The sequence below is a fragment of the Gastrolobium bilobum genome, unplaced genomic scaffold (assembly GCF_033153095.1).
Source record: "Gastrolobium bilobum isolate Gb01-03AN ecotype WA unplaced genomic scaffold, APGP_CSIRO_Gbil_v1 utg9887, whole genome shotgun sequence".
Classification (NCBI taxonomy): Eukaryota; Viridiplantae; Streptophyta; class Magnoliopsida; order Fabales; family Fabaceae; genus Gastrolobium; species Gastrolobium bilobum.
Genome location: NW_026899295.1, coordinates 110,099 through 182,187, shown reverse-complemented (window position 1 = coordinate 182,187; position 72,089 = coordinate 110,099). Strand labels below are relative to the sequence as shown.

Genomic DNA, 72,089 nt, shown 5'->3' with positions numbered 1-72,089 from the left:
GCATGTAAAAAGATTAAAAAAAAATAGTTGTCAGTTTGTCACTAGGCTAAAATCACTACTAAGTCTAGACCAGTAAATATTTTTCAAAAAAATTAACTTTGTATCCAAAAATACACTCAGCTGGTCATAAAGACCAAACTTTCCCATGCCTGTGACAAGTGCTGTGACAACCTCTTTGATATCGAGCTTCCCTATTTCCGCATATCTTGTACATTAAAAAAACATATTTTTTTTGTGTGGTGTAGCTGGTGCTCAATTCCTCCTTATCTCTTTATCCACTACTTTGTACTGTTGGGCAACTGATACACCCCTTTTTTGTTTGTTTCAAACTGATGCGGCCTTGTTGGTCCACTGCTGTTCCTATTTTATTTATCTCTTTACTTTTGGCCTCTTTTCACACCGATTAATTGCATTTGCACATATTTTGATCAATCATCAAGATAACAATAAGAGAAAATATAGTTCACAAACACAAGCTCAAGCAGTGAAGAGAACCCAGAGGATATATCTTTCAAAATATACAAGTGAAAAAAGTTTAGGAAATTATTCTCACGATATGGATGTCAAATTAAATTATCAAATTATAAAATTCTAAACAGAGAGAGAGAGAGAGAGAGAGAGAGAATTTGCAATAACAAAACATTGTTAATATGATTCGAATATCTAGGTCCGGCCATCGGACCCACCGACCCATTACAATACACCTGACCTGAGAAAAACCATATACTCCGTCAGAGAGAACCTATTTAGCTACTAATTCCTTTAATTAACCTTGTCTTGATAGTGATAAGACGCTGCCTTATCATACATAATACGTTTATATTTTTTCCTATGTACTCTCTTAACTTTTCTAATAAACTGATACTATGATAAATATAAAGGCCATTCAACTGAAAGAAGAAGAAGAAGATAGGTGCAAGCACCACCCCACCACAACACATGATTGCGTTGATTCATGGATATAGATATAGACTAGAGAGAAGTATATATAATAATATATCAGTGATAATCTTCAAGGTCAAGAGAATCTTCAGGTTTTGGATACTCGTTCAAGTCTGGTTTGTCGAAGGTAACGACTTTAGTTGAAGTGGAGTTCGAGGAGGCTTGGAGAGCGGTTTGGAGAGCATCCACTCTTGCGCCGACTTGGGTGGCTTTTTTGCGTATAGAATCGGCGGACATGTCGACGGAACCGTCGTGTTGTTGGTCTTGGTCTTGGAATAACAATTCGGGGAAGTTGAGGCGAGCCGAAGGGCCCCTCAGGTGAAATACGGCGGTGTCGTAGGCGCGTGCGGCGGCGACGGGGGTGGTGTAAGAACCCAACCAAATCCTGGACCTTTTGTTGGGTTCTCTAATCTCAGCCACCCACTTACCCCACTTCCTCATCCTTATTCCTCTGTACGGTTTGTCTTGCTGCTTGCGCTTCTCTGATGAGGGGCTTCTTGAATTCGTGGAACAACAATCTCTTTCTTCTTCCATGTCCCCTTCAATTACCTACCTAACCTATTCACCTGAATTGGATAACTGAACCAGCTAAGCAACTACTCAGTATCTATATTCGATCATCTCTCTTCAAATAAAATATGTCAATATATATATATATCAATTGCAAACCGCAAGCAAAGGCACAGGGAGATTCTGTTCATACCCTAAATACACTTTTCCCCCCAAACCATGTTGCTGTTGTATTAGTTTCTACTTATATGGAGAATGGGAAAATGAAAATTATTTGTATAAAAATATAATATTATTTATATTAGAGAGGGGAGGAGGGGTGAAGTGAAGGGAATGAGTTTCCCACTTGGCTGCTAGTCTGTCGTGTGATACGGCCGCCACGTTGAGCTTTCTTTAAGATAAATTAAAAGATGGCCGACATAACCCATCACACCTATCCCTCTCTCACTCTCAGAATTTGATTAGGCTATTTTGTTTGTATTATTGTTACACGCCACACAGCCTTTTGTGGGCGCTATAACCGCCGAGGCCGACGGGATACCCTTCTCCGTACACTTTTTTTTTTTTTTTTTTTTGAGTTACCTCACCCAAATTATCTCTTTGAGACCGAGTTGGCTCTCTCCGATATCCCCACGAGCTTCGACTCTTTGAGCCGGCTATGGGACTAATCCAGAGTGCGGGGGAACAGTGATGGCTAAAGGTTCAGCCCCTTCTCCAAGAATGCATTCAGCGGAAATCGAACACATATCCAACCCCACTAACTCAGCGCCACCCTTCTTTGTACTCTATTCATACGATCACAAATACATTCATGAATACATAATTAAATAATTAATTGGAAAAAATGCTATACTGCCATCTATATGATTTCGTTTTGTGCTTTGCCAACAGTGATCCTCTTCCTCTCTCTTCTTGTTTTTATTACGAAATTGATACTCTGAAATTAATATAGAAATATATTTATAAATGTATAAAAAAAAGAAATATATTTATAATTAAATTTAAGGTAAATTATATTTATAATCTATTTTCTCTTATAACTCTTACAATTAATTTTATAGACGTTGGATTACGATCAAATTGATGGTCATAAAATAACATCATGTGTGAGTTGTTGATTTAATTTTGATTCAACAATTATAAAAAATAGTTGGAAGAAAAAATAAGTCTTAAATATAACCTCTTCCGCTCACCCATTAAATTATAATAGATAATTAATTTAGCTAACATGATTTTGGAGATATTGGAGAAAATGATTTTTAGAATTTACCTCCAACATGATTCAGACAGAACACGAAACCAGCGAAAAAAAATAAATTGAATTTTTTAACAAGAAATTAATGAATAAAAAAATTGAAAATTAAGTTACATTTAATTAAAGTTATAATATTTATGAATTTTATTTTTTTATTTTTTATTATTAAATGAATTAAACTTTTAAATATTTTTATTAAATGCTAAAAGAATTACTGGGAAGTTATTCTAGAAAGACAAAACGGTACATAATAATTACATAAGGTATTAGAAATAACAATGTTTATTTAAAGGTTGTCCAAATGATAATTATGAGTCTTAGATGATGATGTGCGTGGATGGCTGGATGGTTAATGAATGAGTGGATATAATGAAATGAGTGAGAGAAGTCGGTGATATATAATGGAGGGGTGGATGGGGTGCGAATAGAAGGATGACTTTCCGTCCACGCAATAAAAAATGCTCATCTGTATTGTAGACAACCTTGCCAATGGGAGAGTTTGCTGTTTGATTGCTTGCTTGACAACTATTGTGTGTTCCAGATAATTACTTAAAAATAATTATAATATGATAACATAATCATTTTCTTATTTATTAATGATACACCAGCAAATGCAATCAATCGAATCTTAACTCTTTTAATTGACTATTACTTTCAATTCTAAATCAATTCACGGAGAGCTATTTCCTTTCCAAAGCACGCCGTGCAAAAACTATGAAGAAAAGATTGGTGATTAATTAATCAACCACTTGTTAGCATCAGCGCCGTTAGATTTGCAGACGAACCCGATCAAACATAATTTCTCATACCCGTATATATCTTTTGACTTATGAAAAAACTGACTCCTTAGAACAGCACTAGTAAATGCTTTAGCAAGGCAAATAAAAAACGAGCTTGTTTTATATTTTGTTTACCAAAAAAAAAAAACGAGCTTGTGACTAAATTAATGAAGTTATAGATATACGTACTTTTAATTTAATTTAAACCTTTCGTAATTTCACTTTATTAAATATATTTTTAGAGAGATGAAGAGTTTAACGGTGACTAAGTGCCAATTCAGGATTAATTTATAGCCAACTCAAATAATCAAAACTTGTAAAAATATTTGAAAAATTGATTTGTCTCAAAGAGTTAATTAGAGTCGGTATAATTTTTTTTTACATATTATAAAATTTTGTTGTTTGAAAGAGTGTAGAAGAGTTTTATCATAGCAAATATGAAACGTATTGTTCATAGTTTCGCGATTAGTCCGATTCGGAGCGAGTCAGACTTCAGATTTTAAATTTCTTCCAAAAATAATATTAAAAAGGATCGCACACATATTCTTATATCTACATGCTCAACGTTTATGCGCCAACTGGTTATTTTTTATTCTTAGATTAAAGAAGGATGTACACACCATTAAAGTGGCATTTTCAAAAAATTTACAGAATTACCTGTGAAGCGGGACAGGCGGAAAGGGATAAGAAATGAAACAGAATGCATTGCGGTATCTAGGGTCTATTTGATTGTGTTCTGATTTTTTTGTTCTTAAAACTGTTTTATAAAATAGTTATGGAAACAGTTGTTTTCTATACTTTTTTCTTTTTAAAAGTTAAAAACCAAAACACAGAAAACAAAAACAACTCAGACATGTTCTCTAAATTTAATTTAAAAAAAAAAAAAAACAGTTATAGTTTTTAAAATATATTTTACAAAACAGGTCTTACCAAATGAGTTTTTTTGTTTTTTTGTTCCAAAAACTAAAAAACTGTTTTACAAAACAGAAATCAAACATACCCTTAATCTCGCGCATTCTTATTATTTCGTGTATATATATACGTATACATATATTGCTTCAAAAGAATATTCGAAAATATTTTTATGTATTCCGAGTATATTACTTATTTTACTAAAATATAATCCTTACTTTTACTAAAATATAAAATTAAAAATATAATTTACATCGATCTAAAATGTATATTTGATCGCTAGATTAATTATATAATGTTATTAAATTAGATTTAGAGAGATTACATAATTAGTGACATCTCAGAATTTTTTTTTTCCCTCAAGGACGGTAGCTAATTTTCGTCAGATGGCATGTGGTGATCTCTAATTGGTCCAACGTGATAAGGACGACGAGATGATTTCAAATTGATAGGCTGATGACAATGAAGATCATGCATGTACAAGTAGAGCTGGGTTTGGCGGATCAACTCACCCTGTCCTCTAAAGGGATAGAATAGGCTAAATTTTTCAACACATTTTAAAAGTAGAGTGGGATGGGCTCATTTTTTAGCATATTGATGACAGGCCGAGATTGATCAATTTAAAAAAGGTTCGGACTCACGGTCCAACCCGTCAAATGGAGCAGAGCGGACTGAGTTTTTCAGCTCACCTTTAAAAATCGAGAGGAGCAAACTGACTTATTTTTTGATGGACTGGAGCGAGACACCTACTTTGCCACGTAAGTACAACCCAATATATCTTCAAAAACTAGTTTGACTCTTATAAAAGACGAAAATTCCTCAAAGAAAGAGTGCTCAAGAAAACGGTTTATGAGGGATATGGTTAAGCGTTGCTTTAGAGGTGACTCCATAAAGTTTATACTTTACGGTTAGTCCCACTGATAGAGGCAATTTGCTCAACAGAAATATTAGTTGACAAGTTAATGAGAATAGCACGTCCAAAAATAATTAACAACCAGACGAGTTACGAGTGTGTCTGATTTGGAGTCATCATCAGCATGATATATAGAGATTCAGCATTCAGCAAAGGGTCACTCCCAACGGCTGACATCCTCTTCTTGAGCTTCATTTATCAAAAAAACCTGTGAATAATATAGTTTCATTCGAATCTTACTTTTTCTTTTAGATTTTTTTGTCTATCTAGCTAGAACGAGATAAATATTGTTTTCAAAAAAAAAAAAAAAAAAAAAAAAAAACCAACAACAACTTTTACACTAGATTGTTCAACCGTAACACAAAAATCAATCCTTACACAAGAAAATTTAAAATCCCAGTTCGTGTTTTTCACATATTTCAAAGGATATTGAGAGATCTAATTCAAAGTATAATGTAAGATCGAAGAAATAACGATGGAAAATTAGGTGATGCAGGGCGCGGGGTCCACCTGAGTGGCCATCAAGGAGGAAGTGCAGTCGGCAGTCCAAGTTGTCAACTAATGAAATTATAATAGCAATTCTCAAATTATTTTGCCTAAATAAATCATGACGTATTTGACCTTACTATCTAGCGTCTTTAGTCTTTAGTCTTTTTCTTCTTTTTTTTAGTTCAAAGCGTCTTTAGTCTTTACCAATGGCTAAAACATTCATCCAGGTTTCGCATCAGCAGCCAATAAAGATGCATGAATTGGACATCCAATTGTCAAGAAGCGCAACTTGCAGTTCTTTCAATACATGGATAACTACGCAACTCCATGAATCGTTCAATATGGATTAATCACCATATGTACCTTACCGACAGCCATAAATGTAAGAAAACACATGTTTTGCGGCGACAAGACAATCAGCGAATCCCATGTTGCTATATGTTACATCGCTAGTGCCCACTGATATTCATGTTAAATGACTCGGCCTTTCTTGGAGCAGGCTCAATATCTATTTGGTTTAATTTTCCAGTAATTTTCAAATTAATACAATTAAACTTCTTGACTGACTAATATTGACATGGGCTAATCTTTTTACTCACAAATATTATGCCAACTTATTTCCAAATTAGTAAAATCCATTTAAAAAATTCTTATCAAATTTTATGCCACATATTAAAAAAAAAGAGAGAGAAGATATTGCCACATTAGTAAAGACAAGACAAATGTCAATATTAAATTAATGGAAACTTAATTGTGTCAAGTTAAAAACTTCAAGAACAACATTGTTGTAATTAAAGAGAAAAGGACAAAACTTGTACTTTAGTGAAATTGGGAGGATTCAACGTAACAAATTAATCAGATTCGTAAGATGAAAAGCTACAGCTCCACTTGACTCGTGGACTTAATTATGCTAAGCTGGGGGCGCTGAATACCAGCAATAACAGACACATCTGTCCTCAAGAATCAAGATCAGTATTCAGACATCTTCTGAGATAACTAAGAACTCCAAACTAAAAATTTGGCCAAAGGCAATCAGCCAATCAAGACATACTGGAAAATCAAACTTCTAGATGAGAAGAATCAACATATATTTAGACTAAATAAAAAGACTTATACAGGTTTCATGAAGATCTGAAAAGGATAGTATATCTCATAGGGACATAGACTAGTAGCTACTAGCTAGTCATATAATAGTTCGTATATGACATTAATACATATTAACATCGCGTGGTAAGGAGACAAATAACAAGTATAATCTTCACCGATAGTGCATACTCCATAACACTGCTGAAACTTCTAGTAACTCTGCATATGGCAGTTCTATGAGGAGGATTGTTATACTAGCTAGACAAAGTTCAACACTTCTATTCTTAATCATCTATCAATGTTCGCATGGGAGCCAGAACAAAAAAAGTATCTATGGCAGGACGACGCATTGCAGAATCCGTTACAGGTTGGAATCAGATACAGACATGTTTCTTGTACGGCCTACCTTCACAATTAGACAAGCTGAAATCTTTCTCATACCCTGATCAGTCAACCTAACTCACATTTTCGTCCAATCACTTCAATTTCCTTTTGACATTAGATAGAATATTATAGATTCAGATCTGATCCATGCATTTACATTAAAGGGTAAATCAAAGTATCTCATTAATAAGATAATAACAAACAATCAAAAGGGTTCAAATTTTAAGCAGCTGATTCATTAGATAATAATCCGTATGTTACTATTCTTCCGTCAACTGAAAACCAAATTGTACTTCACTTATGCAAAGTGAACCATAACAAGAAAAGCCAAATGTACATAGAATGCTAGCAGGAAAGGACGAAGATAACCATTTCTATCTAGAACCAGCAGTCTTGTCCAAATCCTTTACAAAAATTACTTAAAATCCTTAAATTAGTATAATTGAATTGACATTTTTTTTTGGGGGTATATAATTGACATATTTTTTAACAATGGTACTTGTAATATCAAATGCAACCCTTTATATATCCAGTTAGCCTAGAAGCAAATGAAATACTGCACTAAAGATTCCTGTCTGTTTATTTAAAGGCCATATACTTAAATGCAACTCTTGCAACTACAATTAACAAAAAAGCCAAACATTTGCAGTAGTTATTGAAATAAATCCACATGAAAATGAAAAAAAATAATAATAATAAAAGCCAAACTTTAGGCTTAGTTTGTAAAAAAAGATACTGTTATTCTAATTTCATTCCTTTATTCAAACGAGTCAAATTTAAAGTTTGAGATTAGACGTTAAAAAATATTATGCTTGGCTTAGTTCTATTGTTGAAACAAGTCAAATACAAAGTTTAAGCTCCACTTATTTTACTCATTTATGTTTGTTTATGTTTTTACTATCAAATCTTTTCTTGAAATAGATTTTGAAATTATTAATTTAGCATTTAGTAGATATCTTTATGTTATAATATGAAGTAAAAAAAAAACGTAAAAGAATCTTTAGAAATTATAATTTTTTTAAATATAATTGTGTAAGTAGTGATTATTAGTAAAATAAAAATTACAATTTAAATATAAAATTATAATTTAAAATTAATAATATGGTATTCAACGAATATACATTTTCTTATTTAAAATTATAACTTTCTGCACACACACACAAGCTTTAAATTTTAAGCTTAACTCATTTTTAAAATTATCGTTGGATCAAAATTAATTCAATGATTACAAAGTAATATCAAGTTAGAGTCGTTAATTTAATTTTTTTTAAATAATAAAAAGTAATAAGCAAAAAATATAATAAATATAATCTCTCTATTTAATCATTATATTCTACTTATGATTCTCGGATCCGAACCTCATCCCATTGAGGTGCTTTTAGACGCTCTCGCTCATTGACCTGCTCCGAATACTTCTTTCTTAAGACTACCGATTCAATTTATTTTTTATGTGGGCCTTCTCCTCACCAGTCCATGTGAGTTTAGTCGGGTCAAGATAAGCCCACCTACTTTTATGTACGTTTATTTCATGTGCTTCAATTCATATAACTTAATTTATTAGGTATATTTAATTTATTATTTTGTCTTATTTTCTTTATGCCACAACATTCTGGAATGTATCATACGTTATATAATATGATGAATCTTTACACATATGAGAGTATGCATCCATATATTTAGCATTATCCTTCTTATTATTTATACAGTAACAGGAAAGGAATATCAAGATAAGTAAACATTCGGGAGACTGACTATTTTGCCACGCTTCATCAAATTATTTATCAGACTGTCATGCGAACAGTAAAATTTACCGGAATGCCACGCGGCATAATTCGCTATACGGTGCAGCGAATTATGTTTGCAAATAATTCGCTACACAGTGTAGCTGCAGTGTCAGGCTGCACAGTCAGCAAAAATGACACATGTCAAGCTGGCAGTAATTCGCTGGGGTGTGTAGCGAATTATGCCTGTTATGTTGCCAGCTTGACACGTGTTATTTTTGCTGACTGTGCAGTCTGACACTGCATATTTCGTTATACTGTGTAGCGAATTATTTACAAACATAATTCGCTACACTGTGTAGCGAATTATGCCGCATGTCATTTCGAAAATTTTTACTATTCACATAACAGTCTGGTAAATAATTTGATAAAACATGGCAAAATAATCACTGTCACTAAACATTCATAGTAGAGAAAATAGAGGCTTTCCATAGTACGATACATGTCATGCTTTATTAAGCATCCGGTTCTCATGCTTGTTAACTGTTATGCTGACGCATACGTGACATTGAGTGACATCAAATTTTTATTTTTTTATTCTTTAGTGGGTTTCAGTTAATTAATGTTATGAACCCAGATCCATTGCAGGAGCTTTTGGTCTGCAAGAAAGGGAGACAAAGGAGATTATGAGCTCATACAATTTAACTAGCATCCATACTGACATGGGACACGGAAAATGATATGACACGACACTCTGATAAATTAATTTTAAAAAATATTAGATTTCGATACGTTATGATATTAAATAATATGTTTAATTTATATTGTGTATATAATATTCAATATTTAAAAAAAATAAAGCTAAATTTATAATAGCCATTAATTTTACAAAAAAAATATAAAATATGACAAATATTTATATTAAATTCAATAAAATGATAATAGTAATCCAATGAATCCAATAGTTAGAACTAAAAATGCAACACAAAACCTCCAAGGATAGCTCAGTTGGCAACTAAGCTCCCAAGGATTCGCTTGAGTCAGCGGTTCAAACCCTGTCTCAAGCAAATTTTTGGGGCTAGCCTTGTGCCTCCCTCCTCGAATGGGAAGATCCTCCGATAGCGAAGCTCAATGTACCCGTTGTTCCAATGAGATAGGGATACCTCCAGGTTATACAAAAAAAAAAAAAAAATTGCAACGGTAAACTTTGAATCTTTTTTTGAATTTCTACAATCCGCGTTGGAGAGTGTCGAACATGATACGTCGGGATCTTTAAAGTGTCGATGCTCGATAAGTTACAATTACCTAGCATATTCTTTTTCTTTGTTTATAAGAAGAGCCTACCATTGACGTGAATTTTAGAAAAATGTTTAAAAAAATCTTATGGAGAGAGAGACCAGGGAACGTAAAAAATGACGAGTGCATTTTTTTATTTTTATTTTTTGTGTGCATTGTAACATTTAAATTGGCATATGTCTTTCAGTTTTAATCACCGGGTTATATTAAGATTACAATGCTCTGGCATTTTAAACTCAAAAAAAAAAAAAAAAAAAAATTGCTCGGGCATTTTAATTCTGTCAATGGCTCTTTTTCCATATGCTGATGATTACATTCAATCCTCTTTCTTTTTTGGATTTTATTAGTGTTATGTAACATCATACAAGTGTTGTTTCCAACTCTCACATCAAAAGGGAGAGAGAAAGTGAAATAATGAAAGAGAAAGAAAAACATATGGACTCCACCTCTTTAATATGTGTAGGAAAGTGAAGTTATATTATGTTAAATGAGATAAAACCCTTCTTTTTTTGCTTTATTAGAAAAGAACTTTTTGTTCTATTGTCTTCCTTTAATTTGCATTTGACAGGCTGACAGCGTTTCATCTTTAATTGAACATTTTAAGATAAGAGTCAGAATCCTGTTTTCATCGACTTTGAGGATTGCACCCTGCTACTGCGAATATTGCTTTTCGTCAAGCACTAAATCATAGATTAAAAAAAATTGATCTTTTTTAGGAAAAAATCTTATTTTCTATATATACATAAAAATATATAGAATTTATATGAAAAAAAAGAAAGAGAAATAAAATATTAGCTTTTTTTACTTTTATATGTATATAAGAAATAAAATTTATTTTTTATAACATGAAAAATTCCATAAAAAATTTGACCTGAATTAAATATGGTAAATTGATTATTTGTTTAAGGCAATACTTTTCTCATGCTATTAGAGAGGAGGAAATCTCCTACACACTCAAATTTATGGTGGGGCCCACACATAAAAAATAAAGAAAACAAAAAAAATTATTGCACGTAAAACGAACTCTCACTAACATGAGAAGAGAGCTCTCCTACAACATATGAATTCTTTTTCCCTTTGTTTAATCCGTTGAACATATGAAATAGAAGAAAAACATAAAGCATGTTTGATTGTGCCTTTTTTTATAAAAAAATAAAATTATTTTGTAGAATAGTTAATAAAATATGTATTTTCTTTTTCATATGTTCTTTAAATTTGATTTTAAAAATCAAAAAATAATTATAATTTTTAGAATTATTATTGTAAAACAGGTCATATCAAACAAGTTTTTTTATGCTAAAAATCAAAAAATTGTTTTTAAAAACATAATTCAAACATGCCTACTCTAAAAAAAGAAAAATGAATTAATTTCATTTATTTTTCTTACTTTTTTATGTACAATATCATTTGAATCTCACTTTTTCTTACATTTTTAAAAAAATAGTAAAATGAACAAAAACAATAAATAGAACATTTTAAAAAATCTCATTCGGAGGGAAGAGGAAAGATTCATTTTAAAAAATAGTAAAATGAACAAAATTTTGTAGTGAATTGGTTTCAACCAATTTTTTAGAAAAAATTTAACTTGATTAAAAATATTTGTTAATCAAAATAAATAACCTAATGTTTAATTTCAAAGATTCATGTACAAGTAAGACGTGAGTTTGCTTGTTCTTCTTTTATTTATTTTATATATTGCATTCTTAGATGTTCTATTTATTGCTTTTGAAGCACTAAGTAATATAATATTTATTATTTTTTTGCTTTACGATAAACTTGTAGTTTATCATGTTTTAAATCAGTGTTTTAAAAACTGGCTCGGACCGACCGGTTTGCATGAAAACCAAAGACTCGTGACTCGTTTTAAGCCGGACAAGCTCAACCACAAAGTTCAAGTTTTATTCTTTTTCGTTCCTCAAGTAGGTTATAAAGAGTACGTTTTGTCATACTTTAGTCGATGTGGGACTTGAATTCAGAGAATCAGACAAAGGCCATAGGGCAAGTGGGCCAAAACTTTCCTACCACCGCCACTCCTCCCACTCCGCCTAGGGGTGGCAATACGGGTCAACCCGACACGACACGACACGTTTTCGACCCGTATACTATTTGACACGACCCGTTTTGTAAACGGGTCACAAAACACAAACCCTGACACGACCCGTTGCGGGTCACGGGTCGACACGACACGACCCGCAAAATTTAAAATTTAAAAAAAAAGTGGGATTTTTTGAAAAATAAATAAATTAAAAACATAAAAAATAAAAATAAAAATAAAAAAAGATTAGCTTCTCTTTTTTGAGATTTTTAGTTCCTTCTATTCTTTTCTATACTAAACAATGACTATATATATCAATATATAAATGAATAAAAATAATAATATAATAAAATATTTAATAAAAAAATAAAAAAATGACACTATGCGGGTTGACACACGAACCCGCGGGTTGACACGTGACCCGACACGAAAAAAAACGGGTCACATTTACACAACCCTGACACGACCCGCCCTGACCCGCGGGTTGACACGACACGTGATTTGACGGGTCAGGTCACGGGTCAACCCGCGGGTCAATACCTGTATTGCCACCCTTAACTCCGCCACCGCAGCCCATATCTAAGAAGCGATGCCTTAGCCCCAAGCTCAATGATCAAGCGAGCTCCCAACCCATAGAGCCACCATCTTTCACAACTATGCACGGCGGTGTTGGCAGCGAGGAACTTGACCTGATGCAACAAATCTCGAACTTCAATTGTTCTTGGGCTTGGAGAATGATGAGCAGCAGCAGCCGCTTCCGGGCGAAAGCTATGGCGGTGCTGAGTAGGACAACAATTTCGTGAACCTGTGAACCAATGACCCAGTACCTTGGCCGAGTCGATGACCGGTCCGAGTTTTAAAACATTGTTTTAAATAGTTAAAATCACTCTTAAATTTAGTCTAAAGCAAAAAAAAGTTTGAGTTATTTCACTGAAAAACATTAACTTTGTTCCTCTAACATATATGATTAATCTTTGTTAGTTTTGTAGGACAATTGAGTTAAATTGGAGCAAGGGTTAAGTTAGGATGACTCAAAGCGATAAATGAGGAGCAACAATTTAGTGAAAATATGTCTGATTCTATCTTCCCGAAAAATTATCGTATCAAAGATGATAGATTAAGATCTTGTGTTACTTACAGAAGTTGTATATCTTTATTTTATCTTTTCAACAAGACTAAGATCACATCAATCGAACAAGTGTAATTCAAGTTATGCCCAAATTAGGAAAGAGTGTATTTGTGTATTTGCTGTCGAATGGTACTTTAGTACCCCCAAAGCACGCTATTTATGTAAAACAATGATTCCTTCATCTATATAAGTTATTCTTAAAAGGAATTACATAACTCTTAACATCTTGGACATAGAGGAAGCGTGTTTGCTTAGATTTTCATGATTTTGGGAACTAAAAATGAGTTAGAGACAAGATTGTGCTGAAATCGTGAAAATTCACCGCTCCTTTGTATCAATGGAGTTTGGAAAAACTTCTACCTTTTATTGTGTTCTTATTTTTACCATATCTCGCTAATTTACTTTGTAATTAGAATTAAATGGAACTCGACTGAATCTTTTTGTTTATGAATTAATTTCTATGCAATCTTTTCATTTTACATTGAATGAATTTACTTGTTATTTATGTCTTCTATGAGTTCTTGATTTTATTGATTGAATTATGATCCGTGAATGACAATAGAAATATTGTTAATAAATCATCAACCAATACATTGGTTGATTCGATGAAAATTCATTTTAAAAAACATCATACTAATCTGTTTTGTTAAGGATGCCTAGATAAGAAACATTGGGCGATTGAGCTGTTTGTTTGTATGCTCTGTTGCTCTCGTTCAACTCGTATTATTTATCAGAAAGGAAATTAGATATAAATATAACTTTCCACCTAGACAAATAATTTTTTCCTCTTACAAAAATTCCTAGTTATATGCTTTCTTTGGAGAGCCAAATACAAAATACTTTCCAAGTTCCAAAAGTTCTTGACTTGTGGCGCCAATTTGAATGCCTTTTTACCTGCGCTTTAGTGCCCGTTTGTTTGTACTTTTTAAAAAAAATAACTTTTATTTTTTTTTTATTTTAGAAGTCTTTTTTACAAAAGTTAAAGCTATTTATATTTTTATAAAATATTTAGATTTTGAAAAAAATATTTGACTTTTGACTTCTGCTTTTTTAGAAGTTAAAATTTTTAACTTCAGAAAAAAGTAAGTTTTTGACTTTTTTTATGATTTCTGCTTTTTTAAAAAACAGACATCCAAACGAACTAAAAATGAAAGGTGCTTTTTTTCAACAACAAAAACTTCTGGAGAGAAAAAAAGCTCATCCAAACAAGTCGTTAGACAACTTTGGCACCCCAAATTTGTGCAAGGGCACTGACCTGCTGCGTCATTAAAGTTAAAAAAAGTCCTTCTCCTTATAAATCAATATTTAAATGCCTGCATTTAAAAAAGAGAAATAAAAAAACAATTTTTTAAACTAAAATTTTTACCATCTAAAAAAAACAAATGCCAAAAATTAATTTTTTTTCAAAATTTAAATTTACCTCAACCCCAACCAATTTCATCTCCCTCGCAGTCACTATCGTCGCTGCGACCATGACCACCACATCCCTCGATCACTACCACACAATCTCAATTCCTACCACTGCTGTCATCACCATTGCCTCCACCACAATCAAATTTGCTTCCAGGATTGTTTCACATATTTTTTTTTAGTAATTTTATAGAATAAAGATTACTTTTTAATTTTAACATCCATATAATATATTTATTAAAGAGATTTGTTAATCTCCTGTAGCAGAAGATGACTTATCATATGTTATAAAAACAAATTATGTGGTTCCCGCCATTTAAAAAAAAGAAAACAGAAAAAGCAATAACACAATTTTTAATGTTTCACTGGCATAAGAGAATTGTCTTCTGTAACATAAGATAATTTAAATCCTTATTTAAAAGAGCTTTTTATATACTACATTGTAGAAGGAATGAGATTATACTCACAATCTCTTTTTCCTTAAAATCAATTTTATGATTATTGGATCAAAATCAAATTAACAATTACAAAAATCAACCGTTGAACTGATTTTGATCCAACCATCGTAAAAGTGATTGTAAAAGATTATAAGTATAATATTTTCCATGTAAAATAGCTTTAACTTTTATAAAAAAATACATCTAAAAAAGCAAGGCATAAAAAATCTTTTCTCTTTTCATTTCAAAAGATCATTCAAATAGGCCTTAGTATCTTGAACCTCTTTCCTTCTTTTTATTTTCTGTTTCTCCCTTTTTTTTAAAAGAAAAAGAAAAAGAAAAACTGTAATCCTTGATATATATAACACAAAAATCCAGTTTTATTCTTACAGGTTTATAAAATTCTGCAAAATTAAATAACAAGATGTAATTTTTCTTTAAGCACTGGAAGTTACAATTATCAATCACATATCACATGTGATTCAACTCAGAAGAGAAAGTTCCTTTCATTAACTTATCTTTACATTAAAAGTAAATAAATAAACATAAACGTAACTCTTAAAGCCATCAAGATAGATCACCGTCTTACGAAATATAATAACACTATAAAGCCAATAGTTATAATTCAAATAATGATGTCCACCTTTCACTGCTGCATCAATCTGAAAAAGCAATTTAATTATGTATCATTATCAGATTAATTGGTCAGAGAATGATTATCAATTATTTGGCTCATTGTTCCTTTATGCTTTCTGACTCTGTTTCGGATAAAACTAAGAAGAAAATATACTATAACAATTTTTACAACTAATTTAATCATCATTAATTTCTATCAATCTAACGGTTATAATTTATTGATAATTATTGGATGACATTTATTAATTAATTAATTATTCTCAATAAATTATAACTGTTAGATTGACGAAAATCAACAATAATTAAATTGAATGTAAAGATGATAATTTTTTTTGATAATAAATATATCATGCCCTAAAGATATTAACCAACTTCAGAATAAGGAGAACACTTCAATTTCTGAGGATTAATAAATTTTGGTTGAAGTTTTGATAAGGTCTTCTTTTTTTATTATTAATATGAATGTAAAAGATTACGTTCGATGTTGAATATTTCCTTCACAAATGTCTGAAACTACCAATTCACAGATTTCGTATTAATAAAGTCATATTACTGTATGTATTTGCCTGCACCTAGTTCGGCTCCACCATGGTCCATGGCCATATTTTAGGTGTGTGTCTCCCTCAACAATGAGTTTGCCATCTGGGAGAACCATTATTCATCGAGTGAGACAAATTTTACATGTGAAGTGTTTCTCTCTTAAACTTCAATCAGTATTTAAACAGAGAACAATGAATTATGATGTCAGGTGCATTAGTGGCAGAGTGCATTCACTCACTTAAAATTCCCACTAGATGCAATGGAATGCTTGAAGTCCATTCAAATACAGTGCTGTTCGAATCATTAATTTTTTTATTATATTTAAAAATAAAATTTATATTCGACGTTTATTGTTAAAAAATATGTTTCCAATAGATTTATAAATTAATATTTTATATATATATATATATATATATATATACAAAAAAATATTTCTGCAGATAAGTTATCTGCATTTATTCCTAAAACGACATCGTTTTTTAGATCAAAAGATTAAAAAATTATAACTATAAAGACTATAATAACTCTGAAATAAATTAAAATTACAAAATCATCATGATTTTCGTCCCAAAATGACGTCGTTTTGAGAATAAATGCAGATAACTTATTTGCAGTAACTGCAGAAAAAGCGAACTATATATATATATATATATATATATATATATATATATATATATATATATATAGTTTACATTTCTGCAACTGATGTACGTACAACAATCAAATACTTGAGCATATATACTTGAAAACATTAAATGCAGGAAATCTTAACCATACAAAGGATGAAAACATTAAATGTGGAGAATCATAATCATACACATATCGTTATTGTACGTAAAGCGGCTGCAGAAATGATTTTACCTATATATATATATCATGTTGTAACCCTTTGATTTGTATGCAAAATTTTATTTTATTTTTTATTTTTAATAATTGTGGGACTCATCACTAATTGAGTCATAATAATATAAGAAAACAATTCTTATATAACATGAACAATCAAAGCCATATATATATATATGGTAAAATCATTTCTGCAGTCGTTTTACGTACATCAACGATAGGTGTATGGATACCATTTATTGGGAATTAATAAGTTTGATTTCCAATAAATAATAATCATTGATAGACGGAAATCAACACTTAGAATTTGTTATCAAATTTCAAAGTTTGATAATGGTGTCAAAGGTGCCTATATATGGGAAATACTACTCTCATTTTACATGAGATAGTTATCTCATTTTCTCTCACTTCGAAAATCGTGCCCCTTCTTTCTTTCTTTTTCTTTTTTTCTTTTAAATAGCGGGCCCTACTTGGATTCTCTCTGTAACATGAGAGAACTACTCTCATGTTATATGAGAGTAATATTCCCCCTATATATATAGGATTTTATGTTTGTTACGTTAACATAACTTTCCTACACACACAAATTTATGTGGATCCCATCTCTTGATTTTTCTCTCTCCTTTATTCTCTCTCCTCTCTCTTCTCAAATGTGTGGGTAGGTTTGTTATGTTACATCATGTAACATAACAAACATAAAGCCCATATATATATATATAGAGTTCGCTTTTTCTACAGTCAATGTAGATAACTTATCTACAGTGAGCCCAAAAGACGTCGTTTTGGACATAAATTAGGGTATTTTTGTAATTATAATTTATTTCAAGGTTATAATAGTCTTTTTCATTATAATTTTTTAATTTTTCAACCCAAAACGACATCGTTTTGAGAGCGAATGGAGATAACTTATCTACATTCACTTTAGAAATATTAAAGGCATATATATATATATATATATATATATATATAAGTGTTGATTAAATTTATTCTATTATCCTTATTTACAATAATATGATAAAATAAAAGTTACAAATTTTTTAATTCAATTTTTCTTATTTAACGTGATTTCTATTTAAAATTTTGTATTAAAAATTGTTTATGTATGACATAAAAGTTATGGTTTTTTGACTCTTTTGCCCCTCCTTAATTAATTAATAACTATTTTGTCCTTTATTAAATTTATCTACCAATCTGCCCCTCTTTAGTCGATTAAATGGTCAAAACAGGCAAAAATAGTTGACTCAAGATTTAATCGTTTAAATCTCCCTATTTAATCGATTAAATCTCCCAACATGCAACAAAGGTCAGATCTCCTCCATAAACAAAAGTAGATTTCATGCATATGAAGCAAATCAACATGCATAGATAACCAAACAAACAAAGAAACCAACAAATTCACCTCTTGATGAGCAGATCTTCTGCATAGTTCAGTCTGCCTCGCATGAACATACAAAACAATAACCCCCTCAATCCATCAATCGATGCAGAAGATCTGCTCATTAAGAGGTGAATTTGTTGGTTTCTTTGTTTGTTTGGTTATGTTGATTTACTTCATATACATGGAATCTACTTTTGTTTATGGATGAGATTTGACCTTTGTTGCTTGTTGGGAGATTTAATCGATTAAATCTCGAGTCAATCATTTTTTACTGTTTTGACCATTTAATCGATTAAATATTCAAGTTAATCGATTAAAGAGGAGGAGATTGGTGGATAATTTTGAATGAGGGACAAAATAGTTATTAATTAATTAATGAAGGGTAAAAGAGTCAAAAATCCTAAAAGTTCTTTAATACAATTGTTACAATTGTTACATGTTAATAATTTAAATTTAAATTCTTTATTGTATTATTATTTTGTTTTTCTTTTTGACTTTTTATTGCTTTAATCTGTATTTTTATTGACTCTATCTCTTTTAACATTTTAAATTTTTACTTTTTAAAATAATAATTCAAGTGTATTTATTTGTATTAGTTCTGAAAAATACATACTTTATTATAAAAATATAAAAAATATCCTAAAAAATTTATTTAGTTAATTATTTATAATTTTAATCTTATGAGTATTAATAATCATAATATTTGAATAAGCCCCAGCATCACAACTTTATTTATAGAATCATAAACTGAATTCATTGAAAAGACACATTTCAAATCCTGCAATATTATTTATCCATTTCTCATACCCTTTCTTTTTCCTTTACGTGGGTTGTGTGTAAGCTTCCTTAATGCTCACCTTTTGTCTTAAGTCCTCCCTTGAAACTAAAAAAAAAAATCGAAAAATAGTTTTTACTTTTTTCCCAAATCCAAAAATAGCAACATTTTGAGATTGTATAAGATAATTTTATTTTATGTGAAGAAACATTTTTCCCATTTTTATATGTTAAAAAAATTAATTAAATTTTCATAATAAATATAATGATATTTTTATTTAAATTATGAATATAAAATTTAAATAAATAAATAAATTATTATTACTAATAAATAAAATAAAATAAGATCACATAATTATTAAACTTTAAATATAAATCTCTTTATATTATATTTTTTTTAAAAATATGTTTAATGTTTTTAACTAAATATGATTCATAAATTTTTGAATTTTTTGTTTAAAAAATAAAATTAATTAATTTAAATATATATATCAAATAAAAAAATTCATAATCATGGATATTTTTATTTTAATAATCGTTTAATGTAGGAATAAGATAATTCTGACGTTCCCGAAAGTGGATCTCGGAGTCGGAAGTGAAACTCTATCAAATGAACAAGCAAAGGTTGATTAACGTAATATTAACTGTCATTCGACAAAAAACTGTCCAAACACTTTCCAACAACTGAACATATGTTTATTTGTTTCCTTTTCCTTTTAACTTTTTATCAGTCTCCGTCTTTCTGGTTTTCCAATGGGCCATGGCCTCTACATTGAAAACCCAACTTCTCTTTCTCTATATTTTTGGCAGTGCTAGAGCGAGAGAATCCAACCAAAATGTCCTTCAGACGAATCAGAACTCCGAAAAAGCACCCAGTTCGCATTTGGAACTTTTTGCTCTGAAGGAGTGGTTGGTTGTAATGTAATGCCAAGGACGACATAATCAGGAAAACACACCTTTCTTTAATTAGTTTTATTTTTTTTATTTATGAAAAACTACTCCCTCTTCTAATTATGATAGGCCACTAGCTTTCTAGAAGTGTTTTGCAAATGGAAAGCACAACAACTAAACCACAGTTCTAATTACTTTTCTCTCTCCTTTGAAAAACAAAAGAACAGATAACAAGTCATCAAACGCGTTTGTTGCTCATTGAGAAGAGTTTGTCGGTTCAAATAAATTAAATTATAGGGAACTGACAAAGAAAATTTTAATCCAAGGAAAACTCAACAACCTTAATATTGGGTGCTAACTTCACCGTTCGGAAACGCCTTATGGCACCTCTTACTACATACATGCTTTAATTGAACCAGTCTTAGTCCACGCCCGCCAGCGCCCATACTAATTTTCTCCTCTTTTTTCATTATTTTCTTCCTTTATCATTATTCCTCCAAACCCCACTCTTTCTGATCATAACAACCTATGCACACAAGACAGAAAGGTAAAGAATCAGAACTTAGTTTCTGGCATAAGAAGAAGAGATGAGCCAGTGGATACGTGTTGCGGTGGTGGCATCCGCCGCTGGATGTGTTTCAACCCTTTTGTTGGTTTTTATATGGCGTTGGTGTCATCACAAAAAGCGTAGAAATTTTGTTGAACCGGCTAGCCTGGCCAGAATGGGGAGCCTCCAACCAGGGATTTCGAGACTTCATAATCCCCAGCTTCCAATTCATCATGAATTGGATCAGGGGAGCAAGAACAAGGGGAATTATTATGTGTTTCGTGGTGGGGTCTCTGAAAAAAGAACTTTGTTCAACTGGGCTGATCATCCTTCTATGGCCGTTGATGCTGTTGAAAATGGGTGGTCTCGATTTGCTTTCACGGGCTCCAAGAGCTACATGCCATCTCCTTCAAAGAGATCTGCAATATTAGGAGTATGTGCAGCACCAGGAGGTGATTATATTGGAAGAGAATCAGAGGCTGAGATAAGCTGGGAAGTTTCACAGGGATCTGCTGAATTTATGCAGAAGGTAAGACTGAATCCTGGGTTGAAGAAATCTCATCAAAACAATCCTTCTATGACTGTTGCTTCTGTCATTAGAACGGCTTTGCCACTGCCTGGTCCTCCTTTGGGAAACTATGCTTTCCCACAAGAAGCCTATTTTGAAATTACCATCTTGAATTCTCGGCGTGATGACTATGAATCGGTTGGAAAGAGTAGAGAAGGTGAGAAGACTAAGCTCCTCGTTCAAGGTAATTCAAATGCTAAAGGGAATTCCGAGGCTTTGGTTCATGTTACCAGCAGCAATAGTCATAAAATCAACAATGTTGAAGAAATGAAGCTTGCCAGAAGAGAGGGTGGAAAGAGAGAATCTGTGATGTTCTCATTGGGATTAACAACAGGAAGCTCTGTTCTTTTGAGAGTTCCAGGAAGCTACCCAGGGAGCATTGGATTTAACTCCAACGGTTCTGTTTATCTTGATGGTAACTAATAAATCACCTTCCCTTAACTTATTGCTTTCCAAGTTCTTTTATTTTTTTTTTACCATTAGTAAAGGTGTTAAGGTCATTCCATTCCTTTTGTTCAAGATTTGTAGACTGGTGGACATGGTCTTCAGGGGAAACTGATAAGAGCAGTACAGATTCACATTTACAACCTTTTCGTTTTGTGCTGCTGTGTTAGAAAGGGAACAAGGACAACCCAACTCAAGACACATTTCTAATCTCACCTAAAATATCAACACCATGAAAGGCCCACATGAATTGTTTCACAATCCACATGATAACCACATGGTCATACATTATAAATAGTAGTAGCAAATAACAACTATGTCCTTTTTTCCCCCTTTCTATAATTTTGTTTTGTCTTTTGGGATTCAAAAAATAGAATAGATGGGACACAAAAGACGCGTAATTGCATGCAAACATGGTTTACATTTCTGCTATATTATTTCTATTTATTTTGAGACATCTGAGTATGAAACTTGGTTACAGGAATGAAACTTGTATTCGAATCCGAGAAGGCGGAATGGGTAGGAACTGATAAGGTGATTGGTTGTGGGTTTGATCCTAGGCAGAAGAAGGTTTTCTTCACATTAGACTCAGAGTTGGTGCATGTCATCCACTGCCAATCAGAGGAATTTGGCACTCCACTCTATCCAACCTTAGCTGCGAATATAGACATTCTGGTATTAGTTAATTTTGGACAAAGTGCATTTAAATATGCACCTGCTAATGCTCAGAGAACACCAAATCCATGCTTTATTGCCCCACTTGTAAATTCCCCTGCTGCTACCCTGGGATATGATGACAGCAAGGAGCTATTCTCCATGGGAAGGATTGATTCTCAGTGGCGTAATCGCTCTACAACCAAAGGAAGCCACAACAACGGGCATAATAATAATAGAGATATGGATTTTGACGAGGAGTCTGAGGCTGATCTATTTGAAATCGTCTTAGATGGTTCTGGAAAATCTCCAAACACAGCATCGTAGTTTACAACGAAAGAGTGCACATTAGTATTTGTCTTGGCTCTGGCATTTAACATCATTGTTGCTTGTCCAAATGGAACATGGCTTTGCTGCACATAAATACATTGCTTTCATTTGGAAGAATGATTGCTGTATCTCATCATCTCAGTGGGATGATCTTCAGCATCCGTGAGGTGCTTAATGGTTTAGTGCTATACGAATATACAGAACACACACAGAAAGAGATTCATATACATGGAAGACTACTTTGTCTATAATCACTAATTGTGGAGGCTTTAACATTGACTAACCTGTCATATAGAGTTTGCCTTTTGTTTTCTACTCTCTTTCTCTTTTTCCTGGCGGCTAAGCATTTAATTTTTCCTTTTGGAAGAGAACATTGTCTCGCCCTCTGTAAATATTGTATTCTCATATAATAAAACTTTTACTTTCAGGTCTTTTCTCCAACTGTCTGCCAACATTCTGTCTGCTACTTCATGTTAATGGTTATTAAGTCCAGTTTGTATCAACTTTTGAAAATAAAAAATTATGTAATATTTTTCTAAGCAGAATTCTTTTTAAAGCTATCATGCATTTGGAATTTGAAAAGTGTAACAGAATACAATATTTGAAAAGTATTTTTAATAAAAAATATTATTATGCATAAAATTATTAACAATAACGTATAAAAGTGTTTTTATATTATTATTAGAGTAAATACCCTTTTTCGTCCCTGACAATTTTCACGAGGCACAACTTAGTTCCCAACAATAAAAAAGGCACAGTTTAGTCCCTATTTTTTGAAAAAAAGAGCCATGTTTGTCCTTCTGTTAGATGGGACGTGACAGCCCACTTGACGGAGGCCAGCTGGAACGCTAAGTGGCTGAGTCACTAACGTCACAGCCACGTGGACATAAGACGACGTCGTAGTGATACATGCGTTGTGTCTAGTTGAATTTTTGGACATGTGACCCTTGCATGAAAGGGTTAGTGACCCAATATGGTCCCTGTGAAATTAAGAACCCTAAATCAGCCTAAATCATGAACAAAAAAAAACCCCAAAAGCTCCCCACGATGAAGACTGAAAATTTTGGGGTCGTAGAAGGTATTTATTGGCTATTTTCTGGGGCGTAGAAGAATATGAGTATGTCATCTAGCATGGGGGGATCAAGTGGGAGTACGTCTTTTGGGTGTAGAACAACCTCACGGACCGGCAGTCGAAGGTGCAAATGTGGGAGGCAAACATTCATCTATACCTCTAAAGCAGAGAGAAACCCAAATAGGACATTCTTTGGGTGCCGTAATTTCAAGGTATACATTTGTAAATTGAAGTTAATTAACTTGTAATATGTGCTTACCGTGGTTTGCAATTTTGGCAGGATAAGAAGCCGTTTTGTAATTTATTTAGATGGGTAGATGACGTATGTAATGAAAGACTGGAGCTTGAAGATGGAAGAATCAACAAGGTGGAGTTGGATGTTGCTGAAATGGATTTCAAGTTGAAGTATGTGGACATGGTGATGAGTGAGAAATTGCAAGCTAAGTTGAATGACCAATGTGTGAAGATTAGTGAGCAAGAACTGAAGCTTAATAAGTAGGAAAGAAAGCTGAATGAGCTATATCTGAAGATGGTGGAGGAGTTAGATAGGATGGACAAAGAAATTAGGCATGTTGGTAGGGCAGCTAGGGTCTTAGTTGCTGCTTGTGTAGGGTTTTTGATGATTTGTATTTTGATTGCAACTGTTGTAACAATGAAATGTAGTGTACAAAATGTATTTTTTCTTCAATGAAATGTAATGACTTGTTCACAACTGTGATGATTAAAGTTCACAAGACGCTATTATTATATGGCAATGTAGTTCTGTATTTTGGTTGGAAAATGTGTTTTTGTGTATACTGCTAACTTCATTTAAGCTTACACTATATGTCAATAGCAATGGAACAAGGTTATGGAGTAATACAGCCCATCTGTTTGCATCATATGTTTTATTCCTGTTAAGATTCCACTGTCATAATGGGGCATAACCCATTTTATCTGCATAATGAGGGTGGACTGATATTATGTGCTGGAAAAAGTGAATTACAAATATATCCCAGACCAAAAGTAGTGAAATTTGTAGTCAAATTTGTGGATGAAAATGGGATTTTGAGAACTAGTTATTGATACCTAACCATAAAAACGAAATCCCAACTTGGTCCCTGACAATGTGTATCGGGGGCCAATTTGGTCCTTGACAAATGCTATCGGGGCCTTATTTGGTTCCTGACACTTAAAAAATGGACATGAACATATTGCAGCAATGGAATGAACATATTGCAGCAAAATGTATCCACATATGTAACTTCAAACCAGCAAAGACCAACCCCAAATATTTAAAAGCTGCATTGTAACTCATGACATAATTGGATCACAAACTTTTTCCAAAAACATATACAGAGACATATTGCAGCAAAAACACCCATATAGAGACATATTGCAGCAAAGGGAAAGAAATGAATTCACAAAGGAACTTGTAGTCATTTACAATTCAAAACCCTTCCTTCATAATGACTGGCTTGCCAGCTGAACTTGTAGTCCACATAAACAATTCTAAAACCATCCTTCAAACTATTTGCACAAATGTTTTTTTTGATTCACAATACACCCATACAGAGACATATTGTGATTAAAAAAAAAAACAAGTACTTCACCTAAAGGCCTTAAATACAAAAAAATATGGGGGTACAACAGAACTTGCATACAATTCAAAAAAATGGCCAAATATACCATTGTTGCCTATACAACAAACATTGAACCCCTATACAAACAAGACTGGACCTACAACTGATCCACTTCATTCAAGCTGGCCTTGGTGGCCTAAACCCAGGTGTGGTCATGAATGCCATTAGCCTGCTCCTTGTGCCACTGCTTGTTGCATTGACAATTTTAGTTGACAAATGTTCTGCTGGTGGTGGGGCAGTAGGTGCTGGGTTGTTGCCCCTAATGGATTCCTCAGCTTCCTGGGACTGTCTTGACATCACATAAGGTCCTCCTTGCAGCATTTAGCACACTTTGCAGCATATGTCCTTTTTAATTTTTTGGTGTTGCTGTCATGCTCCTCAGTTGGATCCTTCTTCCTATGTTTTTTGGGACGGCTAATTGGCCTTTTGAGTGGTGGAGGAATGGGTTTAGGCTCGGATGATGCAGGGCAATACTTATCAGAATTGACAGGGTTTAAGGTGTGTGCATAAGTGGCATGCAAAGCATCCACTGTCAGCCATTGATGGACATAAAGCTCTGCTGGTTCATTCTTGTGACATAATGCAGCGATTGCATGCTCACATGGCAATCCAGTGAGCTGCCACAGATTACATGCACAAGTCTTATAGGTTAAATTGACTCCCATCCTTTCACCCTTTCTAGTCACTTCGTATAGATCTTGCTCCAAATTCCCTGTCCATGTTGGGGTCCAGGAATTGCTTAAAATTCTTTGATGGGGCAATTTTACCCCTAACTATTCCAATAATTCTTTGATGGGCAGCCATCCTACTCATGATATAGCACCTAAGTTCTTCACATAGGCTGACAATGAGCTTCGACCTGTATCCTATAATTTTTGCATTCCACACCTCAGCCATGTTGTTGGTTATATTGTCACACTTGGGCCAGTGACTAAAATAGGCCTTCACCCAGCATGAGGGGTCAATCTTGTGAAGGTATGTCCAAGCATCTTCATTCAACTCCTTCAATTTCTGCATTGTTCTTTGAAATTGGGGCACAGTAGTGCATCGTGCAGCCTCCCATACTATTCCCCTAATGGCTTTGTCCTTCCATTGCTTAAAGAAATTCTTCCACACGTGCTGCACACAAAACCTGTGATGGGCACTAGGCATAACCTCCTGTAATGCTGGTATCAAACCCTGTATTCATATATGAAGCATCAACAAAAGTCATTACACATGGCTACCAATGTACAAGTTATATAAAACAAAAATAAATTTGAAATAAAGATACCTTTTGCTGATCAGAGATGAAGTTCCAGCCATGTATCACATGGCTGCCAATGTCCTCTTGTAACAAGTTCAAAAACTACTTCCAATTTTCTTTAGTTTCACTGTCAACCATTGCAAAAGCAATGACATAAAAGCTCTTGTTTGCATCTTCTCCCACTGCACTCAAGAGCTGCCCTCCATAGTAACCTTTCAAGAAACAACCATTCAGGCCAATCAATGGCCTACAACCAGCTTTGAATCCTTTCTTACAGGCATCAAGGCATATGTACAGTTTAGAAAAAATAGGTGGGCTATTAGGTAGTGGCTGTGGTATTACTTGCATTTGGCAAGTGGAGCCAGGATTGCTCCTCAAAAGCTCATCCAGGTAGTCCCTTAACTTGCCATATTGTTCCTTCTCTTTTCCTTCTATTCTTCCCTTGGCTTTGCGTAGTGCCTTCGTCACTTTCTTCAGATGCACATGGACCTTGTACTCTTCCTTTCAATGCTCATAAGCTTCGGCCCTAGTCATGTTGGGCTGTGTGACCAGCCTTTTCTCCAACTTTGCAGCAACCCAATCCCTACTGGCCCTTTTATTTTTGAAAATTCTGCAGCAGGAATGGTTATTGTTGAATGTCTTGACTTGGAAACTATTGAATTTGTTAGACCAGGCACAATATATCATCCACTCACAGTTTTCATTTGAGCATTTGGCCCTTGCTCTTAACTTGTCATTCTTAACCCATTTAAATTGCCTCCCAAGACTTATATTGTAGTCTTTGACACCATTTTTAAAGTGCTCCAAACTGACAAACTCCATTCCAAGCTCATGTTGTACATGACCAAAGGTATTCTCCTCATTAAACTTCGGAAACACTTCCCTCTCAACCTCCTCATCCCCACTTGAAGGAGGAGTCTTCAATTCTTCAGAATTGTAACCATAGCCCTGATCTTCAAAGGACATATTCTGCTCATCCTCTGAATCCTTTTCTTCCCTGTCACTCTTGTTAACTGTCTTTTTTTCCTTCTTTCCTTTCACCTTTTTTTCAATGCAATTATTGGCTCATCCTCTTCATCCAGTTCATCCTCTGTTTCGTCATCAACACCCGGTGGCGGAGGCTTATAAGGCTCATCTTCTACACTGTCATATGAATCACTTGACAGTCCATTGCCCTCTCCCTTTTCATATTCATCAGCAAAAGTCATATGGAAGTCATAAGAACTGCCAACTGAATCACCTAAGACCCCCTCCTCATCAGCACTTTGAGGAGGGGACCCTTCTACAGGACCAGCCAAAATGTCAGGAAGTGCAATGCAATCTTCAAAATATATAGATATTTTGTTCCCATTACTTAAGGCAGCCTTCACCATTTCCAAAACATCTGAATCCTTTTCAAGAAGACATAACCCAACCTCTAAATCACTCTCAGTAGGCTTGAGCCACCACATCTGTTTACATTTATCATAGCCAAACCCCGTGAACAGAGTATCAAGGTCACGAAGGTTGACATAGTCTGCATCCATCTTAGGTAAATCATCCACTCTCCCATTTACATAAGTCAGCTTTCCTTCCTCATTTCTAACCAACACACCCCCATGATGATATCTAATGACTATATATTCATCCATCTGCATAGAAAACAGAACATAATCATTTTTTACACTACCATAATATTATTTTACAGTATCATATAAGAAATCATGTATTATCAATATTACAATAATACTGTAATTGTCACAGATTTTTTAAATGGATCCATTGCTAAAAAAATTGGGTCAACTAATCACACTACACATAGCACTTTAAATAACGACAGGGGGACCACATACAACAAGTTCCAAAAATAAAATACCAAATGAGACCAGATAATAAAACCCTAACCATCTCTTTCCCTAAACCGCACATGGGGGGACCACATTAAACAAAAACACAATGACCAAAAAGGGTAGAGGGACCACAGATAATAAAGAAATGGTTTGTCCCACTACCTTGCAGGAATGACACCTCACTCACAATCGTTTTAACGATATTCACCAAAACCACACTACTTCCAAATGGTTGCAACTGTAGAAGAGACGTGCACCAACAAACCACCGTTCCTCACCAACCTTCACCGAAAACGAAGCTAACGAGCAGAGGAAATGGTGGGTATGGACGAGTGACTCGTTGTCTGAGTGTCAACTGAGTCAACACCTAGGTTGAAGAAGTCTCTTTCTCTCACACGACGTCGTCCGCTGCTACTTACATCTGATGGGCCTTCCAATATAACACGACGTCGTTCCTTCCACCTCCACGTGGCTGTGATGTTAGTGACTCAGCTACTTAACGTTCCAGCTGGCCTCCGTCAAGTGGGCTGTCACAATCCATCTAACAGAAGGACAAACGTGGCTCTTTTTTTCAAAAAAATAGGGACTAAACTGTGCCTTTTTTATTGTTAGGGACTAAATTGTGCCTCGTGAAAATTGTCAGGGACGATAAATGGTATTTACTCTTATTATTATTATTTGCATGGGCATTTCAACAAACAATCAGTATGATTAATTTTGTTTGATCTTATGCATTTGACTCACTGAGTTGGAAAAGAATTGCCTCTGGTCTCAGTACCTGCATATATGGCTAAACCACTCGACCTCAGTCTCCTTCTTCTGCTCTGCACCACTATAGAATCTTTTTCTTCGCCCTCTGATCACCATTATGATGTTGAAGATAACCCTTTTTTTTAGAAAAGAAAAGAAAAAGAACATTTGGGTAAACTTGAATTTGGAAAAATTGCATTACCCTCTCACTTCTATTTTTTCAAAGAAAAAAATCTTGACCTAAGAAAAAACATTTCAATATATTCCTTTGTTTTGTGAATTTAATATAGGGTTCGCTTTTTCTATATTAAATCAATGTAGATAACTTATCTACATTGAGTCCAAAACGACATCATTTTGAGATGAAAATCAAGATATTTTTGTAATTATAATTTATTTTAAGGCTATAATAGTCTTTTTTATTATAATTTTTTAATTTTTCAACCCAAAACGACGTCGTTTTAGGAGCAAATATATAATTTATCTACATTCACTTTAAAAATATTAAAGCCTTTAATATATTAGTTTTCAAGGCGTGCAATGCACAGAATTATTTAATAAATAGTATATATTTTATTATTATTATTATCATAAAAATATATTAAATTAAATAATTGTATTACTCATTAAAATTGCGTGACTTTCAGAATTGGTTATTCAATCGTTGAAATTTCTATTTATACGATTATTAGTTCACATTTTACTTTTCAACTTATTATGAAAACATTTTCAAGGGGAAAAATCCATTTATTTATTTAGAGTAAATACCTTTTTTGGTCCTCAACAAATTTCACGATGCCTGTTTAAGTTCCTAGCAAATAAAAAGGCTCATCGTGGTCCCTAAGAAATTCAAAATGGACCAATTTTAGTCCTTTTAGGGACTAATATGGGTCCTTTTTGAATTTGTGAGGGACCACGATTTTAACTAAATGGGTCTATTTTGAATTTCTTAGGGACCACGATGGGCTTTTTTATTTGCTAGAGATTAAAACGGGTATCGTAAAATTTGCTAAGGACCAAAAAGGGTATTTACTCATTTATTTATTAAGATTCGGCTATACACCAAACGATTGGAAACGAAATACGTAGTACAATAGGGAGAAATTTTTAGGAGTTTGCATCTATCATGTATCATGACCAAAAAATTTTCTTACACATACAATATTTTGTGGGGCCCGCACTTTTTGAAGAAAAAAAAACTAAGGCACGCAAAACGAATCTCTATAACATTACACAATCACTTTTCCTACAACATAACTCTTATAAAACCTAAATTTTTAAGGTAGCGTTTGGTAGATGATTTCTGATGGGATGGATGGGTAAGTGAGAGTGTGATATCATTAATGTCATGTTTAGTAGAGGGTTAAGAAAAATAAAACCAGGCAACCTTGTTATCCATGCAAACTCAAGTTGTATGTAAAATGTCAAAAACACTGTTTGCGAATACCACCTCAGAGGTGGTATTTGCATAAGACTAGGAAGTGAAAAAATTGGCGCGATATTGTAGACTGAAATGTCCCTCATCCAAATGTAATCTGAGACTCTGTTGGTATGAGAGACAGAGATATAGATGACGGAACACGGTGGAGGAAATATCTACTTCTATTGACATTCAAAAATTAAAAAGGGGTTAATTTGGTAATTTTAACACATTTACTCATCAATATTTTATCTTCAACCAAACATAGACGTGTAAAATTCTACCCAATTTCTTCGGTATAATTTTGGCCAACCAAACAACATTTTTTTTAATTTTTCTACCAAACTTCATTTCCCACCATGTCCCTCTTAATTACATTTTCTTAATAAAAAAAAAAAAAAATTCTCTACCAAATACCCCCAATCAAGCCAAAATAAATTTTATTAATCTCCCAATTCAAAACAGATTTCAACCATTGAAGTCGTCTATCAATTAAATGTAAAAGACTAAATCCACCATTATATTTGATGACCACTTAAGAAGAATTTCATCAAATTTGCTTTTGTAATGGGTGGTTGGCATTTGACAACTTATTAAGAAAAATAAAAAATCAGAATTAGTGTCCCGAAGATAAACATGAGAATCAGAATATAATTGCGTGTCAATCCTTCCTTAAAATGGTCAAAGGTCAGAGTAATTTTTATTTTTTTTTCTTCCTGAGAGGTCAGAATTAGTGCAAATGCCAAAAATAGAATTTCAATCGTCTAATGTAAATCATTTCCAAGTTCTAACGTACATCAAAGCTCACGTTTCCATAACACAGCAATGTTATTCTTCAGTTTTCATATCAGACTGGGACTTTCCTCAAGGATGTCAACAGCTGTAATTGCGGCACTTGCAAGATAAGGGGACAATGAAGCAGAAGAAAACATAGCCAGAACTACTCAATCGCTGCCAGGGTTGAAATAGAGAGAAGAGTGCACCAAAAATGGATTGCAAATAACTCATAATAATAATAAAGTAGTAAGGGAAACTCCAATTCCACGTCTCCATTATGCAACTTCTACAGTTTGGACTTGGATTAGATTCAGGAACCCCATAATATTCTGTCAGACCTGTAAATAATTTTTATATTTGAGGAATAAGAAAATGTTTTTAAAATTATTGATAATTTATACAATTAATTTACCTTTTAAACATGTTAATGGAATTATGTTTTACCTTTCTTTGTGAACAATCAGATACTCGAATCTTTATATAAATTTTATAAAATGAAAAAAAATAAAATAAAATTAATGACGTCATCATAAATTTAATTTATTTTTGAATAAATTTCAGATCAGATCCTTACACAAACTCATCTCAAAATGCGACAAGCTAGCTTCATATTTTTTTTAACATAATTATCGTTACATAATTTCAAAATGACAAATAGTGTGGTTGTTATTTTTTTGGGAAAATTTTATTTTTACTTCTAGTGGTTTAATGGTGCATTACTTAACCCGTTGTGATTTCAAATTTATCGTTCATATTCACTATGATTAAATAAGTTTATTATTTAACCTCTTGTGATTTTAAACATTCATTTACATCTATTGTGGTTACAAAAATAGACTACTTAGACCCTGATGATCTTATAAATATAATTTTTTTCTAACTTTTATTTTATATAATTATGATTCTATCAAGGGTTTAAAGTTTTTAAAGTTACTTTGGATAATTTTACCTAATGTTTCACTAAAAAAATACACACAAAAACGTGTGAGATCCATATGAACCCATGTGAAGAAAATAGAAAAAAAGAAAATATGGACCCCACACATTTTTATGTGTGTATTTTAGTGAATATTAAATAAAGTTATCTAAAGTAATTTTAGAAATTTTAAACCCTATTATCAAATACACTCTTAATAAAATAAATTATCAATGATTAAATTTAAAAATTATTTAAAGTTATTTATTTTGAAATTATTTTAAAAATCATATTAAACTTTTTTAGTTATGTAAAAATATATATTTAAAATTAAGAATATTATTTAAAATAAATTAAAGACGTATTAGTTAAATAAATTATTTATTTTTAATTTTTTTAAAATATTATAACAATATCAAATAAAATAAAATAATATTTGACTTAAATTATTTTTACGATAAAAATATAAGACCACAAAACTTAAATATGCATCATCTAATAAATTTATTTCAAATAAAATAAATATTCCTTTTTATCGTGAATAAAGCTCTTATAGTGATATATTTAAATAAATATCATATATATGAGTGCACGTAAAAGACCGCAATGAATTTAAGTGATATCTTTTTATAACCACAATAAATATATGTGATAATTTGAAATCACATAAGGTTAAATGATATATTTTTACAATAACAATATGTCTAAGTGACAAATTTGAAAGCACAAAAGGTCTAAGTAACAAACCACGCAACCATCTGAAGTGAAAATAAAGTTATCCCTATTTTTTTAGATAAGCATAATGGGAAGGAGCATATTTTCGGTGCTCATGGAATAAGTATTCCCTTTTTTTTTTTTTTTGATAACAAGTATTCCCTTTTTTTAAAAAGGAAAAAAATATGAAATATATAATTATAAAAATAAAAGTAGTATACATATATAATTTTTTATATTTGATAAAAAAAATATACTGAATATTCGCTATTTTGTAGTACGGATAATATTTTCCATGGAAACATGTTTTTCTTTTTTCTTTTCCTGGTACGCTTATCGGGCCGTAGCTACTAGCTAACATGTCACTGCCGTTGATGCCAGACACATCGCCTTTTTTTTTAATCAAACATTAACATGGGAAGTGGGCCGGGTTGTAATATTCATGAACTATAGTCCAGAAAATAGATCAAACTAAAGTTCAAGCATTATGTCCAGAAAGTAAAGGGCCATAAATCAACCGAGCCTTTGGGCTGTTGTGCCCTCAATTCTATTGGTCCCATATTGTTACTTGTCCATAAGCAGTGGTTATTTAATAGACCACATAGGGCTTGCATATTTGAGGGCACCTGTGGACTTAAATGGGACAAGTTATATATACTTTGCACAATTATTCTTACTATTACTAAACATGCGCGTGCTTTTAGCCAGAACACGTGATTGGATATGTATTAGTGAGGAGCTAATGTTCCCCAAATAACCAATCATATATGCCACTACTCATTGTCCTAAAAGCCATGCATTTATATGTACTTATCTAGCTAGGCCTCCGACAGCGCATGCTAATGATATGGATGAAAGCTTGTAACTCAGCACATGTTGTGTCTCCAACTCCTTGCTTTAAGATTAAAGTCCACAGCAAGGGGGAGAAGATACTTAATTTGGAGGTATGCAATTATGCATTGCCTTTTTTTTTATCCAATACATGATATAACCAAGAACGATATTAAATTAAGCAAAGCACAAAATTAGGTTGCCTATTTACATTTTGTGGACAAGGGTTGGGTCACCCTTAGATGATTAGGTTATGGTATAATCATATCCATTTCTATGAAAGTTGTGTTTGGTGTACATGAAATGAGTGCACGGGAGTCAACAAAACTGCGCTATTGGACCTTAAGACAATAGTCCAAGCTAGTTCTAATTATATTATAATTAATTAATGATTCTGATAAATAAAATGAAGAGTTGCCTGGGAGAGAATGATAAGGCCAAAGGAGGCAGAAAGATGCGAGATTGGTCAGAAAAAAGGAGCGTTGGGAATGATGTTATTGATGCAAAGGAGGTGGAGCATGTGATTTAAAGGTCCACATGGGTAGAAAAGCACAGGGAAAAAAGTGGGGTAACGAAGTCTGGGTTGAGAATAAAGAAAGCAGTGGCGCAGAGTTAGCAACCTCGAAGCATGAAGCAAAAGCTAGTTCCTACTTACAGCTGCCCAATTTCCCAAGAAATGAATCGTGTAGGTTTTAATTCCTCAACCATGTGATTGTGCTCTTGCTCTAATGAAAATGTTATCTTGGTTTACGGGGAATCAAGCAGGTCGCATAATTAAGAAGCAAAAGGCTGATTATATTCAAGATTCTAACTATGTTTTATGGGCGTAGCTGTTGGTACACCAATTGCATAAATGCACTACTTTTTAACTAACTTTCATTTAATTTCCCAAGTTACTTTCAATTAGATACTGTGCTATATTTTGTGGCCCTAGGCGGGTAGTGAATACCTCTTTTCTTCTTTTATTCCCTAGTTTGCTTGCCGTTGATCCATCTGTTTCAAAGTTATAAGCTTTTGGTTGCTGGGAATATTGCAATATGTGTTTGCATTTCTATCATATTAATATTTCATCGTTTGCTATAGGGTTATTGATATATAAGCAATTTGATTTTTTTTAAATGTTACTTTAAATAATGATTATAAATTTTATTTAGTGTGGTTACCTGAACGGTTTAGACTGTTTCTCTCTAATCTGTTTTTGCGGTGATTGATGTGTTTGCATCTCTTTTTGTTATGTGCTAGTGCTATAATCCGCTGCAATGATTATGGATTTATGGGACTCGCAGAGTATCTTCCAGAAAATTCTGACTGACATTGTGAGAGTGCGGGACTTGAAAAAAGTGGGGGAACAAAAAATTAAATATTGTATAAATTATTATTATTTATTAAAAATGGAAAAATAATAGTGACAAAAGCACAATATGAATCATAAAGGTTATGATTCATAAATGAAGGTTATGAAAATAAATGAAGGGAGAAACACAAACAAACCTCTTGCTAGTATTTTTACCTTATAATGATATGTTTTGGCAAGAAATAAAAAATAAAAATTGTTAGGGTTTAAATGAATAAATAAAAATAAAAATATTTAATATTGTGAGAACGTGAATAGAAAAATATGAATATGATTAATATAGGTTTGACTTAAGTAAAAGAGAAATTTGATAGATTAAAATTAGTTATAGGAAGTATAAATAATTAGTCATGAGTGCCAATAGTCCTACCCAGAGTTGATATGTGTATTTATATTTATTCATCTTGCTACTTTATAAAAAAAATAAAAAAAAAGTGGATTGTATTAGAAGGTGGAGACAATTAAGGATGAAAATATATGAGACGAGTCATCAGGAGTTTATAGCTTAACTTATTTCGACCCAATTCATTTAGCAAACAAGTTAGAATTTAATTTTTTTTTAAAACAAAATATATTTAATGAAGTAGTTTAAAAATAGACCTTTAAAAAAGATTATTTGACCTACCCGTAGTACAACTCATATATTATCTAGATATATATTTAATTAAAATTTTATAATGTTTCCTTAATTTATAAATTATAGATTAATATATTATATTAATTTTATACAATATCTTTTTGGTTATTTGAAAAATAACGAATCTATGAATTATAATTTTATTCCAAATCTTCAGATACGAATGATTGTTGTTTCTTAAAAAGGTATTAATTTCCATTCTTTGCATAATAGAATGAGTTGATACTTAACTTAATTATAAATTTAATTTTGAAGCACTAAAATTTTAAATTATAACTTTATATTATTACTCAATCATTCACTACCACGTCAATAAAAGAGTGTAACGTTTGAAATAGTTTGAAAGTCAATTGTTTTAATGATGTATATAATACACATGCAATTTATAATTGTCGTAAAAAATCTTATACTAAGAGTACTTAAAATTAAATCCTTAAATTATATTTCAATATTTGTAATTAAAATATTATTTATATTTTAATTTTATATTTTAATTATGAAAAGAATAATATTTAAATATTTTATGATGAAATAAAGTTTAAACAAATATAATAATCCATTCTCACTCTTTTCATATTGATGTAATAATTTTTATTTTTATTCTGCTTTCTATCAAGGAATCAACCCTTGATTGTTTAAAGTGAAGCAAAATAAGTTTAGAATGTTAAAAAAAATAATATTTGATATAAAATATTGTATTTGAAAATTAAAATTTTAGAAAATAAAAATATTTAATTTCTAAAATATCAGAATTTTAATAATTTAAAATCAAATACCATATTTTATATGGTAGTGTTTGTTTGAATTTGATTTGATTCTAAATAAATAGAATACTTAATCAATACTAACTCTACATGGTCTTTTATCCTATATAAGGATAAAAACATAAAAAAAATCAATTCAGAATCAAATTTAAATAAAAAAATGAAGTATAGAATATGATTTTTTAAATCAAATCAAAACGAAACAATTTATTCATTTTTAATAATTCCAAACACAACTATAAATTTAATTTACTAACAAATAACATAACCATATAGAGAGAGAGACACACACATAGAGCAATTTGGTTTGTTGTTGAGTAACTTTGAAGGAGGACGCAATTGGTTGGGTTAATGTTTTTATCATAATTAACTCTAAAGCCTTTTATCAATACTTTCGAGGCAACTCATGAGGTAAAGAAATATTCAACTCAAAAGTTTTATGTAAAACATGTGAAGGTATTTTTATTATTTTATATTATATTATTTTTCTTTAACATATCTCCTCACGTAAAAAAATCTGATAGAATTGGAGTCTAAATAATTTATAGGCGCACAACATCAAGAGTTTTTTTTTTGAAACATGGATAATATATACAGAGCTACCGTTAAAGGTTATTAAAATCGGTTCGGTCATTGACCCGGTTGAGGTACGGAGTCATTTGGTCACTGGTTCAACCAGTGGGTCACTGGTTCAACCGCATGACCCGATAATTATATGCAAATTTATAATTTATATTAAAAAAATTATAAGCATACTCAAATTTCTAAAAAAATGATAAAAATTTCAAATATTTTAATATAAAAATAATAAATCACATATTATTATCCAATAAAGGATCAAACAAAAATATAATGATCGTGATACGAGACTTTAGGTTCAGAAAATGACATCTCTAATTATAAATCAAATCAAAATTTTCTACATAGTGCATAATTGAGATAATATTAGTGGTTTAGGTACATAGCTTATGTAAATCAATAAGCAAAAAAATATTCAAATATGTCCATTATGATTTTTTTTTTGAAAAAAAATGGAATTTTTTTTTGAGACCGGGTCGGGTCACCGATTAACCGACCGAGTCACCGATTTTCATGAAAACCGGTCGGGTCAGACCGGGTCGCAGCGGTTCTGATGCATGGCCGGTTCATTGCTTCAACCAGACCGGTTATATGACCAGTTTACCAATTTTCGAGTCAACCCGGTCGGATCGATCCGATTTTATTGACACTGGCGACCATATTAAAAACTATTTTTAGGGTTTAAAAAATTAACTTTTTATTAAAAGAACGAAGCTGCAGAAATCAAACTCTACGCGCCCTTAAACTGCATAGCACAGACACGCAAAAAAAAATGGAAAGATGCGTGTCGGACACCGACACGTTCCGACACGCGGTCAATATTTTGGGACACGTGATCAACGCTTTGACATGTTTCGACATGCAGTCAACTGTTTTCGACACGCGGTCAACGCTCCGACAAGCATTTGACACATTTTTTTTTTTGAAATAAATTTTATTTTATTAACTAAATATGAAAAATAATTTATAAATCAATTTTTCTATGTTAGAAAATTTGACATGAAAAATTAATAAAATATGAAAAATTATTTTTGTTTATATTTATGTTATAAAATTTGAATATTTGATTGGTTATATAACTTATTATGAGCTGTTATATGTATTAAATATAAATTATATTATATATATTAAAAATATTATGTAATATCAAAACGTGTCCCAACGTGTCGGAATATGACATGTTTTAGAATTAATGTGTCGTATCTAGTCGTGTCTCGTGTCCGTGTCGGTGCATCTCTTAAATTATAAAGCTCTAACCAACTCCCCAAAAAAATAAATTATTAAATAAAAATATTTTTATTATTATATATTATATTATTGGTAGTTGAATGCAATTTTGAATTATATACATCGCTAGAAGAAACACTTACAAATTCCGCCTGATGTTAGTCGCAAGTGTCCATTTAACTACAGGTGCTAAAAAAAGACGTGTTGTCATGCGAAGCCCAAATAAACAGTTGAGTGGGAACCACTTTGTGGTTGCTTTGTTTGCATCTGAGGTAACGTTTGGATGACAAAATCCAATGAATGAAGAGTTAGGTTGAAAGGAAGCTTGAGGTTGGGGTTTTATCACTTATGCACCCACCCTCCCTCCCGACAGTTCTTATTTCTTCCTTCAAAATAAAGATGGCAGAGAAATTAATGCTGATAAAAAAGAACAATTGTTTTTACTGCAAGTTTGCTTTCCTTGTAGTCCACCATCACATGAAAAGAAAAGCCAGGCAAAGTGACATATAGAGGAGAGGTCATTTTCGATTTGGGATTGAACAATAAAATAAAAATGTTCAAAATCCTTACCTAGTTAGAATGGTTTTTTCACACACTACCATGGCCAAAACTATAACTTTCCATTTTTAAACTCTCGAGCAGCAATAATGATGAAATTTCTAAATACGGTACTATTAAGAATGTTTTTGATACCCTAAAATACTTCAACGTACGTAAACTTTTGTTGAGTCTCTGTGAACATAAATACATTTGTATAAGTCCATAATCCAGAATGGAGTACCTACCAGTTGCTACCCAGGAAATCGTATTATAGTATTTCAAAAGTGTCACGCAACCTCACATGAATGTTCTATATTTGCTATGCTATGTGACATTGATATATATTGTCCTATATTTATTAGCTAAGGACAACATGTAGCTGAGCTCTTGAAAATGTACATCAGGTATGGCCCCTGCCTCTCCCTACAAAAAAAGCGAAAGCCCAATATTATTTATAAATGAGTTTAGCTTGATATATAAATCTATCTGCAAGCAAGCTCGCTCATGGTGTGTGGACCTTCAACTTAAAGCAGTGTAGTCAATATATACCATCAAACTGCACTCACCAGTCACCAAAATCTTACATCTTTTCCTGTCATCCGCATTGGTGGCCCCCGTGCAACAACTTTGAACTGTTTTTCAAACGCTCCTAATTTTTTTGCCCCGTTTCCTGCTTTTTATTAAAATAATAATGAATGTACTCCCCTTAACAAGACGTGGACGTATGTTTAATTATATATAGAGACAGCTAGGATACTAGGATGCGTGCAGAGGTTCTTGTTAAATGTTGTCTTTTAATTTGTAGCTGAAAATTCAATGGAATATGCTGTCTCGGAGGAGAATGGATCGGAGGTGTGGAATCATTCAATTATCAAACTCTATTGTCTTTTGAATGGGTGGCGATGCAAGTACAAGTCTAAAGTTCATATAAGAGTGCATGATTTTCCTTGATTTTCTTATAATGAAAAGATAAAAACAAGGAGTAAAAGTAGAGTCATTTTTGTGAAGGGGTAAATTACTTGGCGTTTTGCATGCATGCCTATATCATATCTTAGTCGGTAGGAAAAATTCGACGAACAAGAGAATAATACTGAGATAGAAAGCGTTGAGTTTAGTTTATGGATATTCCACTTAAATGAATTACAATTTCCCCGGTTGGAGGGAGAACATAATTAATATTTAATGGGTTAGTAAGAAAGTCAAATAATATTTAAAAAAAAACAAATAACAGTAAACTTAATATATATTACATTTTAATCCAAAATCTTAAGATATTAAATTTATAAATATCTTACTTAATTCATTCCTAGCTAATATAAGATTCAATTACTCATCATTTAGAATGTGAAACAAAAATTAAAACCTAAACATATAAAAATCTAGTAATATTAATTACAATTGAATAATAAAAAGTATAAATACAAATTAATATATAAAACTTTCAAAGATCGAATATCGAATAAAATAAATCATAATGTGTGTAGATATATAGTTTTACTTAAAATTAAAATAGGAAGATGCGTACATATGAAAGTGACGTACGCATAATATCACTCAAATTTTATTGGTTTATGTTGGGGTACAGTACCGTTGGAACTTCTATTTGTTGTTAATTCTTGATTGTTACGTCTACAAATGTGCTGGTTTTACAGGTAGACATACACTTCGACGGTTCACACTGACAGGCAAGGGGTGATACTATGCTTAAAGTGGCATACTACAAAGATGAATTTATGAGCTGCCACTCCCACAGCCCATGGCCCCCACTATATTATAGAAGCTAAGCGCCATGTGAGTGGAGAGTCCAGCCCAGCTGGATTTGGCCAATAGGTGGGTCTTTTCTTTTTTCTGTCAACTCTAACGTTATATTACCCAAATCCAAGGCCTCTACTCCCTTTTCCTTATACTCTTGTGCTACCTTTATTTCTTTCTTTCTTTTTCTTGCTGTTTTTTTTCCCCTCCTATCTTTCGGTCCAATCTTGATCTGTAGTCCTTTTTCTTTTTTCTTTTTTTCGTATCTCTCCCTCGGCCTAACAATTTTATGTAGAATTAATGATTTTAGGGAGTCTTTGGTGCAAGAGATAATTTTTTTTTTACCGAAAAAAAAAATTCCTATGAATATGGTAGAAAAATATTTTGTCCTGAAAAATAACGAAAATATGTTTGATAGCCCAAAATATTGCCATAAAAGTTGAGTTGAGTTGACTGATGCTCTGTTTAGTTGATTATAAAATACTGATAGGATTGTGAATCGAATTTATCAAATTATCCATCATTTTTGAAAATATTGTATGTCAGTCATGAAACAAGAGGACATTTTAGTCCCAAAACTTAAAAATCAGAATCCGAATTCAAGGGAGAAAAATACCATACGTAAGGAGAGATTTTTTTTTTCAGACTATAGTTACAAACTCAAATGCTGGAAAAATTATTTGGCTGAGAATTTCTTATGTTTCTTAATACTAAACATAGTCAAAAAATAAATCCAACCCTACTTTTCCATCGTTCCGATTAAAATACTTATACCAAACCCATCCTAAAAGTTGCCTAAACTTGGCTTAAGTGGTCGGCTTCGTAATTAAATCAATATATCATACTATTTGCATATGCCTAAACAGTGTTAGGGAGAAATTTGAGACAAAAATGCACTGAGGATGAAAATTTATAAACCTAAAATATGCACACGACGTATATGCACACATGCAAACCCTGACTCAAGAAACTAAGGAACAAGTATACTATTACTGTGGCACCTGTGAAAATGGACGACAGTGATTATGACTGGGTACCGTCAAAGGCACAAAGCTCTCCCCCTTCCATAATGGAGTACTGTATCCGGTTCCGCATCACGTGGCTTTGTGCGTTGTGTTATTCCTTTTCCTACTTTTGTTCTCAAATCCACATCTCAACTAGATTACGTTAGGTTTGTTCCATTCTCTCGAACTTGCTCTCTTTCATACCCTTCTTCTCCTTTCACCTGCCTTATTTATTATCTTTTCTTTTTTAACTTTTTGTGAAATACATGAAAAAAAAAAAAAAAAGAATCCTCGAAAAAGTATTAATTAAAATGAAAAAGAGCACAAGTATTAAGCCAACGGGTGATAAATAATAATTAAATACGGTGAAAACGGGAACAGAACATTTTATGCGGGAGTACAGGTGTACAGCGCCGTTAGGAGGGGCAGATTGGGAAAGAAGGTGAGAATCAGAAAAGGTTGAAAGCACGCGACCACAATGCAGTGAGAGTGAAGGGAAAATGATAGTGGTTGTTGTCTTTACAGTTACCTGGCGCAGCTTGTTTATCAGATTCAGACCCTCTTATTTCCACAATTACCCTTTATTCTCGCTCATACACACTCTCTCTTTCCATCTCTAACTATATTAATTTCTCTCTAGCGTTGTCGGAGACTCTTTCAGTTTCAGCTTCTTCTTTCTCGTGGAAGCGAATTGATCTCTGGTCAGAGCTCTCTCTCTCTCTCTCTCTGTGTGTCTCACTCTGTTTGTAAGCTGCTTCCCCATGGAAGCAGGGGAAGATTGTTGCGTGAAGGTTGCGGTCAATGTTCGGCCACTCATCGCCGACGAGAAACTTCAAGGCTGCAAAGATTGTGTCACCGTCGTACCTGGGAAGCCTCAGGTTCACTTACTCTCAACTCAACAGTGTCATTCATTCATTCATCAAATGTGAAAACTGAAGCGCATTGTCGTTGACTCTCAACAATGTTTAACTCCTGCATTCTAGCTATTTCCCCTTTTGACTTATAGCCTTATGTGGTAGATCTGGATCCGAAACTGCTCAAGTAACTAAAGATGTGTCTTCGAAAACTATAGAGTGGTCTGATACTTACCTAATTGGGATATTTGACTTCATTCTATTTCTGGTTAGAAATTATACGCTGATTTCCTTTTTGTAATGATAGGTCGTAGTCTCCTCTTCTTTATAAAGTTATCAAGCTGAATTTTCTCTATATGTCTTCTATCTCCAATTGAAATCTGTTAGTGATTCTCTTTTGTTTTCAAAGAGAGTCAATATTCAGTATATTTTCCCATGTTTGCATGGATAACAATTGATTATGGTTTATTTTAAGCCATTTAGGCACCTACTTCTGAAATGGCACCCTATAATAGTATCCTTTAAGTAGATGAAAATTTGGCTGGGGAATCATATGCTGTGTGTCACTATAATACAGGTACAAATTGGCGCCCACTCCTTTACATTTGATCATGTTTATGGAAGCACTGGTTCTCCCTCGTGTGCCATGTTTGAAGAATGTGTTGCTCCCCTTGTTGATGGTTTGTTCCAAGGATATAATGCTACTGTTCTCGCTTATGGCCAGGTATAGTCACTGCTAAAGGAAAAAGAAGTTTCATGCTACTACACTTGTAGCTCTTTTGGATTTGACACTTTCACTCCATTGCAGACAGGCTCTGGGAAAACGTACACCATGGGAACTGGCTTTAAAGATGGTTGCCAAACAGGAATAGTCCCCCAAGTTATGAACGTTTTGTTCAACAAAATTGGAACCTTAAAGCACCAGATTGAATTTCAGTTGCACGTTTCCTTTATTGAGGTCTGTTGATAAGTTTGATACTGCTTGCAGCATGGTTTTTGTAGTTTAGTTGTGCTTTAATATCTGAAACTAATAAATTTCATATTTGCTAAGTTATTTAGATTAAGTATCTGATAACAATATTTCATTGTGAAAAGATTCTTAAAGAAGAAGTAAGAGACTTGCTGGATCCCTCCTCTATGAGCAAACCAGAAACTGTAAATGGACATGCAGGAAAAATTACATCTCCTGGGAAGCCACCAATACAAATACGTGAGACATCAAATGGTGTCATTACCCTTGCAGGATCTACTGAAGTCAGTGTCACAACACTAAAAGAAATGGCTGCTTGCCTGGAACAGGGATCATTGAGCAGAGCAACTGGGAGCACAAATATGAACAACCAATCCAGGTTGATAATGCATTTTTCTTCACTTCTTTGAACTCCACAAATTAGTTTTTATTCATGAAATATTTTTTTTATATGATTTTTAGATTCATAAACTACTTCTGGATAACATGTGACTGCAAGATGCCATTAGAGCAAGAGCTGTGCCGCATAAAATTCAGATAATAAATCAATAACTAACTTAAGAAATTGGATATTTTTTACCTTTAACTCTGCTGCAGTTTAAGCATCTAACGATGGGACTGAGCTTTGTGTTATATCCTTTAAAACCAGTTCTGTATGAAATGCTATGGATTTCTGGTTATTATAGTGAATAATTAATAGATGGATCTTTTGTCACTACGAGAATGCTTGCAATTTTGCAACACTTATAATGATTTTTGCAATGAATTTTTCAGCAACTTGGTGGTATCGATCCAAGATTAAAAAGTTGTGCCTCAAACTGCTGTTACTCTCTATTCAGCTAGAATTCTCTTCTATTACTTATTATTCTTTTATTATGTGTTCAACTAGTCGATCTCATGCCATCTTCACCATCACTTTAGAGCAAATGCGGAAGGTGAACAGTCCTAGTGACAACTGTTTAAATGATATCATGAATGAAGAGTATCTCTGTGCCAAGTTGCACTTAGTGGATCTTGCTGGATCAGAACGAGCTAAAAGAACAGGTTCTAATGGTTTGCGTTTTAAGGAAGGTTAGTTTGAAACATTTTTCACTTTTATCTTTTAAGCATGCTTTTGACATTATGTATTCACTAGTCATTTAATCTTTTCAAACAGGAGTTCACATTAACAAAGGCCTTCTAGCACTTGGTAATGTTATTAGTGCACTTGGTGATGAAAAGAAGCGAAAGGAAGGCGTTCATGTTCCATATAGGGATAGTAAACTTACTAGGCTTTTGCAGGTTTGATATCTTTATACTTCGCTTCCTTCTTACAGTATACACTTCTCTTTATTGTGATGTTGAAGGTACTTTATGTAGAGAAGAATCAGTGTGACCTGTATCTCTCATTACTCCAAATTCATCAACGTAGAAATCCATAAGAAGCTCTTTATTTTCAGATTGTGTTATGCTATGAACACATCCTTTTTTTCGCGAAATCTCACCTGTACTGGATCTGGATCATTCTGAACTGGAATACTACAATTGCCTAGAAGAAAAAAATTATTACTGATAAAAGAATACAATATAAAACAGGAAACATGTGTATGAAATATTTGTTTTCAATTTTTCTTTCTTTGATCTTTTCAGTTTAATTATGTTTATATTTTTATATATTTCTAGATAAAAGTTAAATGATTTTGCAGGATTCACTTGGAGGTAACAGCAGAACTGTTATGATAGGTCAGTTGTTTCTAATACTTTCTTTGTATACCAATAATTTTTATTTATTTCTATCCAGTAATTGATCGTCAACTTCAAGCAATATTTCTAATGCACAGAGCTCTAGTTACTAATCTGATTTTTTTTAATCCTGTTCTCTTTGTTAATTTATGTTCATCAACACAGTTGTGTCTTTCAAATGAAAAAAAAAAACAGGGAGGCTCGAAATGTTAAAAACGAATTAAGACACCATAACAATGCGTAAACTATTTTTTTTATATTTTACATTCTCAAACCTATCTTCCCATACTCTGGAAACTGTTGAAATTATGTTTCAGCGGATTTGAATTTCTTGCAACTTCTCTATGGTACTAAATGATTGGTGGAAAGGATTAGAATGCTGTATTCTATTTTTCAGCTTTACTTCCAAACCTTTCAAGTTGCATGTCAATGTTGACTTTACTTCTTTTATTGTTGCTGAATTTATCTTTTTTCTTCTTACATCAAAGATATTTCTATTTCAGCCTGCATAAGTCCTGCTGATATTAATGCTGAGGAAACCCTTAACACTTTAAAGTACGCAAATCGTGCACGCAATATCCAAAATAAGCCTGTTGTAAGTATCTGCATAAATTTTTTGTTCCTTATCTTTCATTTGGCAAAATCGAGATAATTTTGTTATGATAGTCATTGATGCTAATTTTTGTTTATTCTTCTGTAGATTAATAGAGACCCCATGTCCAATGAGATGCTAAAAATGCGACAACAACTGGAGTATTTGCAGGCAGAACTTTGTGCTCGTTCTGGCGGCTCCTCAGAGGAAGTTCAGGTAGTTGGCTTCTTTTAACTTGAATCTTCAGTGGCGTCTTGATTACTTTAATATATTTCCTGTAATGGGCTAGTGGTAGCGTCTAATGGTTTAGAATTATGGTGCATGGTTAGGAACCCCAATCAATACCCATTATGGTGTTGGTTGTTAAAAAGAAAAGTATTCTACCCTTAATTGGGATTGTGCCTCTATTTTTATGGATACTTCTTTGATTTACCTTAATTACATACATTGAAATGCTTTGTATTCAGATCATAAATATATAATCATCTTATAACTGATTATGTAGGTCCTTAAGGAAAGGATTGCTTGGCTTGAAGCTTCTAATGAAGATCTTTGCCGTGAACTTCATGAGTACCGTAGTAGATGCTCTATTGTACAACAATGTGAAAAGGATGCTTATGTATGCCTCTTATTTTGCTGTTGATATTCTTCTTCGACTCAAGAAATTTTTTCTTAGATACTGTTTTGATGCCTATATTTGTCCTTTCATCTCATCTTGCTATTTGCAGTCCACTTATTAAAGTTAGTTCAGGATATTGACTTGATAGGCTATGCATGCAAGCTTAAAAACTATGTTTTTCAGGATGGTAGCACATGCGGCGTGAAGACTGATGGGCTTAAGAGGAGCTTACCTGTCATAGCAGCTGATTATCCAATGAGTGAAACAGCAGGTAAACCTCTTCTTCTTCAGCCTGGATTTAACATGTTATTAATGCCAATTCTGGTCATGCTTAAATCAGTTATTTATCCATCTCTTTCTCTGCTACTACTCCATCAAAGTGTGATCAATGATTCAGGGTACCAATTGCCAATTTTAGGAGGTGATTCAAGGGAAATTGAAGAAGTAGCAAAAGAGTGGGAGCACACACTTCTGCAAAATAGTATGGATAGAGAGTTACATGAATTGAATAAACGCTTGGAGCAGAAAGAGGTTGTTATAGTGCATATGTATAATTAGTGACATATCCATGACATATTTTGCATCAAGCAATAGCATATTGAAAACAGCACAACCATGGGCGATGTCTGTTCCATAATTTCAGCAACTTTACCGTGAGAAATTTATTTCTGATGCTTGATATGGTGTCCTGCTTTATTTTAGTAAATAACTGTGTTTTACTTCAGTCCATTTTCTTTATGAAGCAGGCACATAGCTTAGTAAGGTTGTTATGCTACTGAAAATTATCACATTATTCGTCACATGGGAATTTAATCATTAACAGGACACCAAAAGGAAAAGAATATCATTGAAGCAGCGGAGTGGTTTTCTCCCAGCATTATTGGAGAATTAGAAAACATTATAATTAGACTCTTTTAGAAGTGTATTTTATATTTTATCCTGTCTCATATTATATTAATGTACGTATTGGGATTAATGTCTGTACAGTCTGAGATGAAGCTTTTTGGAGAATCTGATGCTGAAGTACTCAAGCAACATTTCGGAAGGAAGATAATGGAACTAGAGGATGAGAAGAGAGTTGTGCAGGTTTAATAGAAGTTATGCAAATTTATTTTGACCTATAGAAAAAATTAATATTCATATATGCGCCTGATTTATTAATACAGAGAGAGAGAGATTGTCTTTTGGCTGAAGTTGAAAATCTTGCTGCCAATTCTGATGGACAAACACAGAAATTAGAGGATATCCATGCCCAAAAATTGAAAGCACTTGAAGCACAGGTGAAGATTCCAATGTCATTTTTTTTAAATAAATAAATGTATTTTCCATTTTGTAAGATTTAAATTGGAAGATATTCTGAATTGCAAAAACCTTTACAAAACTCTGCATGCTAGATTCTGGATCTGAAGAAGAAACAAGAGAGCCAGGTCCAGCTTCTGAAGCAAAAGCAAAAAAGTGATGAAGCAGCAAAGAGACTGCAAGATGAAATACAGTCCATAAAGGCCCAAAAGGTTGCCTGTTGTATTTCTTCAAATTCATGGCTGTAATCACGTAATATACTAGCTCTGTTATAACCTGACTAATATTGCAGGTTCAATTGCAACAAAGGATAAAACAAGAAGCGGAACAGTTTCGGCAGTGGAAGGCTTCTAGAGAAAAGGAGCTGTTGCAAGTATGTCAAGCTTCCTCACTTTACATTTTTTTTAATTTGTTCATGAGCGGGCAAGCCTTGGAGCAGCAGTCATATTGCTCCTTGTGACCGGAAGGTCATTGGTTCGAGTCTAGGAAATATTCTCTTTGTAAAAATGCAGGGGTAAAGTTGCATACAATTAATCCTCACCTCTACCCTCAAAAGTCAAAGAGCTTTGTGTACCGGAATTTGCCCTTTATTTAATTTTTTCATGCTACTTCTCCAAGACATCTTAAGGTGCTGAAAGTTTACCAATTAGTGTTTTTCCCTAAATTAAATAATTGCTTCCTTATCAGTTGATCTTTCTTTGTAAAATAGTAAACATCGATGCATTCTTAATTTAAAATTTGAGTCCTGACTGCCTTAAAGCTTGCAAATCAACATCAACATCAACATCAACAACACCTTTATCCCAAATTAATTGGGGTCGGTGGTAGATGAACCCACATGAAAGATACAAAACGGTTGACAAAAAGTAAAAAAAATAAAAAATAAAAAATAAAAAATAAAAAATAAAAAAGGTGGAATTAGAGGCCATGTCATTTTTTACTTGCATTTACAGCTAGTGTGCTAATTGATCACCTTGCATTGATTATATGTCTGCAAAAGCAGTTAAGGAAGGAGGGAAGAAGAAATGAGTATGAAAGGCATAAGCTGCAAGCTTTAAATCAGCGCCAGAAAATGGTAAGAATTTCCAAGTTGTTCAATGGTTAGTTTGTTTTACTTAATAATCTTGCTTTGAATACTTTATAAAATAAATCACCTAAGCCATTTGCAATTGAGCTTTGTCAATGTTGTTGGCAATTGGAGTGATTAAGCTTTATTCTTAGATTTCCAGTTAATGGATACTCCTGCAAGTATTTAAAAAGTATGTCTACTTTTTAACAATATGTTCACTTTGTTTGAATTTTCAGTTAAGAAAATTGTTCAGGTCAAATTACTGATAATCTCTAATCCATAGGGGTTATGATTTTGTCTATGATAGGAACTGATTCTTCATATTGAAAATAAGATAGAATTCGATGGGGGAATCTCCTTTACAAGGAAAATTACTGCTCTACAAACTGAAACACATAGTGGAATGGAAGAAATGCCGGAAATGCAATAAAGAAATACAATCAGAGCTAAAAACAGTCTCTGCCTACCCTGGTCTTCCCAAAATCCTTTTGTGTCTCCACACTATTTCGTACTCCCTCTTTATTCACGTATCCTTTCCTCTCCCATCATTCCACAATTCTCCACTCCAATACCTTACTGTCACGTGTTCATTCTGTTACCAACTCCCCCTATTGTTTCTTCCTTAGTCCTATCAGCATTCCTGTTTCTCCTCTCATAAATATGTACAATTTTCACTTGCCCAACTCTCTCCGGCCTGCTCTCCTTTTTTCTTCTCTTACACGTGCCAAATGCTCATCAGTCTAAATTAGGGATAAATATTAAGACTGAGGAAATTGTGGTGGGACAGTTTTTTTTCCCTGCCCAGTTTTTTGTTTTTTTTTTCTTACAAGGGAGCTGGGCCACTCTTTACATTCTGTATGCATTAACTACTAAAAGACAGAGATATGATACTCTACCTTTATGTTTTGTTTTCGAGGTTTTTAATGAAATAAGTGTAATGAAAACTAAAAGAATAAATTGTTCTTATGGGCTGAACTCTTGATTCTAGAAGCCTGCACTGTATGATGTGGTTCAATTTAGAGGTCACTAAAATGATGTTGTATGGAATAAAATTGCAGAGTGATCCCTTTTTCATGGTGTGGGTTCAGATAAGTTAATCAACAATGTGTAGCTATGTGTAAAACATTAATCAAGATCGATTACATGTTTGAGATAAATAACTCCTGCTAATTTCAGGAAACCGTTTTACTAGCTTCCGAAAGGTCCCAAAAAAAATCAAACAACTTTAGAAAATAAAGTTGAATTCATAAATTTCAAAAGTGTTACTGCTTGGTTATAAATTATCCAGACATTCTTTTAGAGATTAATATTCACTCATGCTGAAAATTAGCATATGTATTCCTCCGGAGATGTCAAATATACAGAAAGTTAGTCTCTTTTTTTTAGAGTTAAATAAAACATTTTTCATTTTGTGATTTTAAGAAACCAAATCAAACAGACATGCTGTGACTCTGTGAGTACTTTTGTTTATGTTTTTCCACTCAACATGCATAATTCTTAATAGGTAAAAGGAAAAGGTTCAGAGGGCCAACACCCCACAGTTGATATTATTATTGATTTTGTGACTATCATGGCTTATACATGAAAAACTGCTTATGTTAAATAAATATGTATATATCTTTCAGGTCCTTCAGAGAAAAACTGAAGAAGCTGCGATGGCCACCAAGAGGTTAAAGGAGTTGTTAGAAGCTCGAAAAACATCAACTCGAGACACGTTAGGTATGATTTGTATTTAGTGGAGAATAATCAATTTAAGTTTTTGAGGCTTGAGAGCAGTGTTTTAAAACCCGGCTCGGACCGGCCGGATCGACCCGGGTTTCGGTGACCTGGTTCCCTCACCGGTTCAAGTTGGACATTGGATCAGTCATGTAGTTGAACCGGTATAAGCTCGGTGAACCAGTCATGACCTGCTGTTCAACATGGTTGAACCGGTACCAAAACTAGGTTCAACCGGTTTTATGTTAAATTATGTAAAATATATACATTTTACAAGTAACAAGATTCGAACTTGAGTCCCTTTGTTTGGGGATCGAAAGGCTTACCACTGGACCACTTTTATTTTTTGGACTAATGTTCATAATTTAATATTTATTATATATTTTTTTGAAATCCGATTGAACCACTGACCCAGTAATCCAATATCTTGACCGAGTCGATGACCGGGCCGAGTTTGAAAACATTGCTTCCGAGAATCCATGACAGAAGATGCTCATTTTAGTGAACTGTATTTTCACATGTATGGTATTAAAATTTATGTTTTAGTTTATCGGAGCATCTGAAATGGATGTTGTTTTAAAATGCCTTAAATAGAAGAGACTGTCTTTTAATGAATCGCACGGTGGTATCAGTGCATGGACTGATTTCTTTTGTTTACTATTCGAACTCTATTTCATTTTCCAGTTACAATGAATGGAAGTGGAACGAATGGGCAGGTAATGAACTTTCCTTCCTCTTCTTAGTTTTGCTTTACTATCCATGTGATCTTTAGTTTTTTGAGTTTCTTCTTTAGAGCAATGAGAAGTCCTTACAACGTTGGCTTGATCACGAACTAGAAGTTATGGTAAAAGAGCATGAAGTTCGTTTTGAGTACGAGAAACAGAGCCAAGTGTATGTAACACATGTTCAGTAATTATTTTTGTTGGGGATTGATCTATAGTGTTGTCTTTAATTTTATGGTGCAATCTTCAGGCGAGCAGCCCTTGCAGAGGAGTTAGCCATGCTTAAGCAAGTAAACGAGTTTGCTGCTAAGGGTCTCAGTCCTCCGAGAGGAAAGAACGGATTTGCCAGGTTTTTTTCTTCTCTTTTTTTATATAAATCCTATTTAATTTGCTAATGCCTACCCCTTCAGTCTTCACTTTTCAAAATATTAGATTTGTAAAATAACAATGCATCGAATATACAAAGGATCTGTCTTACTAGTTGCTTTTAACTTGTCTTTCTCAGGGCATTGTCCATGCCACCAAACGCAAGAATGGCCAGAATAGCTTCACTTGAGAACATGCTCAGCATATCGTCTAATTCACTTGTGGCAATGGCTTCTCAACTTTCCGAGGCAGAAGAAAGAGAGCGGGCCTTCACTAATCGTGGACGCTGGAATCAGTTGCGCTCAATGGGAGAAGCCAAGAATTTGCTTCAATATATGTTTAATTCTGTTGCAGATGCTAGGTGCTGCTTTGACCTAAACTTTTCTCTCTTCTATTTGTATTTTCGTTTTTTTTTTCAAATCTCTAAAATAAGCTAACTGAACAATTTGCTAATTGAACACAAACAAACATCAGATGTATGATAACAAGCGGAATATATGAAATTAATAGTCAAGTTGAATCACTATATTAACTCGTGTATTTTGGCATGTGCTACTCTATAGATGGAAATTTGATGTCTGAGTTCCTATGCCAATAACAGGTGCAATCTCTGGGAGAAGGACATGGAGATCAGGGAAATTAAAGATCAAATAAAAGAACTTGTTGGTCTATTACGGCAAAGTGAGATGAAGAGAAAGGAAGTTGAGAAGGAGCTAAAAGTGAGAGAGCAAGATGCTGCAACAGCATTGGCTACACCAGCTTCTGTAAGATTATTGTTGCTTGGTGAAGCATTATATGCTCAATAAGAAACATTTCATTAAGGAGACAGATGCCATAACTTTATACTTCGGCCCTTAATTATTGATTCAGAGTGCTGTTCTAGGGCTGTGAACAGTCTGCGAATTTTGGATTTAGGATTTGATGGATTCTAGAGTAGATTCGAGGAAAAATTAACCAGGGTTTAAAATAATTAAATAACTAATTTGTAGTGTTGTTTGTCAAAGAATCAGATCTAGGCACCTGATAAAGTTGGAGAAAAAAAGAACTAGGTTAGTAGGAGTAGAAGAAATTAACCTAGGCATGGCACCGAAGGTTCTTGGGCACAATGAATAAAAACTCGTCTCACTTCTTGATGACAAGGAGAGACCAAAAGTTATTAGCCTAGAGTCAAAATACGTTGCTTTCAACTGTCAGCCTCTCCACATTTTTTTTGTTATACGAAACCAGTGTAAAGTTAGTTTAATTCCAAATTTTCCTCCTCCCTATTTTTTACTTCCTCATTTTCAACTGAACGAAGTAGACCCCAAATACTTGACCTACTAATAAATTTATTAACATACTTCCCAGTTCCAAGACTAACAGAATTAACAGCTTATTAATCCCAATCCTAATCCTACTAATATTAAATGATAAGGATCCAGTAAAGTCTTGGTCTAGTAGAATCAGCCCCGTAATCAAAATAAACCAAAATAATGAGATTCTTTGATCTTTAGGCTTTTGCTTTCTTGATGCTGCTGCCACCTGAATTAGAGACCTTTTGAACTTGATTATAAATGAATTTGAACCTGAAGGTTTAACATCTATCTAGTGTAACTTTGAGGTTTTCAGAATTTAGTAGCAGCAAAGGACAAGTAGGTTACATTGCTTAAACTATAAACAAATTATAATTGAGGATTTTCAAATAGCTTCATAGTTTCTCAGAAGTCATGACTGTCTCCTTTATTTAGGACTGTCAGTCATTGTCATAATATGCTTTGTAGCTGATATTTTATGGTGGTGGTTGTAGCGAAAGTTTGGTTGGCATACTTTTACTTTTGCATATTATAGTCATTGTATCAGTATATTGCTTCCTTTGTTAGTAGTTAACTTATCATCACTGGACATCAACAGGGAAACTCTCCAAATTCATTGAAACACTATGAAGACATGAAGGGATCTCCAGTGTCTGTGCCAGTACCAAAACAGCTGAAATATGCGCCAGGGGTTGCTAATGGCTTAGTGAGGGAATCGGCAGCATTTGTAGATCAGGGTAGAAGAGTAAGTTAATTTTCATTTAAATGAAATTGGTATGTGTCTTTTATTGGATACGGATGTGAATTTGCTTTTAATGCAGATGATACCCATCGGGCAGCTGTCAATGAAAAAACTAGCAATTGTAGGACAAGCTTCTGGCAAGCTATGGAGGTGGAAAAGAAGTCATCATCAGTGGCTTCTACAATTCAAGTGGAAGTGGCAGAAACCATGGAGACTTTCAGAATTGATTCGACACAGTGATGAGACAATCATGAGAGCAAGGCCTCGCTCACAGGCTTTGCCACGTGTCATGTGATCTTTTTATGATCAGCGCAGCTGCGGTGGCCCAGTATTTTTTGACCCGCAAGAATTATTCTAGACAAGTGGCATTGGAAATAAAAGCGCACTAGGTGCAGGTAGTAACCCTTCTTTATTAATTTATTTCTTTAATAACAATTTCATGCAAACCATTGTGCCACTGCTATAAATATGGTTTTCTTAAAAAATTATGTCTTCCAATATCCTTCATTTAAATGAATATATATCTATCTACCCTTTATCTTTCTTTTTTTTATATTATTCTATGCTAATCATTAATTATATATGATACGGTCATAACTGTCCAAAAGCTTTTTATGGTAAATGAAGATGCATTGATCTAACATTTCTCATTTCTTGCAGCATAGTAATATAAGTGGTTGCTGAAAAAACATATACATGTCAGTCTTGAATAATGCTGTCTAGATCTTGGAAATTTCGCCATAATTACTGCATAGGGAGCATCTGGGGAGGTGTAATGTAACGTATGGACAGCTACCCAAATAATTAAAAAGTTAAGACATCGCTAGCTTGAAGATATTAGTGGATTCTGGCCATACAAAGTTACTGCTAAAGTTCTGTTCATACCAACACTAGAAGAAACGAAGGGAAGATTCTTTTGCCAAGTCTTGGAAATGTGTATTGAGGGTCTTCTATTCCTTAATGTACTTGCTTGTGGTCCCTTTGTGTTTAAGCCAATTGATTTTTGTTGATAGATTGTATGCTGTAGTAGCATTTGTCACATATCAGAAGGAAATAATTATGTAGGTTTTTTTTTTTTTTAATTCTCTAGGGCTTCTTGTGTGTAAAGAATATTAGGTATTATATTGAAAGAGATTCTACGATACAGATTGTATAATAAGCGGATGAAAACGACTTTTTTATTTTTTTTTCTTTTCTTGTCTAGTGAATTTCGGGTTACAGCATAGATACCCTCACGCAATGAAATTCGAACCCAGAACTTAAATCAATCAATGTTGAACATTAGGGATATATCTCTTCAATGTTGTACATGTTCGTGATTACTGAATTCGAAACTGTGCCCGTAGGGGGGAAAAAACTAATAAATCAAACACGCGAACAAAAAATGAAGTCCTAATATGCTCTTTACGTAAAGATATGATATGACGTATGCTTAGCAGTGGGATTTGTGAATGGGGGACGCACAAGATAAATGCCTGCTGAAATTTCAAAGCTGGAGATATTGAAAAATGAAAAAAAATGAAAAATTAACGCTCTTGTATAACAGCTCACATGCTATCAATTACTGCACTTGCAAAAACGAAAAATTGAAAAAACCGAAAAAAAAGTTCCCAAAAACATTAACGTTATAATTCGGCAAATAATAGGCATAATGGCTGTTAATATATATCAAAATAAAAGGAAGTTTTATTTAAACAACTTCAACAGAGGTAAAAAGAAGCAATTCCAGTTTCTGTTTGTAAAGATATTGAAAGAATCCAAAGAGATTTTATTTGGGGAGATAAAGATGGAGTCAGGAAGCATCATCTAATTAACTAGGATACAATCACATCGCCTAAGAAGACTGGTGGTCTAGGCTTGAAGAGATTAGATGTTATGAATGATGTTTTTTTAGCTAAAAGAGCTTGGAATATGTTTTCTGATCAGGAGCAACTGTGGACTAGAGTCCTTAAAGCTAAATACATGTCTAACAGCAGAAGGGAGATATTTTTGTGGAAAGAAATGGAGACTCTAATTTCTGGAAAAATTTGTGCAGAATTTGGTAGAAATTAGAAGAGTTATTGGTTTGGGAACTTGGGGATGGCAAAGACATCAGGTTCTGGTGTGATAAATGGTTCACTAATGTTCCATACATGCAAGACTTGCTTATGCCAGGTATTACAAACTTATATCTTAATTCTAAAGTTGCAGATTTTGTGTTAAGTTCTGGCGAATGGGACTTTGCTGGGTTAAGTCAGTGGATCCAACCAAGTGCTATTGAGATGCTTCAAGGAACTCTTCCTCCGTGTAGTGATGATGGCCCGGGCAGAAGAAGATGGATAATAGGAAGCAGTAATGCAGTTGCAGTTAAAGATGTCTATGGATGGCTGACTTATGAAGAGCAAGCGGGTGTGGGAGATAGTGCTTTGTGGCCCTTGATGTGGAGCTGGAATGGCCCTCAGAAAGCTAAAATTCTGATGTGGAAAATTATGCACCATAAGCTTCTTACTATGGAAACAATAAACAGGTGGGGTGGAGGAGCCGAACTTTGCCCAATCTGCCATGTTGCAAGTGAGTCTATTATTCATGCTCTTAGAGATTGTTTGGAAGTGAAAAATTTGTGGATTAATTTGGTCCCAAATTATTTTAGAGCTATGTTCTTTGAAACGGACCTGGAGCATTGGCTGGAGTGCAATATGAGAGGAATAGGGGGGATTATTTTACCGGATCATTGGTTGTCATTTTTTATCCTTGCAATGTGGAAGATTTGGTGCTAGAGAACTGAGGTTAGGCATGGTGCTACTTTATTGGAGTTGTCTATAAGGGAACAAATAATTCGAAATTTGGTGAGGGATGTCGTTCAAGCTTTCAACTCGCCTAATAGCCATCAGATGGGTAAAAGAACTGTTACAGCAAGCATTTCTTGGCAGTTTCCGGAGGTTGGATTTGTTAAAATTAATACTGACGGTGTTGCTCGAGGAAATCCAGGACCTGCTGCTTGTGGAGGTATTATTCGAAACGCTTCTGGTGATTGGTTAAAAGGATTTGCCTTTAAACTTGGTTTTTGTTCAGCCTTTAAAGCTGAATTATGGGAAATTCTTCGTGGGTTGGAAATTGCGTGGAGTGAAGGCTATAGGCATATTGAGTTCGAAAGTGATTCAAAGAGTGTTATCTCTGTGCTCACCAACAATGGTGCAGCAGTCCGTGAGGGTCATCTGGTCACTCGAATACGGACTTGGTTACAGAAAGATTGGAGAATTAAGTTTAGTCATATTTACAGGGAGAGTAACACTTCGCTGATTGGATTGCTAACTATATTCTGGATACTGAGCAGAGAGTTGATAAAGTTTTATGTGAGACTCCTCCTACTGAAATTTATTTGCTATATTTAGTTGATCTTTCTTCTGTTGGGAGAGATTGTGTTTTAGTCGTTGATTAGTTTGTTTGTTTTTTTCTGGGCGTTTAGCCTTTTATTTAACAAAAAAAAAAAAATGAAGCAATTAGCCGTTAATGTAACTTGTCAACTTTTTACTCAAAATTCAAGTTCAAATTCAGGCATTCCTCAATAATTCCATTATAAATATTACTTATATAACACCACATAAGACAATAATGAACTTAGTTTTAATGCACTTAACAGTTACACGAAAGATTAAGCTCTTTCAACTATAACACATAATTAAATGATAATATTAAAAAGTTTCACAAGAACCAAAAATAAACTCAACAAATATTTAAAATTATAAAGATTAGTATTCTTGTTAAAAAACAGAAAGTATAATAAAAGAATCATTATTATCAGTAAAGGCATTTGTGGCTAAAATTCATTATCATTGCATACAAATAATCAAATACCGCACTAAGAATAATCACTATGAGAGAATAAGGCCCTTTTTTATTCAAATCAAAACATTAGAATCATGTTATCAAAAAAAACATTAGAATCAACATATAATAATCACTATGAGAGAATAAGGCCCTTTTTATTTAAATCAAAACATTAGAATCAACATGTACATTATTACACCAAGCCATGAGTCACTCGGGCGAGAGCATTTGTACTAGTCCTGGCACACCTACTCCTTCCAGTGAGGAACTGCTATTTATAGAAAAATAAAATAAAATTTCTCTCTCCTTCACACAAGCAAGTCAAAAAATAGTTAATTTTCATTGACTTGGACCACTGAATCATACATGAGCTTAAGTTTGATCTGCTTAAAGTGGGTAAGGGTCAGGCATGCTAACCCATAAATTTATTTTTTTAGTACAAGATGAAAAATAGATTCTCTCATGTATTATTTAATATAGTAATATCATGTGAAAGGATATTAATTACTAATAATCAAATTAACGGTGATAGTTTTACTCTTTTTCTTTTCTTATCACCATTGATCCATTCTTATATAGTTAAGATTCTTCCACATGACATGGTGATATTAATTAACACATAAGAGGATACACTCTCGTACAAGATAGTGTTTCATTTGTCAGCTTTTGTGATATTTAAGATTTTTATTTTATCCTTTCTCTACAAAAATAGAGAAAAAAAATAGTTGATTAATGATGAAATTATTCATGAGGCAAAAATAAATTCCTAAAAACGGTCAAATAGAGTATTAGAATATATTTAGATTTGGGATTGCAAAAAATGAATGGGAGAAGGTGATAAAATTAGATAACACTATAAAATTCATAAAATAATATATTTTTTTAAATTTTAAATTGTTATTATTATTTAAATAAATTAATCCTCTATAAAACGGGATGAATTGACTATTGTCAAAAAAAATTAAGGCAAACCAACCCGGCCCACTTTATTTTTTACGGGTTGATGGTGAATGGCGGATTAGGATTCCGTAGTAAAAGAGATAAGGTATAACAGTAGGCGTAGCATGACTTTTCCAAAGACCACGGTATACAAGGCATATGCTGCTATGCATTGCATGACCAGCAAGCAGAAATCAGCCACGTAGTGAGATGAGAAAACAAATAGCATCATAAAAGATCCCTCTACCCAGGCTCCAGGTTTCAAAAAGCACCAGTATTTGCGATGTTTATTAAACCCCTTCCAGTCAAGGATGACCTTAGAAGTCTACCCAATATCAAATGTGTACATTAATGTGCTCTCCCCCTGTGCATCCAATTAAAATTTACACTATTCTATTGTCTATTTTTTCAATCGTAATGATAATCATAGAGAGATAAAAATTAAAGGAAGAGATCAATAAAGAGGATACACCCTACTGTATTAAACCAAATTTGCACCTTAGAAGTTAGAAATAGAAATTAACTCGTCAGTGTTTTGGATTGTAGACTAAATCTGAATCCGGATGCAGAAATGAGTAGTGACTTGTTCTGCTAACGGTGCATATGACAAAAATTGGCAAGCAACGAATCGCTCTACTCACAGCCTCTTAACTGTTAGCTACTAAATGGAATCGGGCTTGAGACTTAATGAATCAACGCTAAACAACACAAGCTCACTTATGTCAAAAGAGGAAATTATGTGCACCCCACCTCACATTCTACCATGATTCCAAGAATCTAATTAGTACCAAGATCATGAAGTTTAAGGATTACCAAAGAGTATAACTTGTGGATTTCTTTTTAAAAAAATTTACCCCAATTAATACTACTCTTTTGTCTTTCTATCCACTGTTTACAAAGTAAACAAAAAACATAAAACATAAAACTTAAGGCATGGCATCACTATTGCGCAGGTCGAATTCACCATCCTCCAACAGCACAATCTCTTTGATTTCCTGCAACATTTTCAAGACCTGCCACATAGTGGGTCTTTGCTCAGGTGAAGTTAAGCTACAAGTTGTAGCCACCTGAAGAAGCATATCCATTCGGCTATCTTCATTCCCATTGTCATTCCTGATGGACCTCACCCAACTTGACATATCACCCGGAACCAAAAATGGTAGCTCAGAAGGAGTTTTCCCCGTCAGAAGCTCTAGCAACAAAATCCCATATGCATAAACATCAGATTTTGGGGTTGGCTGGTGATTTGGATTGCGAGTCTCTGGTGCTCTATAGGCTGCAGAATCACTAACTTCATCATAGCTAGATGGGTTGGTCAACACGGATAGACAGTAGTCTGTGATGCATGCCTCGAAATCGGGTCCGAGGAGAACATTGGAGGACTTGAGATTGCCATGGACCAATCTCCATGCCTGGTGAATGTAGGATAGTCCTTGTGCTACGTCCTCTGCTATTTTTAAGCATGATGTCCAGTGCAATGGCCTTGCCCTGCTAGATCTGGAACCTGCACCATATTACAAATTAACAAGCAATCATCTGTAGTTCTTTACTTTTACACAGATTAGTTATGTGTGTATGAGTATCAATCACTCCATTTAGGTAGGAAATTGGATTTCTCAGTTTGAAAGAGGGGAATAAGAAAGAAAGAAAAATTATAAATAGTTAGTAATATTAACCTCTGACTCATGGTAGTTGATTCAATGCAGTTTCGTTTGCATCTACCAAGTCCAAGACCTCAGTTTCAATCACTTAACTGACACCAACCAAGTCCAAGACCTCAGTTTCAATCACTTAACTGACACCAACCAACCAACTATCCCAAATTTTTAAGATGTTGGATGAAGACATATGAATGATTTTATTATATGTCTAATGTCTATATTGTATTTAACACATCCATCCCCCCACCTAAGAGCTTTTTCTAAAGGTGAATAATGCATATGGATCCACATGCTTTGTGCTGAAATTTAATTTTTTTTTTTTTAGGAAAAAGTGTTTCCTAGATAAAATTATGTCATACAATCCCAAAACAACGTTGTTTTGGGATTTTTCATTAAATAATAAAAGGCATTTTGAAAATTTAACATTTCTCTTTGTATCATAAATTTTATTAAAATACCATGTATTTTTTAATCTTTAACTGCAAAACGACGTCATTTTGATGTTGCAGAAGATAATTTTATACCCAATGACGAGAGAAACGTTAATCCCTTTTTGTATTAGAAGGATGGGGGCAAAAATCATATGTGATACAAACGCTAATGGAAATAATTGTGTATTTACCCAAAAATAATAATAATTGTGTGTGACTGTATAGCTGTAGCTGTACAAGAGAAAATCCTTTTCTACATGTTAATTGTATTTTGACAAAAAAAAGAAAAGAAAAACTATTCATCCTTTTGAAGTTTTACCGTACTCACAATTTTCACAAAGAAATACAATAATACAAGGTGGTATATGTAGCAGATATGGTATTGATAGGGACCTAGAAGGACAAATAATTAGATTTAGGGCATCAGCAAGTTATAATCAACCAAGCACCCTGGGTTCCACCTCCAATGTCCCCCCACGATGGTGCGGGCGATTTAAAACTATTCAATCAGGACGCAGGATCTTCCTCCAGTCCAACGACTACACAGATTTTAATGGCTTATCAAAGCTCGTACGATGATCCCCCGACATAGTAATGCCCAAGTTTACCTTTCGACGCAATCTATATGATCCCGAATTCAGCGATGTCTGGCTACGTAATTAACAGCTATTCCAGCCCCCCCAACCCAACTAGCAATGGCTAAAGTCCAAAGATGATGTAAAAATAGAACACCCTTGCTTATTTTCTAAAAATCTTTCATCAAGTAATAGCATCTGCCTGTTAGGATTGGACCCCAAAAAATATATGTGCTAGAAAAACAGCTCAGCTCGCTATACGACAGAACTAGTCACTAGACACTGATGTTTTGTTTAATTAATTCACTATCTTATCTTAAAATAATTCATTAATATACATAAGCAATTCCTATGTAGTCACTAGTCAGCAGCAAGATTCTCGGTGCTTGTTGAAAAAGCTTATAAATGTTATCAAATCTAACAATGCGATGCGATCACATGTACTAGAGACTTTCCACGCACTCCTGACTTCTAGTCAATATTTATTTTGCTAATATCAACGAAATGCACTTTATTATTATTATTAGTATTATTAAATTTAAGTAAGTAAGTAACATGAGACCGAGTTGGAGTGAATGGGTTGACTCAGTGAGTGATGGCAAATGAAATGCAGAGAAAGATTAGGGAATAGGTACCGTGTATGAGGGAGAAGAGACTTCCATTAGGCTGGTAATCGTAGATAATGAGTCTTTCTTGTTTGGCCTGAAAATAAGCCCTGAGGGGAACCAAATTGGGATGGCGAAGGCCACCCACGGATTCCATGTGACGCTCGAACACTTCCTTGGTTGCGACTGAAGCTGCCATTTTCCCAGCATCAAGCCTTTTCACCGTCACGATCAGACGGTTATCAAGCACCGCCTTATACGTTGTTCCCAAACACCCTCTGCCCAATAGCTCAGCTGAACCCTTCATCAACTGGTCCAGGGTATACACCTGTGCCTCCCCCGCACAGAATACCAAACTCCCACTCTTTGCCACTTGCGCTCTCTTCACCTTCTCCTCCAACTCCCTCTCTTGCTCCATTTGCATCGCAGCCGCAGCTTCTGCCGTCGCCGCCGCATCCGAAGCCATTATTATACTCGAACCACCTTCTTTCTTGTTTCTCTGTTTCTTTATGGCCACCACGAAGCACAACAGCGAACCGATCAGAACGAATACTCCGGTTGAGAACCCGATAATCACCGCCCTCCGGTCGCGCTTTTTCTCGTACGGCTGCCGGAAAAAGCCGTGGACTTTCGCGCTCTGGCCGAGCCCCGCCGTCGGCGGCGATGTGGGTCTGAAGAAAGGCGCGGTGGGGTGGCATTCTTTGTGGATGATCTCACCGCAGAGACCTGGGTTGGAAGAGAAGGATGAGGGCTCAAAACGGAAGAGTGCCGGGGTAACGGGAATGGGACCGGTGAGGTTGTTGCCGGAGAGGTCGAGGGTTCGGAGAGAGGACTGGTTAAAAGGAGGGATGGTTCCATTGAATGTGTTCCAACTTAAACGGAGATAGTAGAGGCGATCTAGTTTGATGAAGCCAGTGGGGATGGGTCCAGAGAGATTGTTGTGAGAGAAATCCAAGGTTCGAAGCCTGTGAAGGGAGAAGAGTGAAGGAGGGAGAGAACCGGTGAAGTGGTTGTTGTCAAGGAAGAGGCTTTTGAGATTGAAGAGACCAGAGAGGTCAGGTATGGGTCCTGTTAAGGAGTTGTTCTGCAAACTAAGGACTCTGAGTTGGTCAAGAAGAGACAATGTGTTTGGAGCGAATACGCCACCGAGATCTAAACCTTGCAGAACGAGATGTACCACTTTGAGTCCGTTGCATTCCACACCTTCCCACAAACACATACGGAGACCCTTAAAGTGGAGGTTCTTGTTTACATCAGCTTTCGATTTGAATGCAAGCAAGGCGCCAGCATCGTCTGCGAGTTTGGAGCTAGAGCAAAATACATCATTTGAAACCAGGAACAACAACAACAGCAACAGCCACCACTTCCTCATTCTTCAAAATCAACTAGAGACGCTGACCAGCACAAGAAATGAAGTTTATGCGCATCAAGTGATTTTGTTCTGTTTCTGTTTTATTTATTTTTAACACAGTATGGATTTGTCCATTTCATATGTTAAGTTACAAGGTAAAGGAATAGGCTTTTACGTTTTACAAGACCCACATAGACAGAAAGAGACATGGACAGGAGGGGGGGAAAAGAGAGAGAAAAGGAATGGGAGAGAAGCAAGCAGTACGTGACAAAAGGTTATAGGAGGTGTCTGAATGCATAGGTCAGAATCACGTGAAAATAAGTACACAGAGAGTAAGGAAGAAGGATGAGCAGCAAAATCCGTGTATTGTGCTTACAACTTTTCTTTCTTTTTTTCTTCTTCGCTATATAATATTAATTTTTACTATTAATTTTTTTTTACTGCTTCTCCACTACTACTTTAATTATCATTGAATTCAAAAGTTATTTTTTTTTTTCTCTCTTCATTCAACTTTTCCTCTAATCCAATAATGATTAAAGTGGCAGTAAAGTGGTTGTAAAAAAAAATGGACAGTAAGAATATCCTAACTTTTTCATCGACGAAAACTAATGTTTTATAATTACTTTTTCATTGAATAAATAAGTGAAGAATTATCATTTATTGTTTTTTATTTATTAAAGTTTTTCTAACCGGTGTCCTCCTATATCACTCAGACAAAATTATTTTTTGAAAATATTAAATTGAAAACAATATTTAATATGTTAAGAAATAAAAAAGGCTTTATTTTCATTTAGGATAAATTGAAAATGTATTTCACTCTAGATTTTTTTTTTTTTTTTTTGATATATACACTCTAGATTATTTTAGCGTGTACTAATCTCTCGGCAATGACGAGCAGTTATATACAATCCCTGCAGTTTTTTTTTATGACTCTATGTCATTACTAGTGAATTTCAAACATCATTAATATTAATTTTCACTTTTTAAGTTAAACATCTATACTTTGGACACTTTAACCAAAAAATTTAGAGCCTGTTTGATTTAATTTAATTTTTTAGCAAGAATATTTTTATAGATTTATTTTACAAACTATATATATATATATATATATATAAACTTGTTTAGCATATAATGCAGTGATGGCCTTCCCTGATTCAGATTGATCATGAAACTGCAACATATTAGGAATTAACAACGGATCATCTCTAGTTCTTTACTCATATAAGTTAATTATGTCCGAATGAGTATGAATATTGAATAGTACATTTTAGAAGGGGTAGTAGCCTAGTAGGAATTTAAAAAAGGGAAAAATTATTCTTATGTTATATTAGATAAGTTTTCTCTCCTACACATCCTTCGATAATCGTGTCACCTTTTTCTTTCATTTTTTCAGATGGTGGAGCCCACAAATTTATCTCTATGACATGAGATAACTATCTCCCTTAACATGAGATTAATAAAACCCTTCAAAAAAAAACAAGCCTAGGCTTAATAGAAAATAAAGAAAGGAAAATTAAGAATAGTTGGGAATATTGACACATGTACTCATGGTAGTTGACTCAATGCAGTTCGGTATGCACCTACGAGTCCAAAACCCGAGTCTCACTTAATCACTTTACCGCACTCACAATTTTTCACAATTTGTAATAGCTGACCATTTAGAATTTAGATGGGATTTTTTGTTTCAAGAAGTTATTTTCTTAAAAAAAAATTATCTGTAAATGTTTTTGGAGGTTGCTTTAAAAAAAAAAGTTAGACAAAAAAGTTAAAAAACGTAATTTTTTTTCTAAAAGCAAACACTTTTAAATCTTCTCTTACACATACAATAAATATGTGGGTTCTATTAAAAAAAATTCTCTTTCCTTTTATCAATAGGATCCACATGTTTATTATATCTGTAGAAGAATAAATTATTTTTATATAATATGAAAATTGAAAAAAGCCAAAATCCTATTTTTTTTACTTAAAAACGATTTTAAATATTGATCGAAATATAACCTAATTCTGACTTTTCAATAAATTCTTTAAAAAAAAATAACATAAATATATTTTTATAAAGCTTAAAAACTTTACACTTTTCCTTTCTCTACAAATCTTCACCTCTAATTTTCAACATCATTGAATTTTAAATTGGAAAAATATTTTTCTTTTACTGCAGCTATTTTTTATCGGTTACATTCATATAAAATTGAGCAGGTCTTATTATTAAAAGAAGAGAGAGAAAAATTAGTGAAATTCACTCAGTTTTATGTAAGTATGGCAGAGAAAAAATTTATGCAGCAAAAGTAAAAATGCTAAAATCATTTTAAATTTTAAAAGATAAAATATAAATATATACTATCAGCTTTATAACTTTAACTAAAATCTTAATTTAATATATAATATTGTTAATAAAAATATTCAAAACTAATTGTTAATCATGTAGAAAATCAGAAAGAGAGTAAAATTATCTGTGAAATATCCAATTGCAGTTATTTATAGCCACCAGACAAATATTAAAATTTCATTCTTGAATGTAACATATTTTCATTTAACAAGGAGAAGAGAATATAATTTATCCTTTTATTTATTATTTATTATTCTCAAGCACTTTCTAACAAAGTATTTAAATCAACAATAAAAGTATTCAAAATAACCGTCAGTATTGCCGAGAGCTACAAATAGATAAAATTATCTATGAGATATTTATACATAGTTATCGTTCACGTTAAAAATGGACTAAATTGTAACATTTTTATCGATCAATAGTAGCAAAATATTTATTTGGACTATATTGAAGATACAAACACATTAATTAGAAAAGAAGAAATACTTTTTCAATGCCCGTCGTATGTGTGCCTCTCATTCAAAATTTATATTTTGATTAAAAAAAAAAATTCTTCCTATTCCATACAACTTACGCTTTCTCTATTCGATTTTGATTGGTTCCTCATACTGAGTTTGTAGGACAACATGAGTACCTTAAGAATTCCGGAAAAGAAGATTGATGTTATCGTTTGGACATAACTTCCCAAGTCACTCATGTCGCTTAAAGTCAATAATGTTAAATACACACTTCTTTAAGGATGTACAATAAGTCCTTTTTTATTGGTATTGTACAAGATAAAATTATTTTATATATATATATATATATATATATAAATATAAAGATATATGGAGTTTATATTTTTGTTTTTCTTCACATAAATTTCATATATTTTTATGTGTATGTAAGAAATAAAATTATCTATTATAATATAAGAAAAATTAATCCATTCTTGAATTACAATTTCGCTGGTCATCATTTTTTATTATACTACTTTATAATAGTTTGTTTTAAAGTGAATGATATTATATTAACAGTATTTGTATGAATAAAAAAATAATAGAATTAATATATGCATACATAATATATTTCAAATGAAAATATAAAATAAAATAATTATTAAATAATATGCACACGTAGTTTTTTTTATTTTAAAAAAAAAATCTACGCGTGGAAAATACTAGTCTTGCAATAGTTTTAGTTTGAAAATTATATAAATTTACTCTTTAAATTTTGATGCTCATAAATCATATATTTTAATTACCTTTTAAATTTGATTAGACGTTAAAATATTTAATTTTGTTAAGTTTTGCGTGTAGTAAACCATTTTTTTTAAAAAAGTTCAGTATGAAATAATGTAAATAATTTTATTTATTTTTTAAGCTTAAGGGCATAGCCCCGGCAGAAACAAGAATTACAAAAGTAACTAAACGAGAAAAACAAAGGTTACATAAGCTAAAAATAAATGCCTAACTGAGGAAAGTGGTAAAAATGAAAATCAGCATCTTAAAGGTGATCTAAGGGATAGTTGGATAATCAGTTTGCACACGTATTATCCTCTTTATAGACATGTTCAAGATGCATCTGCCAATCTTTATTTAGTCATGCCCGAATACGAGTTAGAAGAGGAGACTCTCGGGCCGCATCACCAAGTCTAGTGAGCACTGTAATTACATATAAAGAATCATTTTCTATTATTATTTGTTTGTATCCTTTTTTTTTCAAGCTTGTTCCAAACTTTTAAAATTATAATATAATTTTAATTATATTATAATTTGCCCAATGACTTATATTACATAGATTGAGCTCGTTTCTTTGGACTTTTTAAAAAAGGAACTTTTATCTCTTCGGTACTTTTTATAAAAGTTAAAATTATTTATATTTTTATAAAAATATTTAATTTTTGAAAAAAAAATTGGCTTTTGACTTTTGCTTTTTATAGAAGTTAAAATTTTTAACTTCTGGAAAAAATAAGTTTTTGACTTTTTGTGACTTTTTTTTTTTCTAAAAGCACATCTAAATGAAGAAGTGTTTTTTTCTTGAAAAAAAGCAGTTTTTAAAAAAAAAAAAAAAAAGTCATTCAAACGGACCGTATTGACCTTAGTTGAAAAAAACTATTAAAAGGATAATGATAGTAACCATTCAATTCTAAACATCTTTGCGACAGATATAATAATACGAAGTAATGAATTAACTATTTTCAAAACTATACAACAGATCATCTGACATGAACGGCCTTTATGTTGCATTGCATTTACAACATTGGTCAGTCGACTTTTTAATGCTTTTGATTGCAGAGCGGTGGCATGGCACGTGACTTCCCAGTTTGTGTGACCCTTCCTCCGAGCGCGGTGCGGCTCAACCAATAATGCACCCTCAAAGAAAGTATTTTTCACTGTAAAGCAAATTTTTTATTTTTAATAAATTTTTAATATTTAAATAAAAATATATTTTATTTATAAGTAATATATAATTAATACTAAAAATTTAAATTAAAGATTATAAAAAAATAAAAAAATAAAAAAATAAAAAAAATAAAAAAATATAAGCATAAATCAATGAAAAAACTTGAATACAAAATTTAAAGTAGGAAATGTTAAAAATTGTATTTTTAAAGGAAATTAGTGTAAGAGAATCGGCCATTATAAATACGTAATTTAATATGTAGACATGGATTAATTAACACTTAATAAAAAAACAAACTTATTGAATAAAATAAAAAATCACATAATTTTTTAATATATTTAATTTATAAATTATAAGTAGAAGTTATAAAAAAACAAAAGTAAAAGGAAAGTATTAAACGTATACAAAAAAAATATAAAAAAATATATGTAATTTTCTTAAAACAATCATATTTATTTGATATTATATAAGAATATATATAATTAATGTAAACAAATTTGTATTACTAATTAATGTCCTTAATATCTTTTATTAAATTAAACAATTAAATACATTTCTATTTTTATGATACTAAATGTTTATTATTTAATATATTTATTTATGTTACTTTTAGTCAATAATTAAATACTAAATGTTTATTAAACTTTAATATTATTGTAATCACCAACTAACATATTGTAGAGGGGTTAATTGCCCCCAATGAACTTTCAAGAATTGCCTTTAATTAACGTCTTACACTATGTTAAACGGGTTGATCCAAATTCTTTGTTAAATTATATTTTTTTGGGTGAGATTTATTTTAGTATTAAAATGATTGAATTAATTTCGTCAACCAAAACAAATTGAACTAATTTTAGAAAATTAAATTTCAAATAATTTATTTCAAAATATTTATATTGAAGAAATTAATTTTCATTCATAAAAAATATTTTTAAAAATAATTTATTTTAATTATTGAATATATTATTTTCTTGATGTTGTGGATAACCTAATATTAGGGGTGAAAGTGGGTCAGACCAGTTTACACGGGCCTACAGTCTAACCTATATTAGTTAGGCTTGGTTTATTACATATAATTAAATAAAATAGGCCCGAGCTTTTAAAAAATATATCTATAAAGCAGGCTACAGGCTTTCTTTTTTACATGACGGGCCTATAAGCCTGTAGGCCGGCCTATATCATATTATTTATTTTAAACTAAATAAAATAATATTATTCATAGTAGTACCACATGATAATAGATCAGTTTGTGCATGTGAGTTAAGTAGATGGTGAAAGGAGGCCCAAGCTTTAAAAAAAATATCTATAAAGCATGTTATAGGCTTTCTTTTTTACATGACCGGCTTATATCATATTATTTATTTTAAACTAAATAAAATAATATTATTCATAGAAATACAAAATGATGATAGTTTAGTTGGTGCATGTGAGCTAAGTAGATGGTGAAAGGACCTAGGTTTGATCCCAAACAATACTACATTTGAGAGTGGAATAAGATCTATACGAATCTCTACATCTCTACAGTACCATCAGAATCAACATTTAGTGTTGGAGGAAGACTTAAGGATGCCTATCATTCTAGCTTGGCTGAAGATATTCCAAGCTTTAATATATGGTGAAGATTGACTACGTAATAAGTATGGCTTGAAGAAAAAACAAAAGGTATAGAAAGATTTTTTTGTTTTTAATCTTCTTCTATTTTCTTTCTGTTATTTAATCTTGTTTTTTGTTTTGTATATTTATAAATTGTTTGCCAATTTATGTAACATTGGAATTGTATTCGCAGGGTAAGAAGATAATAAGAAGTTTTTGGCTACTACAAGCATCATGATGCATTTGTTAGATTTATGCAGTTATTTTAATTTACACAGTATGGATTGATTTTTTTGATCTGTTTAAATATATGTTATTTAGTTTGGACATCTTGCTTCTGAAAGTGACTTAAATGCAGTTTGTGATAAATTGTTGTTGTGATTCATGATTTTGTTTGAATGTTAAAATTGTGATTTTTGTTTTAACAACAAAATAGTATTTTGTGAAGTTGATTTATGTTCTGCTTGGAAGTTAAAAATTAACAAGTTAATGGGTCAGACATACCATTTATTTTTTTATAAATGGATCAGGACTAACAGTTAAACTCGTATTATGTTATTAGGACAAGTCAAACTAATTTTTTTTATCGTAAACTTGAACTTTTTGGGACAAAACACGGCACATAGGGGTGTGCATGGAGCGGTTCGGTTCGGTTTTTGTCAAAAACCGAACTGAACCAGTTTTAAACGGTTTGCTTTTTAAACCGAACCACTTAAAAAAACGATTTTTAATTTGTCAAAACAGTTTGAAACCAGTTCAAAAATCGGTTTGTGGTTCATAACCGGTTTTGATTTAAAATCAGTTTTTAAACCGGTTTTGATTTCAAATTGGTTTTAAATCAAAATCAGTTATGAACCGTAAACCGATTATTAAGTTTAAAACTGTTTTTATAACAATTTTTTTTTTTGTAAAAATTCAAAACCAATTTTTGATGAGTTGTTCACAAAACCAGTTCGATGAAAATTATTCCATGATATTGTACATATTATATCAGAATGTAGCTAGAATTGATTGGCTATTATTTTCAACCAGATAGCTCCAATTGAAAATTCTAAAGCAATATGCCTTTCTGGTTTTTGAGATTGACTAGCAGTTTCTAAATGTATGAATGACAAGAATAGGTAGAGGCTGGAAACTAGGGGGCGTTTGGTACTGGACAATTTTTTTTTTATCCTGGAATCACGATTATTGGGTATGTAGGTGGAACAAAAAATGTCTGAGAATTTTACAAAAATGATGTTTGGTAGGACAAAATATTACCGGGAATATTGGTTAATTTTGGTGAATGAGTGTTTGGTTGAAAACAAAATATTGCTGGGAATATGATAAAATTTGACAAAAATACCCTCCTCAAGAATAACTTATAAAAAAAAGATTAACTAAAAAAATAACAAAACAAAATGCAAAGATAGACCTGTTGCATCGTTGGTGACCTAACGTTCGAGTGCCAATTCACAGTATATGGAAAGCATACATTTAAATGCATTTGCAATCATAACAACGCCTTATGTTTCAGCATCATGATTATTGGATGATTTTGCTATATGTCAAGTTTTAGCGAAGTTCCATAACTCGTGAAGTTTTAGCGAAGTTTGAGGGTAATTTTGTCTGCCAAATTCAACGTGTGCAAACCAAATCATGGGAACTCATAATACCCACCGATTAAATGGGAATCATAATCTGTTGTTGCTAGTGTTAAATGGATGCCAGGGAATAAACGGTACCCGGAAAAAAATTTCGTTTTTCTTCTACCAAACGTGGAAATAAACCATTCCAGCTTTCATTTTCCAGGACATCCAACAAATTCCTCCATACCAAACAGCCTCTAGATGTTTTCTTTGCCAGGAAAAAGAATCCAGAGTGGTTTGCACGTGCAAGGGGAAAGTCAATATCTTTGTGGTTCCTAACATACCCTGTGAATTCTCTCTGCCTTGTTATTTGACTAATGAATGAGCAACCTATCATGGTCAAGTTTAGGCAGAGAGTATTCATCAATGGCAATAAACAGACCCTTGCTAGTAGGAAAGCTTACGAGTTCAGGATAGAAACAGATCATGTATTTTTGTTTGATATGCGGTTGCTAAAATTTGAAGATAATATGGACATGGTAATGAAAACATATTATCATTATGGATATCCAAGTTGATATGCGGTTGCTAGCAGGAAAGCCTCCTCTCTCACGACGTCGGCTTAGAGTAAATAAAAAATGGTGTAAAACCAAAACAAATGGATATCCAATTATTTTTTTTTGGATCGGCAATGAAACGGATCTAAAAAATAAAGAGTGGTTTGACATAAAACCGATTTTTAAAAAAACCAGTTTTTTAGATGTGGTCTAATTTGGTTATAGATCGGTTTGGATCTTTTGGATATTTTGAACATCCCTAACTTAACGGCACAGTCCAGCCTACTTTCACCCTTTCCTAACACAATCTTATGTGATGGAATTATGAAAATCCCGTTTGCATGTTCAAAAGGAATTATGAAAATCCCGTTTGCATGTTCAAATGGAATTT

General features: G+C 32.9%; 7 protein-coding genes across 8 annotated transcripts; 4 read left to right on the top strand and 3 right to left on the bottom strand.

Annotated features, from left to right (window-relative positions):
• Positions 1 to 625: 625 nt before the first annotated feature.
• On the bottom strand, positions 626 to 1,714 carry LOC133289288 (ethylene-responsive transcription factor RAP2-1-like). The gene has a single exon (XM_061487190.1). It carries the CDS (start codon positions 1,474 to 1,476, stop codon positions 1,000 to 1,002), a length of 477 nt encoding a protein of 158 aa, XP_061343174.1. The 5' UTR covers positions 1,477 to 1,714; the 3' UTR covers positions 626 to 999.
• An 18,998-nt stretch (positions 1,715 to 20,712) lies between these two features.
• LOC133289322 (uncharacterized) lies at positions 20,713 to 22,156 on the top strand. Its single transcript, XM_061487237.1, has one exon. It carries the CDS (start codon positions 20,948 to 20,950, stop codon positions 21,896 to 21,898), a length of 951 nt encoding a protein of 316 aa, XP_061343221.1. The 5' UTR covers positions 20,713 to 20,947; the 3' UTR covers positions 21,899 to 22,156.
• A 103-nt stretch (positions 22,157 to 22,259) lies between these two features.
• Positions 22,260 to 23,163, top strand: LOC133289323 (protein SSH4). The gene has a single exon (XM_061487238.1). The coding sequence runs from the start codon at positions 22,403 to 22,405 to the stop codon at positions 22,898 to 22,900; it is 498 nt and encodes a 165-aa protein (XP_061343222.1). The 5' UTR covers positions 22,260 to 22,402; the 3' UTR covers positions 22,901 to 23,163.
• Positions 23,164 to 24,034: 871 nt separating this feature from the next.
• Positions 24,035 to 24,474, top strand: LOC133289266 (uncharacterized protein At4g04775-like). Its single transcript, XM_061487163.1, has 2 exons — positions 24,035 to 24,187; positions 24,256 to 24,474. The coding sequence occupies exons 1-2, from the start codon at positions 24,035 to 24,037 to the stop codon at positions 24,472 to 24,474; spliced, it is 372 nt and encodes a 123-aa protein (XP_061343147.1).
• Positions 24,475 to 25,893: 1,419 nt separating this feature from the next.
• LOC133289265 (uncharacterized) lies at positions 25,894 to 27,809 on the bottom strand. The gene is made up of 4 exons (XM_061487162.1): positions 27,539 to 27,809; positions 26,979 to 27,055; positions 26,300 to 26,776; positions 25,894 to 26,214 (listed from the first exon to the last, which is right to left on the bottom strand). Exons 1-4 carry the CDS (start codon positions 27,807 to 27,809, stop codon positions 25,894 to 25,896), a joined length of 1,146 nt encoding a protein of 381 aa, XP_061343146.1.
• A 14,727-nt stretch (positions 27,810 to 42,536) lies between these two features.
• LOC133289258 (kinesin-like protein KIN-4A) lies at positions 42,537 to 55,034 on the top strand. 2 transcript variants are annotated; one of them, XM_061487154.1, is made up of 26 exons: positions 42,537 to 42,815; positions 43,369 to 43,515; positions 43,600 to 43,749; positions 43,887 to 44,140; positions 44,651 to 44,832; positions 44,918 to 45,042; positions 45,447 to 45,483; positions 45,987 to 46,078; positions 46,184 to 46,291; positions 46,581 to 46,694; positions 46,878 to 46,965; positions 47,113 to 47,225; positions 47,682 to 47,780; positions 47,861 to 47,974; positions 48,089 to 48,205; positions 48,286 to 48,366; positions 48,997 to 49,068; positions 50,688 to 50,781; positions 51,463 to 51,494; positions 51,572 to 51,669; positions 51,751 to 51,849; positions 52,006 to 52,227; positions 52,468 to 52,630; positions 53,757 to 53,903; positions 53,980 to 54,295; positions 54,561 to 55,034. In XM_061487154.1, exons 1-25 carry the CDS (start codon positions 42,699 to 42,701, stop codon positions 54,193 to 54,195), a joined length of 3,081 nt encoding a protein of 1,026 aa, XP_061343138.1. In that variant the 5' UTR covers positions 42,537 to 42,698; the 3' UTR covers positions 54,196 to 54,295; positions 54,561 to 55,034. The 2 variants fall into 2 exon arrangements, with proteins under 2 accessions (XP_061343138.1, XP_061343137.1); XM_061487153.1 differs by having other exon boundaries at positions 47,092 to 47,225.
• Positions 55,035 to 59,572: 4,538 nt separating this feature from the next.
• LOC133289263 (probable inactive receptor kinase At5g67200) lies at positions 59,573 to 63,290 on the bottom strand. The gene is made up of 2 exons (XM_061487161.1): positions 61,949 to 63,290; positions 59,573 to 60,150 (listed from the first exon to the last, which is right to left on the bottom strand). Exons 1-2 carry the CDS (start codon positions 63,288 to 63,290, stop codon positions 59,573 to 59,575), a joined length of 1,920 nt encoding a protein of 639 aa, XP_061343145.1.
• Positions 63,291 to 72,089: the final 8,799 nt, after the last annotated feature.

Coding starts and splice junctions, on each gene's coding strand:
- LOC133289288 (XM_061487190.1), bottom strand. CDS start 1,476: ATGGAAGAAGAAAGAGATTGTTGTTCCACGAATTCAAGAAGCCCCTCA.
- LOC133289322 (XM_061487237.1), top strand. CDS start 20,948: ATGAGCCAGTGGATACGTGTTGCGGTGGTGGCATCCGCCGCTGGATGT.
- LOC133289323 (XM_061487238.1), top strand. CDS start 22,403: ATGAAACTTGTATTCGAATCCGAGAAGGCGGAATGGGTAGGAACTGAT.
- LOC133289266 (XM_061487163.1), top strand. CDS start 24,035: ATGGGGGGATCAAGTGGGAGTACGTCTTTTGGGTGTAGAACAACCTCA. Junction 24,188..24,255: donor TTGGGTGCCGTAATTTCAAG/GTATACATTTGT, acceptor CAATTTTGGCAG/GATAAGAAGCCGTTTTGTAA.
- LOC133289265 (XM_061487162.1), bottom strand. CDS start 27,809: ATGTCCTTTGAAGATCAGGGCTATGGTTACAATTCTGAAGAATTGAAG. Junction 27,056..27,538: donor CAAATGCTCAAATGAAAACT/GTGAGTGGATGA, acceptor GTTTCTTGAAAG/GTTACTATGGAGGGCAGCTC. Junction 26,215..26,299: donor ACATGGACAGGGAATTTGGA/GCAAGATCTATA, acceptor AATCTGTGGCAG/CTCACTGGATTGCCATGTGA.
- LOC133289258 (XM_061487153.1), top strand. CDS start 42,699: ATGGAAGCAGGGGAAGATTGTTGCGTGAAGGTTGCGGTCAATGTTCGG. Junction 45,043..45,446: donor AACTTACTAGGCTTTTGCAG/GTTTGATATCTT, acceptor ATGATTTTGCAG/GATTCACTTGGAGGTAACAG. Junction 46,966..47,091: donor TCCAATGAGTGAAACAGCAG/GTAAACCTCTTC, acceptor TCAATGATTCAG/GGTACCAATTGCCAATTTTA.
- LOC133289263 (XM_061487161.1), bottom strand. CDS start 63,290: ATGAGGAAGTGGTGGCTGTTGCTGTTGTTGTTGTTCCTGGTTTCAAAT. Junction 60,151..61,948: donor TCTCTTCTCCCTCATACACG/GTACCTATTCCC, acceptor AATATGGTGCAG/GTTCCAGATCTAGCAGGGCA.